Source organism: Pleurodeles waltl, chromosome 5 (assembly GCF_031143425.1).
Source record: "Pleurodeles waltl isolate 20211129_DDA chromosome 5, aPleWal1.hap1.20221129, whole genome shotgun sequence".
NCBI classification, from domain to species: domain Eukaryota; kingdom Metazoa; phylum Chordata; class Amphibia; order Caudata; family Salamandridae; genus Pleurodeles; species Pleurodeles waltl.
This window is the reverse complement of record NC_090444.1, coordinates 1,303,416,497-1,303,488,585: the sequence shown is the minus strand read 5'-3', so window position 1 is coordinate 1,303,488,585 and position 72,089 is coordinate 1,303,416,497.

Genomic DNA, 72,089 nt, shown 5'->3' with positions numbered 1-72,089 from the left:
AACCCTTTGTTGATGCCATTTTCTGGGAAAAAAACACAAGCCTTCTTCGGCAGCCCTTTTTTCCAATTTTTTGGAAAAAAACGAAATTGTCACTGTATTTTGGCTAATTTCTTTGTCTCCTCAATGAGAAACCACAAACTCTGGGTACCATTAGAATCCCTAGGATGTTGGAAAAAAAGGATGCAAATTTGGCGTGGATAGCTTATGTGGACAAAATGTTATGAAGGCCTAAGCGCGAACCACCCCAAATAGCCAAAAAAGGGCTCAGCACTGGGGGGGGGGAGGCCCAGCAGCTAAGAGGTTAATAAGAATTCGGATGTATCCTTAATATACAAAAGTAATGCAATCACATATCCTGTTCTGAATAAATCCAAATATCTTGAGGTGTTTTCAGGCAGGGCTTCTATGGATCTCATAATGGATATTATGGGGGCATTTACCAGGTGTTTATGACTTCAGAGAGGAAACAGATCATATGTACCCTTGTATGAGTGGTCCTCAAATAGTTAAACTTGCCAATCTCAAATAGACCAACTTCTTTTGATGAAGATTACATCTGATGATACTCCTCTTAAAGGTCTTCAATGTGAAAATAAAAAGACTACATGGTTGACTTTGTCAATTTGCTGGAGTGGGCAATAGGCATACTCAGGTCAACAAAATGGCTCAAGCATTTTGTTTTCTTTTTTTGCTGATCCGAATTGGCTTGGTAAAAACACACTCAAAAAGTGACGCAAGCAAGTGCGGGGAAGCAACACGAATATGGGAAAAGAACACCAGTGGGGGAAAGAACGCAGGTGGTGTAAAACCAACAGGGACGGCAGAACCATAGAGAGCAAGTAAGTAACAGGAGGGTGATGAAGCAACAGGAGGGTGGGGAAGCAACACAGGCAAATGGGCAGAAGCAACTTGGAGGATATGGATGGCTAGAAGCAACACAGGAGATGTGGACAGGGAAGCAAACAGCAACAGAGTAACATAAATAAATGAACAAGAGAATGAGCAACATGGAATTGGAAGGGAAAGAACATAGCTGAGAAAACAATGTCAAGGGTGTGGTTGAGAGAAGAGAACGTGGCCATGCACATCATTGAAGGAGGCAGGTAGAGAAACACGAGGACATTGGAGGGGGAGAAGAATACCAGGGAGACAGGTGGGAAATACAACACCCTTGTAGAGTTCTTAACCAAAAAGAAATATGTAGCACCTGAAAAGTTAGTAGTGTAAAGACACAGTAATGCACTCATTCTTTGAAGTGGGGACAAACACAAGATGAGAAAGGAAAGGCCCCACAAAAGCTAACAAATGGCATGCAAATTAGACTGACAATGATGCCAAACAATGGTGAGTAATGGGCCAACTCTAAACTTACTTCAGCTTACACTGCATTGTGCAACATATAGCAAGACCTAAAAATGGCATCAAATGTACACACATGAAACATGCCCTTTACTGGTTTCAACAGTGCACCTCTTCTTACAAAAATGGACCAGGGCGGGTGATGGGTCATCTTTTTTTGCACAAAGAGAAAGGTAATCTCCCTCTCCAAATGCATAGGCAATGGAGAAACTCAGTGGACCTGTGGCTGCCGACGTCATCCGCACTCCCTTTCTGCCTGCTTCCAAACTCCTCACATGTAGAGTGCCGTTCCCGCCATTCCACGCTGCGCACACCATGGCTCTCAGCAAGACTGCCACCAGTTTAGGTTGGCGTTGCATTCATCCAAATAATGGCATATTAAAACACCTACAAAGCAAATGGAGGCTTCAATAGCCTATTCCAAATATGTTGTGTACAGCTACGCACTTGATCATACAAAGCTGTGATGAAGTATGTCTATGTCATGGATATGCTCAAAGATTCTATCGGACTAATAAATGCACGCTTAACACGCAGAAAAACTATCAAAGAGATCAAACAATATAGCTTACAGTATTTTGCATAACAAACGTGGAATGCCATTTAATATTTTCATAGCGCGTTCAGCATTGGCCGATGAACATTATAATTAAGTCACCTAAAGGACTGGTTACAGAAAGACCGTGGAGCACTAATATGTGTTTATTGAAGACAGCATACATTTTCAACTTCTACTGGAAGTGGAATACCAGAGGTTTCCTGCGAAATTGGCTGCACTTAAGAAGGTGTTCTTCTTTCCATAATCATAACAGAAAGTGATTAAAATGTCTTTGCTAACATTGAGCTGCCACTTTCTGTCTTTTAACTGTGCAATGAGTCCCAAACTAATTTTGCAACGTTTTGCATTTAAAACGCTAAGGTAAAACACTCCTTACATAAACAAACACTCCTCAGATTTCCAAAATTGACATTTGTGCTTCTAAACTCCTTTATGTATTAATGTGATAGAGGCATGTGGTTTAATTGTCCTTTAGGGCCACTTGAATATTAAGCACAGGCGCACACACAGACACAGACGCACACACGCACAAGCGCACACACACAAACGCGCACACACACACACACACACACAGGCACACATAATGGGTGCCTACAGACTCCACCTCCATGTTTTGTGTTCCAGAATCTTACTCTACTCTACCTTAAAAATTCATAGCATGTCACAGTATGAGCTTTCCCAAAACTGTGTGCTGGGTAGACTTCAGTCTTGGAGCAATAAACTGTAGTGTATTACAATACGCTTTGATTACCCTGACTATTAAGTTGGCACCACTGACCCCATACAGTGACAAACCAGAAGAATAGTGATAATTTTTGGGGGAATGTGGGTTACCATGAGGTGTCTAATTAACACTTCCACAGCCCACAGCTGATACCAGACCTCAGCTGAACTTAAGACTGAGTTGAAACTTACTGTGCTGCTAAATGCTTGCAACTGAAAGGTAGACATTGTATGTGGAATGAAGAGGTGCATCAAGTTTTGAACTTACTTAACTTCTTCTGCCTATGATTTGTGGCACCTACCGACCACAGACAATTCCCCTTCTTTTACCCAGGTGATTTGGGGCCAGATGTACCAAAGGGTTTTTTCCATTCTGTGTCAATGGGAAAATGTGTTCGTACATATGGCCCTTGGTCCTCTAATTTGTTTCCTGTGATATATCAAAATTAATTTAAGCATGAAACTGACAGGTAGCAGACAGTTAGTGAAGAGCACCAGTACCAACTGTGTTGTCACTTTCCATGCACATGCTTCAGCAACAGAAGAGTCTTCCCTGGTTCTCTGCCTGATGCCGGCCTCTATTGCAGTGCTCTTGCTGTAGCTACCGATAACTCCACCACCCATCTGACACTGAATGCATGACTTCACACAATGTTAACATGCTCACCACGTTCCCTGTGAGGGATTCTTCTCAGCTTAGGATGGCACCCCTCTATGGTTCATTCTAGAGTCTGGAAATAAACCAGGCAGGCCGAAAGTGTGGCTGCAGTAATCCGCGAGCATGTATGCCCAGGTGCAAGACCACCATTGGCAACCACCATCCCCCTGGACTATGGACTCTAAGCACTGGTTATTGGGCTTATATGACTGATATTCACTTGTGTGCACCTGATTTCTACTGAGAACTCCATCCAGAAATGTACGTGGCAAATTTAGGCAATTTCCAAAAAACTTGCCCCTCATTACTGGCACCCACTTGAAGGTCTGAGTTTCCAGATTAAAAAACTATTTTGAAGATGTATAAGACATGGATGTTGCATCATAGAGATTTGTTAAAATATTTGGCAGGCATCCAGATTTGCATGCTATTCCAGTGACTCCGGGACACAGACCCTCCATATCAGCATGTCACGGCTCTGGCAGCATAGAATATTTATTTTGAGTCCTTTCCGAGCTCTGAGTGTGCGTGGTTCTTTCTCCAGTAAACCAAACAGGATAGCAGATAATTCATCAATACATTTCCTGGCAGGCTTGCCAGCATTCCCATCCTTCCTGATGCAGAAGCTGAAATTTACCCAGAGGTTTCCAAGGTTGCCCAGTCATAAATGACTTATTCGACGTGAACCCACGTTTCCCCCTCAAAGATGCTGTTTTTTGGAAACTGACATTAGCTGCCTAAAGTAAGGGTGAATCACAGAGGACCTGCATTCCCTGATATGGTTGGCAAGTCAGAACTCAGAGACTTTGGTACCAGGCTAGCTCCCTGATGTTAAGAACCACTAATACATATATGCAATAGCACATGCCAGCATTTTAGAGGATGCTACTCTATGCGGCGAAGGTCCATGGAAAGTAACTAAACGCTCTGGCTGTAGAAGGTCAAGCCATTTCTCAAAAATATGCCTGTCTGTAGGCACCATCTGAAGCAAACAAGAAATTTGGCTATCTAACAGAATTTGAGCCACAAAATGCCAGGCATTCCCAACTGACTAAGTAATAGATCACACAAGTGAAGATGTTAATGTTGTTTATATGGTGACTAATGATAGACAGTGGTAAGGTCTCATTTAAATACCTGTTGAAATACAGCGACAGATAATAGCTTCCATGGACGCAGGCTAATCTGTGAATGTGCTGTCGAAGAAAAAGATGAATTGGAGAAGTTTGAGGAAGACAATATCATCCAATTCCCATTGCACACAAGCCGAAGCAACATGTAGAGGTATTGGTCTGAGAACCCATGCATAATTCTAACAGAACAATCAAAATGCAGTTGCACTTCTCTATTGCCATATATAACATTGAGATAGAAGTCAGTTGATGAAGATATTTGTGTTATCTCTGGTGCAGCAAAGTCATTTAGAAATCTATAGTGAATAGTAGTGTCAGGGCTAGTGAATATCATTGATGACAGTGATGTCTTCATGGCCGCTGTGAAACAACAGTGCAAACAGCTCACAGCTGTTCTGAAATAAACGAGATACTAAGGACTAGTCAGACACAGTAACATATATATATATAAATGTAATGCCACATTGAATAATGATTTTAACTTACTTCAATTTAAAAATTGTCAGTCTGCGGAAAAGAGATACCCAGTGACCAAATCCATATTAAAAATATGAAGTTTCCTGGGAATGGGAATGTACTAGTGTCAGTTCATCAAAAACCTGACATCGCTTCTTAAAGCATTGTCTGATTAGGGGTAAATGGAACAGACCTTCAAGGGCACGAAGCATGCACTATTAGCAGAAATCACTACCAACTATTATGACCTGGGCAGAGGCTACAAATGTAAATGTGATGCTAGACAAACAGATCAGAGGCATGTCCTCATCAAGACGCAGGATTCATATCAGTGGGTCTTCTGTGCATGTACCAGTTGAGTTCCTATAGCAGTGCATAGACAGTGAAAGACAAGCCATTACAACCCTTTTGAGATTCTGCCAATTACATCTTTAGTGGTATGGGCACCCACCTCAAGAAAAACCTGGAAATCATGCACTATATATAACTGTGGCAGTGGTGTAAATTGGGAGTGCTATAGATTGAGTGTTACCCCCGCCACCCAAAGCACAAAGTTATCTCCAAAGGTGTTTTACTTGGCACAAATGTGTAAGCATTATAATAACGCTGGAATTAAATATACAAAGTTCCAAAGTAGCTCAACCCTGATGAGAATAGTACAAAAAAGGTATCGAAAGTACTGACATACACAGAGCACTCGTTATGCAAGAGAGTTTAGACGAAAGTGTGCATAATGCGAAAGATGTAGCGAGTTGCTGTGTCAATCACACGGTGATCAATAAAGAAAGGGGAAGTTGAATGTCTTAAAAATGGGAAGAATCACTTGGCGTATTGTATCCATACAGTACATTCAAGTGCTGCTAAAGATTTCAAGTTGCTGGTCTCTAAATTGACACATAGTGGAAGTACAGTAAACATCAAAGATACATATACAAGAAAAGATCACCTAAAATGCGCTTTGTTCTGAGACAACCTTTTTTTTTAAAGACTTTTGATTTCCTGGGGTGAGGTTTGTTGAAAAGCTATCTGTTGGACAATAATTATGATTTGCAGTAAAGAAAATTGCTGTAGAAAGCAATTGGAGCGTTCCATACATGCTGAACGCCGGTATCAAATCGAGAAACGGGCAGAGAGCTGCGGTTGAATTGACAAGTCAGTCAGACGTTGGATGAAATACATGTCAGCTGATCCTTTGATTTATATATAATTTTAGCAGCTCTTCTGATCTTTATAACACATTCACTACGCATCAATTTAAAGGCCAGCACTCTGGAAAGAAAAATATTGAAGCCCGGCCTCGGACGTCATTTAGTGGTCAGTGCCTAGTGGTCGCAGCTGCAACTCTTGACTTCTGGTCTTCAGCTTGCAACCCTTAGCATGTTCCCTGCTACCCCTATATATATAAAAATATCATTCCATGTTGAATTAAAAACACCTAGATGCAGGATTTCACATTTGGTTTTGCATTTTTGCTAGTTTTCAGCCTAAGGTGGGCTGTTTTTTGAGGGAAGATTATTTTAGGACAAGGGGCACGATGGCTGTAGACCTGTTCCCCCGAGTAAGCAGTAATATTGTGTTATATTTTATCACGTGCAGTACTTTAAGCTGTATTCACCCGCACCTTCATCTATGCAGTTCCTTGTGACAAATTACATAGCCCTAGACGATAGAGGAACCAATTTGTACTTGTTAACTGGAGGTTAATCACACCAGAAGCAAGTTAATAACCACCAAAAACAAACGAATACAGACACGAATGGCAATGGCTTAACTGTTCATTTTTCTAAGCCCATTTCCAGGATATTTTACTTATTTTACTTCTTTGAAATAACTGATTGGAAGTTTTGGTATGAAATTTATGAAACTGTGTAGTTTGATACCACATGCAGCAAGCTATGATCAGTTATGATAATTCTTCATTATAAGCTAGCAGTTATTATATTATCATCCCCATTGGGCGTTTTTCCAGATCTCCATTGCTAAACGCTTACCCCATAACTGTGTGATTTGTCACTCGAAAGCACTGAGTGATATTCCAATTTCGGCTCACTTTTCGTCTTCGATAGCCTGCTTTACCCCTTGAATAATGGTTTTATCTCTCTTCAATTTAAAATAGTAGTCCATGGAAAAGGGGATTATGAGAAATTGGGTTATTGGTTGAGGGGGGTGAAACCTTACTAACGCAGCAACCCCAATTTCTGTCAGGGTGAACCACAAAAGTCGCTAAATTAACCTGTGTTTAACCCTCTGGTTGCCTGACACAAAAGCAGTCAGGATTAACTTAGAAGCAACGTCTAAAATATTTATGGAGCTCACAACCAGCCTTGAAGTGAAAACACAACACCAGAAAAATCTCATATCAATTTAGAAAAATAGAGTAAATATTGTAATAACTTATTTCACATCAAAACAAAAATCCAGCCAATAGAACAGATGTATGATTTTTTCAAATTCAAGGTAAAAACCAACACCTAATAGAAACAAGCAGCAACCGCGGACATCTAATCTTGGGAGATCGAGTCAAAGTCGAAAAATATAGCAGACCGCAATGGAGAGCGAGTTGGATACAAAAAGTTTATTGGGCCCAGTCGGCGCTTACCTTCGGCCGTTAACCCCTTGGGTGGCAGGGGGGACCTGGTCTCGTCCTGGCACACGGTTCCCGTGTGCCCAGGTCGAGACCAGCTCGTCCTGCACCTGGCCCACGGGGGGAGCGCTCCCTGTGGGACTCCCTCCCACACCCCCAGTCGTGGATGGAAGGGGAATCGCTTACCCTTCCACCCCGACCCCCCCTCGGCAATCTGATTACATCAGCACGCTCACAGCGAGCCAATGTCATCAAATGCTGCAGAGGACGCACTGGAAGCCATTTGTTTCCAGCGCATCAAGAAGAGAGGACGTTTACAGGTAAGTCCTTCTCTTTTGGTGGATTTTTGGGGTGAAAACACACACAGGGGGAAAGGAAAGAGTTTTTCCTTTCCCCCTGTGCCTGTTTTCAATGGATTCATGCTCCATGGCGATCTTGGAGCAGGAATGAATCACCAGGCACCAGGGATTTCAAGTTTGTTTATTTTGGGGAGCAACCCATTGGGCAAGGGCCGCTCCCTTGGAGGCAATATAAAATCTGTGTTTCGCCCCCCTTGGGGACAGATCAGCTGTTTTTTCAGCCGATCTGCCCCCAGGGTGGGGGGAGGTCGAAACCCACTAGAAACCAGGGATTACGTTTTTTATTACGTTTTTGGGCAGCGACCCCTTAGGGAGGGGTCGCTGCCCCAGTAGCAATATTCTTTTATATGTTGCTGCCCCCCCCGGGGCTAGATCGGCCATGTTTTTCCCTAAGGAGGGCAGAAGCAACCAAGACATAAGGGATTTTTTTTTGTTCCCCTTTGTTTTTTGTGCTGGGGGTGCCCCCTTTTGCCCCCTTTGGCAAGGGTCGCCCCCCAAAAGGGGGCACATAGCTGTTGGTCATTATTACCCCCCTTGGGGGCAGATCAGCCGATTTTTTTAAAACCCAGAATCCACTTAGGCACAAGGGATCTTGTGTGTGTGTGCGTGTTTTGTGTGTGGAGGCCGCCCCTTTGGCAAGGGTCGCCCCCCAAAAGGGGCACATTACTGATGGCCATTTCTGCCCCCCTTGGGGGCAGATCAGCCTATTTTTTTAGGCCCATCTGCCCCCAAGGGGGGCCGAATTCACCTAGGCACCAGGTATCTTGTGTGTGTGTGTGTTTTGTGTGGGGGGGTGGCCCCTTTGGCAAGGTTTGCCCCCAAAGGGGGCACATTACTGATGCCCTTTTCTGCCCCCGTTGTGGGCAGATCAGCCTATTTTTTTAAGGCCCATCTGCCCCCAAGGGGGGTAGGTGCCACCAAGACTTCAGGGATTTTTTTTTGTTCTCCTTTGTTTTGTTTGTGCTGGGGGCGCCCCTTTCACCGCTTTTGGCAAGGGTTGCCCCCTAAAGGGGGGCACAGAGCTGTTGGCCATTTCTGCTTCCCTTGGTGGAAGATGGGCCTTTTTTATTTTAGGCCCATCTGCCCCCAAGGGGGGCCGAATTCACCTAGGCACCAGGTATCTTGTGTGTGTTTTGTGTGGGGGGCCGCCCCTTTGGCAAGGTTTGCCCCCAAAGGGGGCACATTACTGATGCCCATTTCTGCCCCCGTTGTGGGCAGATCAGCCTATTTTTTTAGGCCCATCTGCCCCCCAGGGGGGCAGAAGCCACTTAGGCACCAAGGAAAATTTGTAAGTTCTTCATGGCGGGTGTTTGTCAACTGGCGAAGTATTTGTATTTGTGACTATAACAGTTTATTTCTTCTTTTTGTTCTAGTTCAAAGCTTTTGCTTCCTTTGCTGTGGATCCTTGTGGTTTTGGCAGTAGTTGTCCTGCGGTTTGCATAGTTGCATGTTTTAGGTAAGGAAAAGCAATTTACTCCAAAGGAATATTGTTGACATGCATGAATTACATGTTTGTAGGTGGTGTACTAAATGCAGGATTGTGTGTGAAATTGTCCTTAGATTTGTGAACAATGATATTTGTGTTGTCTTATGTCAAATTTTCTTTTTTCTTTTTTGTGGGATATCATTAGTGATTGCTGTGTCTGTGCAGAGTAGTTGCTGGTGACTTTAGCTTTTTCAGGCAAGTGAGTGGTAGTGTTTTTCAGTACATAACTCTTTGTGATAAAGCTACACTTTGTTTATTACTCATTTTAGATAGTGCTGGTTGTTGTTGGCAATCCATTTGTTGTTAGAAAGGATCATGGCTAGCCACAGAGTGACCGCTCAGCAGGTTGTTGGCATGCTTTTTGAGTCGTCTTCTGACCATGATTATGAGACTGACTCTGCATCTGAGGCAGAGGAGGAAGTGAGAGATTCTGGCAGTGAGTTTTCTGTCCGAGAGGATTCTTCTGATGAGGAAGCCACTCTCAGTGCAGATGACGGGCCTGTTTTAGAGGAAGACATTGATGTGCCAAGAGTGCAGCAGCATGGGGCTGAAGGGTTTCCCATTAGAAGACCTGACACCTGGATTGCCCACACATGGAGCACCCACAGTTACCTGCATTTACTGGTCTCCCAGGGTGTAGAGTCAATACGGAAAACATTTTGCCTGTCAATTTCTTTCACTTGTTTATGGACGATATATTTTTAGAAGAGATTGTTGAGCAGACTAATTTTTATGTGGAGCAATATGTGAGGGCAAACGCTGCCAGACTTAGGCCTCAGTCTAGAGCTACCCAGTGGGTTCCCACAAATCTGGAAGAGATGAAAAAGTTTTTAGGTTTGACTTTTTTGATGGGTGTTGGACCTGGCTTTTTGACAGGGACATCCCCAAACTTTTTGCCTCCTTCCTCCTATTTTTTCTGACCTGTTGTTGTTGGCTTTTGACCTCTGGGCACTTTACCACTGCTAACCAGTGCTAAAGTGCATATGTTCTCTGTGTAAATTGTACTACTGATTGGTTTATCCATGATGGACTATTAATTTACTTATAAGTCCCTAGTAAGGTGCACTTTATGTGCATAGGGCTGGTAAATTAAATACTACTAGTGGGCCAGCAGCACTGGTTGTGCCACCCACTTAAGTAGCCCTTTTTCCTTGTCTCAGGCCTGCCATTGCAAGGCCTGTGGGTGCAGTTTCACTGCCACCTCGACGTGGCATTTAAAAGTACTTGCTAAGCCTAGAACTCCCCTTTTTCTACATATAAGTCACCCTTAATGTGTGCCCTAGGTAACCCCTAGAGCAGGGTGCTGTGTGGGTAAAAGGCAGGACATGTACCTGTGTAGTTATATGTCCTGGTAGTGTAAAACTCCTAAATTCGTTGTTACACTACTGTGAGGCCTGCTCCCTTCATAGGCTAACATTGGGGCTGCCCTCATACACTGTTGAAGTGGCAGCTGCTGATCTGAAAGGAGCAGGAAGGTCATATTTAGTATGGCCAGAATGGTAATACAAAATCCTGCTGACTGGTGAAGTTGGATTTAATATTACTATTCTAGAAATGGCACTTTTAGAAAGTGAGCATTTCTTTGCACTTAAAGCCTTCTGTGCCTTACAATCCACGTCTGGCTGGGCTTGGTTGACAGCTCCTTGTGCATTCACTCAGACACACCACAAACACAGGGTACTCAGCCTCACTTGCATACATCTGCATTTTGAATGGGTCTTCCTAGGCTGGGAGGGTGGAGGGCCTGCTCTCACACAAAGGACTGCCACACCCCCTACTGGGACCCTGGCAGACAGGATTGAACTGAAAGGGGACCTGGTGCACTTCTTAGCCACTCTTTGAAGTCTCCCCCACTTCAAAGGCACATTTGGGTATAAAACAGGGCCTCTGCCCTACCTCATCAGACACTTGCTGGAGAAGAAACCTGAACCAGAAACTATATCCTGCCAAGAAGAACTGCCTGGCTGCTCAAAGGACTCACCTGTCTGCTTTTCTACAAAGGACTGCTGCCTTGCTGTTGGCCTGCTGCCTTGCTGAACTGCCTGGCTGCTCAAAGGACTCACCTGTCTGCTTTTCTACAAAGGACTGCTGCCTTGCTGTTAGCCTGCTGCCTTGCTGAACTCTTGTCTGGCTGTAAAAGTGCTCTCCAAGGGCTTGGATAGAGCTTGCCTCCTGTTCCCTGAAGTCTCAGTACCAAAAAGACTTCTCTCTTCCTCTTGGACGCTCCGTGCGCCGAACTTTTCGACGCACAGCTTGTTCCGCGGCAAGAAAAACGCCGCACACCGACGCTGATCGACGCAACGCCTTCGGGACGACCGAAACTTTGACGCACGGCCTCGCAAGGACAACGCCGCCCGACTTCCCGGGAGAAATCGACGCGACGCCTGCCGTGAGATCGAAACTTTGACGCACGGCCTCGCAAGGACAACGCCGCCCGACTTCCCAGGAGAAATCGACGCGACGCCTGCCGTGAGATCAAAACTTTGACGCACGGCCTCGCAAGGACAACGCCGCCCGACTCCGCAAGAGAAATCGACGCAACGCCTGCCGTGAGATCGAAACTTCAACGCGCAGCCCCGCAGAATGACGCGCAGCCGGAAAACAAGCAGGAAAATCCACGCACAGACCCGGGACATCTGGTACTCCCCGCAAACCACAGTAAGAGACTGTCCGCGCGCTGGAAAACGACGCACGACTCCCCGCGTGGAAAATAACGACACAAGTCCGTGTGTGCTGAGGAGAAATCGACGCACACACCAGTTTTCCACGTACCTCTTCTGCTGTGGCCCTCTGAGGAGATTTTCCACCAGAAACCAGGTACTTTGTGTTTGAAAGAGACTTTGTTTACTTTCTAAAGACTTAAGACACTTTATATCACTTTTCAGTGATATCTTTACAAATTCGTATTGCAACTTTGATCGTTTTGACCTGAAGATACCCAGATAAATATTATATATTTTTGTAAACACTGTGTGGTGTATTTTTGTGGTGTTATGCTATGGTGTTGTATGATTTATTGCACAAATGCTTTACACATTGCCTTCTAAGTTAAGCCTGACTGCTCGTGCCAAGCTACCGGAGGGTGAGCACAGGCTGATTTTGGATTGTGTGTGACTTACCCTGACTAGAGTGAGGGTTCTTGCTTGGACAGAGGGCAACCTGACTGCCAACCAAAAACCCCATTTCTAACATTGGTGATCAGCGGTGAGGATAGGACTTGTGTTTGTGCAGTGACATACAGTAGCTAAGTATTTCACTACCTACCCACAGTTGAAGGTCAACTTGATTTTCATCTTTTTTTTGGCTTTTGATTCTCTGATGTCCTCCTGGATATACTATTGATATTTTGGACTTTGGATTTTGTTTTTTGCTGGTAAGATCTTATCAGAATGGGATTGCTTACCTACTCATTCTTTGTTCGTACTGACCACCTCACTAAGGCTGTCCTAAGGAAGCTTTGCAGAAAATGGGGCCTTCCTGTAGCAAGGAGATCTACTAAGGCGGAGATGCTACATAACTACATAGTCTGGGGGGAGGAAAGATGGGCAGAGAGAGAGGCAGCAAGAAACCAAATGACTAAGTACCCCTCAGATGAGGAGGAGGACTACGCACATGAGGAGGAAGACTGCTCACATGAGGAGGAAGACTACTCAGATGAGGAAAGAGACCCAGAGATAGATGAATGGCTCCGAAGTCAAAGGCGACAGGAGCAACAATTAGAGGAGTATCTTGCAGGGGTTGAGGCAAAAAGACACTTAGCCCTGGAAGAAGAAAAGATTGCAGCTCAAGAGCTGAGCTGTAAAGAGCTGAAACTGGAGGCCGGAAGGGTTGAGTCCAGTTCAGATGGTGGCAGCAAAAATCTTGCATCTAGTACTGCTGAAGAAGGGCACAAGCCCAGAGATGTGGTGCCCAACTTGAAGAAGGGAGTTGACACACCCCAGGCGGTTCAAGGGTATGAGGTAGTTCCCGTTATGCACAGGGTCCCTGAGAAGGATTGGGGAACTGGCACAGGGAGTCATATTCCTACTGGGGGGAGGGACACTTTACTGACTCTAGCAGAGAGTGACAGAGAAAAGGGTTCCCCCCTGGTGGACGTCCTGGATATACAGTGTAGAGACATCCCAGAAGAGTATGGGTTGAGTTTTAGGGACAGACAGATACTGTCTCACCAGTCTCAGGAGGGTGAGGTAGAGTGCTTTTCCAAGGATGAGTTACTGGGTGGTTGGGTGAAGGGTACTGTGGTTAATACATGTGAAGGGCAGAATGATGTAATTGCTGGAGAGCATATGTCTGGTCCTTATTTTCCAGAGCTACGCCAACACCAGGTGGAGTGTGAGTTCTCTGACCCCAGGGAACTTACAATGGAGGCAGACTTCTGGGTGAGTACCAGAGAGTCTGCAGAGGCATTTGGGGGTGCTCCTGAAGGGAGTGGTCTAGGTGGTTCCCAACCGAGTGAGGTGGGAAAGGATTGTAGTGTCCCAGGTAGGTCCCAGGTCCTAGAGGGTTCCATGAGGGAACACCAGGAGGGAAGCCTAGCCTGTACCGTAGGGCCACCTTTTGAGGGAAGCCCCACAGTGTCAGAAGAACTTGGGGGGTGACTGTAGCCAGCATCCCAACAGTTCTGGTGTCTGGCAGTACCCCTCCTAGTGAGGGGGTGCAGAAGTCCAGACATAGGGTTGAGAGGAGGTTACAGACCCCAGTGGAGGACCTTGAGAGTCAGGGGACAGCTCTGAGAGCAGAGCCCCCAAGGAATGACCCAGGTGAAACCGTTTCTGGTTTGGGGGAAACCCAGACTCTGCCGGATGGGCAGAGGTCGGGAGACCTGCGCCAACCAGACTCTTGTGTGGCCCTTGGGGACGGTGTGTCCCTTGTGGGGGGTGAGAGTGCCCCCCAGGAAGTCCTGGCATGCCAGGCAAAGATTCAACCTCAGGGTGGTGACTGTGGGTTGGATACCCAGGTTCAGAGGTTAAACTCTGACCTGGTGGGAGGTAGATGTGCCTCCCAAGAAGTCCTGCTGTGCCAGGCAATTGTCCAACCTCAGGGTGTTGACTCTGGGTTGGATGACCAGGTTCAGAGGTTAAACTCTGACGTGGTGGGGGGTAGGTGTGCCCCCCAGAAAGTCCTGGCGTGCCAGGCAATTGCCCAACCTCAGGGTGGTGACCCTGGGTTGGCTAACCAGGTTCAGGGGATAAACTCTGACCTGGTGGGGGGTAGGTGTGCCCCCCAGAAAGTCCTGGTGTGCCAGGCAATTGCCCAACCTCAGGGTGATGACCCTGGGTTGGGGAACCAGGCTCAGAGGTTAAACTCTGACCTGGTGGGAGGTAGGTGTGCCTCCCTGGAAGTCCTGGCCTGCCAGGCAATGGTTCAACCTCAGGGTGTTGACTCTGGGTTGGATAACCGGGTTCAGAGGTTACACTCTGACCTGGTGGGGGGTACTAGTGCCCCCCAGAAAGTCCTGGTGTACCAGGCAGTTGTCCAACCTCAGGGTGCTGACTCTGGGTTGGATAACTGGGTTCAGAGGTTAAACTCTGACTTGGTGGGGGGTAGGTGTGCCCCCCAGAAAGTCCTGGCGTGCCAGGCAATTGTTCAACCTCAGGGTGGTGACCCTGGGTTGGAGAACCAGGTTCAGAGGTTAACCTCTGACCTGGTGGGAGGTAGGTGTGCCTCCCAGAAAGTCCTGGTGTGCCAGGCAGTTGCCCAACCTCAGGGTGGTGACCCTAGGTTGGAGAACCAGGTTCAGAGGTTAAACTCTGACCTGGTGGAGGGTCAGTGTGCCCTCCAGGAAGTCCTGGCGTGCCAGGCAATTGTTCAACTTCAGGGTTGTGACTCTGAGTTGAATGGTCAGGTGCAGAAGTTAAACTCTGACCTGGTGGGGGGTAGGTGTGCCTCCCAGAAAGTCCTGGTTTGCCAGGCAGTGATCCAGTCTGAGGGTACAGACCCTGGGCTGGAAGACCAGGTTCAGGGTGTCCCCCCGGACCTGGAGGGAGGGGCTACTGATAACAGTGCCCCTACCATGTTGTCTTCTGAGGAGGCCACTCCTAGTTGGAGGGTGCTGGACCCCAGAAGGGAGGGCAGGGGGAGGGAAGCCTCACCCTGGGCCCTAGTCCAACCTGAAGGTACAGACCCCAGGTTGGAGGGCCAGTTGCAGGTTAACAGCCCTGCACTGGTGGAGGAATGGTACAGGGCGACTTCTGTAAGCACCCTGACCATGTTGGACTCTAGGGGTACCGCTCCAGGAGGGAGGGTACATAGCCCCAGAGGGGAGGACCAGGTTCAGGCTGTCATCCCTGACCTGGTGGAAGGGAGAGTGGTTAAAGGGTGCCCAGCACCTGGGGCTACCGCCCCCCACTCTCCACAGCCACAGTGGTTGGAGAGCTTTGAGAGCCCTGGGGCCTGGCTCTCATCCCTGGCAGCTGCCAGTAATCACTGTGGCTTGCTGTCCGGGTGGACAGAGTTATCCCTGGGGAGGGGACAAGTGTCACACCCCGGGGGTAGAGTGGGCAACACCACTGTGTTGGTCATGGTGGTACTATCCTGCTCCTGGGATACATCTGTGAGCAAAGTAAGGTTAGGTGCTGCACAGATGGGATCCGCAGGTAAGGAGAAAGGTTCCCCATGGGTTGGCTTAGTGGGCCCTGAGAGTATGGACAGAGGGATCCAATTGGAGTCAGGAAGGCGAAGAACTGGAGCATGCCCCTGCTGTTGTGGGCCTGGGTCCTAGTTCTGTCGCCTCAAACAGGGAAGTACATCAGGATAGTGATTGTTCTCCCCTGGCTTTAGGCTGGTAGGGGGTCATGTTGGACCTGGCTTTTTGACAGGGACATCCCCAAACTTTTTGCCTCCTTCCTCCTATTTTTTCTGACCTGTTGTTGTTGGCTTTTGACCTCTGGGCACTTTACCACTGCTAACCAGTGCTAAAGTGCATATGCTCTCTGTGTAAATTGTACTACTGATTGGTTTATCCATGATGGACTATTAATTTACTTATAAGTCCCTAGTAAGGTGCACTTTATGTGCATAGGGCTGGTAAATTAAATACTACTAGTGGGCCAGCAGCACTGGTTGTGCCACCCACTTAAGTAGCCCTTTTTCCTTGTCTCAGGCCTGCCATTGCAAGGCCTGTGGGTGCAGTTTCACTGCCACCTCGACTTGGCATTTAAAATTACTTGATAAGCCTAGAACTCCCCTTTTTCTACATATAAGTCACCCTTAATGTGTGCCCTAGGTAACCCCTAGAGCAGGGTGGTGTGTGGGTAAAAGGCAGGACATGTACCTGTGTAGTTATATGTCCTGGTAGTGTAAAACTCCTAAATTCGTTGTTACACTACTGTGAGGCCTGCTCCCTTCATAGACTAACATTGGGGCTGCCCTCATACACTGTTGAAGTGGCAGCTGCTGATCTGAAAGGAGCAGGAAGGTCATATTTAGTATGGCCAGAATGGTAATACAAAATCCTGCTGACTGGTGAAGCCGGATTTAATATTACTATTCTAGAAATGCCACTTTTAGAAAGTGAGCATTTCTTTGCACTTAAATCCTTCTGTGCCTTACAATCCACGTCTGGCTGGGCTTGGTTGACAGCTCCTTGTGCATTCACTCAGACATACCCCAAACACAGGGTACTCAGCCTCACTTGCATACATCTGCATTTTGAATGGGTCTTCCTGGGCTGGGAGGGTGGAGGGCCAGCTCTCACACAAAGGACTGCCACACCCCCTACTGGGACCCTGGCAGACAGGATTGAACTGAAAGGGGACCTGGTGCACTTCTTAGCCACTCTTTGAAGTCTCCCCCACTTCAAAGGCACATTTGGGTATAAAACAGGGCCTCTGCCCTACCTCATCAGACACTTGCTGGAGAAGAAACCTGAACCAGAAACTACATCCTGCCAAGAAGAACTGCTTGGCTGCTCAAAGGACTCACCTGTCTGCTTTTCTACAAAGGACTGCTGCCTTGCTGTTGGCCTGCTGCCTTGCTGAACTGCCTGGCTGCTCAAAGGACTCACCTGTCTGCTTTTCTACAAAGGACTGCTGCCTTGCTGTTGGCCTGCTGCCTTGCTGAACTCTTGTCTGGCTGTAAAAGTGCTCTCCAAGGGCTTGGATAGAGCTTGCCTCCTGTTCCCTGAAGTCTCAGTACCAAAAAGACTTCTCTCTTCCTCTTGGACGCTCCGTGCGCCGAACTTTTCGACGCACAGCTTGTTCCGCAGCAAGAAAAACGCTGCACACCGACGCTGATCGACGCGACGCCTTCGGGACGACCGAAACTTTGATGCACGGCCTCGCAAGGACAACGCCGCCCGACTTCCCTGGAGAAATCGACGCGACGCCTGCCGTGAGATCAAAACTTTGACGCACGGCCTCGCAAGGACAACGCCGCCCGACTCCGCAGGAGAAATCGACGCAACGCCTGCCGTGAGATCGAAACTTCGACGCGCAGTCCCGCAGAACGACGCGCAGCCAGAAAACAAGCAGGAAAATCCACGCACAGACCCGGGACATCTGGTACTCCCCGCAAACCACAGTAAGAGACTGTCCACGTGCCGGAAAACGATGCACGACTCCCCGCGTGGAAAATAACGACGCGAGTCCGTGTGTGCTGAGGAGAAATCGACGCACACACCAGTTTTCCACGTACCTCTTCTCCTGTGGCCCTCTGAGGAGATTTTCCACCAGAAACCAGGTACTTTGTGTTTGAAAGAGACTTTGTTTACTTTCTAAAGACTTAAGACACTTTATATCACTTTTCAGTGATATCTTTACAAATTCGTATTGCAACTTTGATCGTTTTGACCTGAAGATACCCAGATAAATATTATATATTTTTCTAAACACTGTGTGGTGTATTTTTGTGGTGTTATGCTATGGTGTTGTATGATTTATTGCACAAATGCTTTACACATTGCCTTCTAAGTTAAACCTGACTGCTTGTGCCAAGCTACCGGAGGGTGAGCACAGGCTGATTTTGGATTGTGTGTGACTTACCCTGACTAGAGTGAGGGTTCTTGCTTGGACAGAAGGCAACCTGACTGCCAACCAAAAACCCCATTTCTAACAATGGGGTTGATAAGGAAGCCATCACTGGCTTTTATTGGTCTACTAGTCCCTGGATGCAATGGCTATATTCCCTGCAACTATGACTCGCAATCGCTATTTGCTTCTTCTTTGGATGCTGCATTTTGTTGACAATGCTTTTGCCATGCTATCAGATCACCCTCATTCTGACCATCTTTTTAAGATTAGGCCTGTCCTTGATCATTTTGTAGATCGGTTTTCAGAGGTGTTTTGTTCCAGGCAAAGAGATAAGTGTGGACTAGTCTTTGGTCCTGTTCAAGGGGCGTTTGCTTTTTAAGCAGTACATTCCAAGAAAGAAGGCACAGTATGGAATTAAATTGTATAGGCTCTCAGAAATAGTACAGGATACGTGTATAATTTCCGGGTCTACACTGGTAGGGATTTCAGAATTGACCCCCATGGTTGTCCGCCCACTTTTGGAGATAGCGAGAAGATTGTATGGGAACTTGGTAGGCGACTGTTTAACAAAGGTCACCATTTGTACATAGATAATTTCTACACTGGAGTGCAGTTGTTCAAGGAGTTGTTTAGAGTGGACACTGTTGCTTATGGCAAAATCCGTTCTAATCGGAACGGCTATCCAAGGGAGCTTGTCTATAAAAAACTTGAGCGGTACAAGCTATCTACCATTCATGATGAGAGTACTTCCCCTGTGACTGTTTTGTTTGGGGTCTGGTTGCCAAAGTGCACAAACCTGTGTGTATTTTGGACTACAATAAGCACATGGGTGGTGTTGATAGAGTAGATCAGATGTTTGAACCTTATACTGCTCTTCGTAAGTCTTACGTGTGGTATAAAAAGTTGGCAATACATTTATTTCATTTGGCAACTTTTAATACTTTTATTGTGTTCAAGAAATGTTCACCTGAGTCAAGGATGAAATTTGTTAAATTTCAGGAGTCAGTGATAGAGAGCCTTATTGTGGTGGAACAGGCAAGAGTTCCTAGAGTAGCAGTGGTGGAGGATGTGGCTAGATTGAAAGATCGCCACTTTCCAGATCACATTCCTCCCACTCCGAAAAAAGACTTGATTACTAATAAATGTAGAGTATGTGCCCGAAGAGGTATCCGGAGGGAGAGCTGGATGTACTGCCCTGATTTCCCTTCAAAGCCTGGGCTGTGTGTGGCCGGCTGTTTCAGGAGTTACCACACCAAAAAAATCTTTGGACAAATACCGTGAGCGTAAACTGCCTGTTTTATATTTTCAGATGTTCAGTTTCACATTTCTGTCATGTTTTCAGTTAGAGCTTTTGTGTTCGTAGTTCTGTTCTTATTTTATAATAGTGGTTTCTTTGTTGTTTATAAACAAAAAAAAGTGATTGCGGTGTGTGTGAAGTGGCGCTCGGCTGGCGGTGTGCGTGGGGTGGCGCTTGGCTGGCGGTGTGTGTGGGGTGGCGCTTGGCTGGTGGTGTGTGTGGGGTGGCGCTTGGCTGGCAGTGTGCATGGGGTGGCACTTGGCTGGCGGTGTGTGTGGGGAAGCGCTTGGCTGGCGGTGTGCGTGGGGTCGCTCTTGGCTGGCGGTGTGCGTCGGGTGGCGCTTGGCTGGTGGTGTGTGTGGGGTGGGGCTTGGCTGGCAGTGTGCGTGGGGTGGCGCTTAGCTGTCGGTGTGCGTGGGGTGGCACTTGGCTGGTGGTGCCAGCCAAACGTCAGTCCACACACTCCCATCAGCTAGTGTGATTGCTGTATGAGGCATGTGGGCATATGTAAGTGATGGGCCCTTGAGTGGAGCTGTCTGTCGATGCGAGTGTTGTAATGTGCTGGGCCCATGGCTGGCGGCGTGAATGGTCTTGAACATGTCATGTATGAAAGGTGTGTGAATGGACTGTAAAGCGGTTGGTGCCTTACGCGGCTTTACAGCTCACGAGCTGTGAGTCATTGGTTGAGTTTTTTGGCCTTTCAGTTGTTAACAGTACATTTCATTGTTGCGAAATGTCTTGTTAATAAAATTTGATCCACTGAACCATCACTCACTCTTGTGCCAAATCCAAACAGTATGTGTGCTAAAAATGACAAAACTTGCTCCGCTGTAATCAGGCGTCGCAGCACACCTATGACGCGCTAGGTGTCTCAGGTGGGACCCAGATGATGAAGCATACCACCGACTTGGTTGCTGGGTGAGGGGTCTTTATAACATAACCTAAGTGTGTTTCTTTTCACAGTTTTAGTATTTGGAACATCACAGAAGTACGTGGACATGTCAAAATGATATAGTACAAAACTACCTGTGTTTGGGGGAGGGGGCACTTATGTTTTGGTCCCTGGTGCGGCCTTCATCTAGGGAAACCTACCAAACCCAGACATTTTTTTAAACTAGACACCCCAAGGAGTCCAGGGAGGTGTAGCTTGCGTGGATCGCCCAACATTTTCTTACTCAGACTCTTCTGCAAACCTCAAAATTTGCTTAAAAAAGCATATTTTCCTCACTTTTGTTTGTAGGATCACCGCTCCAGCACAAATTTCCTACTCCCCATTGTTCCCCTCAGTCTCCCAAGTAAAATGATACCTTACTTGTGTGGGTCCCCAAAGCAGAGTCAGCCTAAAGATGTATAAAAGAAAAATATGTGCTTATCCACTCGCTGTGCTATCCCCTCAATCTCTACAGGTTTTGGGCCTTTTTCTGTTGCAAGCACCTGGGCCATCACACAAGTGAAGTATCATTTTTATCGGGAGACTTGGGGGAGCGATGGATTGAAGGAAATTTGTGGCTTCTCACAGGTTCCAGAACTTTCTGTCACCGAAATGTGAGGAAGAAGTGTATTTTTAGCCACATTTGCAATGGAGTCTGTGTAAAAAAACACTGGGGGATCAATGCAAGTCACACCTCTCTGGACTCCCTCAGGTGTCTAGTTTTGAGAAATGTTTGGGTTTGGTAGGTTTCCCCATATGGCTAATGAGCCCAGGACCAAAATCGCAGGTGCCCCCCCCCAAATAAAAAACAGTATTTGATAATTTTGATGTGTCCACATAGGGTTTTGGGGCATTTCCTTTCGCAAGCACTAGGCCTACCCACACAAGTGAAATACCATTTTTATTGGGAGACTTTGGGGAATGCTTGGTGGAAGGAAGTTTGTGGCAAACTTGAGGTTGCAAAGGATTCTGGGTAACAACCTGGAGAGAGCCCCACAAGTCACCCCATCTTGGATTCCCCTAGGTGTCTAGTTTCCAAAAATTCACAGGTTTGGTAGGTTTCCCTAGTTGCCGGCTGAGCTACAGGCCAAAAACCACAGCTAGGCACTTTGTAAAAAACAGCTCTGTTTTCTGTGGGAAAATGTGATGTGTCCACATTGTGTTTTGGGGCATTTCCTGTCTCGGGCACTAGGCCTGCCCACACAAGTGAGGTACGGTTTCATCGGAAGACTTGGGGGAATGCTTGGTGGAAGAAAATGTGTGACTCCTCTCAGATTCCAGAACGCTCTGTCACCGAAATGTAAGGAAAAAGTGGTTTTTTGGCCAAATTTTGAGGTTTGAAAAGGATTCTGGGTAACAGAACCTGCTGATATCCCCACAAGTCACCCCATCTTGGATTCCCCTAGGTGTCTGGTTTAAAAAAATGAACAGGCTTGGTAGGTTTCCCTAGATGCCGGCTGAGCTAGAGGCCAAACAGCTAGGCACTTTGCAAAAAACACATCAGAATTCAATGTGAAAATGTGATGTGTCTATGTTGCATTTCCTGTCACGAGCCTTAGGCCTACCCACGCAAGTGAGGTGCCATTTTTATCAGGAGACTTAAGGGAACACAGAATAGTAGAACAAGCGTTATTGCACCTTGTCTTTCTCTACATTATTCCTGCCAAATGTAAGACAGTGTGTAAAAAAGACGTCAGTTTGAGAAATGCCCTGTAATTCACATGCTAGTATGGGCACCCCGGAATTCAGAGATATGCAAATACCCACTGCTTCTCAACACCTTATCTTGTGCCCATTTTGGAAATAGAAAGGTTTTCCTGATACCTATTTTTCACTCTTTAAATTTCAGCAAATGAATTGCTGTATTCCCGGTATAGAATGAAAACCCATTGCAAGATGCAGCTCATTTATTGTCTCTGGTTCCTGGGGTTCTTGGTGAACCTACAAACCCTATATATCATCGCAACCAGAAGAGACCAGCAGATGTAACGGTATGTTGCTTTAAAAAATCTGACATGCAGAAAAATTGCAGTTTTTTCACATCAATTTCAATAAATTTTCATTTCAGCTGTTATTTTCAGTAGGAAACCATTGTAGGATCTACACAAATGACCCCTTGCTAAATTCATAATTTTGTCTACTTTTCAGAAATGTTTAGCTGTCCGGGATCCAGCATTGGTTTCACACCCATTTCTGTCACTAACTGGAAGGAGGCTAAAAGCACAAAAAGTTGTAAAAATGGGGTATGTCCCAGTAAAATGCTAAATTTGTGTTGAAAAAGTGGGTTTTCTGATTCAAGTCTGCCTGTTCCTGAAAGCTGGGAAGATCGTGATATTAGCATCGTAAACCCTTTGTTGATGTCATTTTCAGGGAAAGAAACACAAGCCTTCTTCTGCAGCTCTTTTTATCCCTTTTTTTAATATAAAAACTAAATGTTTGCTGTATTTTGGCTACTTTCTTGGTCTCCTTCAAGGTAACCCACAAACTCTGGGTACCTCTAGAATTCCCTGGATGTTGAAAAAAAAAGACACAAATTTGGAGTGGGTAGCTTATGTGGACAAAAAGCTATGAGGGCCTAAGCGCGAACTGCCCCAATTAGCCAAAAAAAAGCCTGGCACCTGTGGGGGAAAAGGCCTGGCAGCAAAGGGGTTAAAGAAGTTTAAATAATAAGTTTCTTGAGAAGGTTATGTACAGCGGGGCAAGGCTGCAGGTGGTGCTTGAGGAGGAATGGTCATTGGGGGATCGGTAGACGAAGGTGCGGTGAATATTTCTTCATTTGGATTTAGACACTTTTTTGTAGTTAAAAATCTTCAGCGGGACGAGGTTGGAGGCTGTAGTCAACAAGATTTCCAAAAGGCCGGGAACTCCTTTGGCAAAGTACTGCTGGATGAGATTTGCTGCTATGGAGAAGAACCTAGCAGGAGCTGCCCTGAAGCCAGGCTGACCGGCGATGCAAATTGAGCAGATAGATGAGTGGGTTGGCCTAATTCTACTCTTGTTTCTCAGAGCAGGTTGTAGCCAGCAATGTTATAATTCCCAGGTTTTGGATTTTGGCTATCTGGGCACCTTCAACAACACAAACAATGGTCCAGGATTGAAGGGGCACCACTTGGGGGGTTTGGACTAGCTCAGGCTCAGTCCACGTGCAGGTTCAAGATGATTCTGTCCCTGAAAATCTGATCAGGAGGTCAGCCAACTGATAATTGGAGCCACTGTGGTAGTCCAAGGTTCAAGGAGTGGAACATGCCTTAAACAGCATTGCAGGCATCTGAGGGTTCAAGGCAGGCTGCAGGCAGCAAAGCAGTCCATCCAGGTGCAGCAAAGCAGCTTTGTGAAGTAAACAGCAGGCCACAGCTCCAGGCAGTCTTCTGAGATTCCTTTAGAAGGTCCAGAAAGTGAACTGGAGAATGGGTCTGAGAGCCCTATTATTAGGTCAAAGCCTTTCCGACAGCAGAGCTGTCTGGTTTGTTAAAGACATCTTGGGAACATTCGGAAAGCTGATCTAGGAATGCATTCTGCCCATTGCTTACCATTGGCTTTTGCAATTCTGAAGTGTGCAGGAAACAAATATTTGAATATGGACAAAAAATATCAATGAACTAGGTGATGCATTTCCACACATTATTGTTTGTGCGCTGGATAGTTTTTGAAGTAACACTGTGTGTCTGTGCAAATATAATGGTATTTTCTATTTTCAATTGAAAAAGTGTTGTCTGTAATGGCAGTGTACTACCAACCCATGCATACTTCACTCTACACCTCTCTATGGCATTCTAATCCACTCTACGGCCATCCACTTGATGCCATGCGATGCCCCTTCACTCTAAGTCACTCTTCTTTAGTCTACTCCACTCTATACTGATATATTCCACTTTACCCCATACGCGACTCCACTCCACTCTACATCACACTGCTCTACTCCACTCTACTCCAATCTACTCCAATCTATGCACCCTCACTTTATGACACTGTTTTCCATTCTATGCAACTTAACTTTAGGATACTCTAGACCCTTCTACTCCACTATACAACACTCCATTCTATGATACTCCACTCTAGCCACATCCACTCTACAGCAATCTAGGACACTTTACTCTACTCTACACCATTCCACTCTACAACACTTTACTTTATGACACTCTACACCACTTCACTCTAGGCCACTCTACGCTACTCTACAACACTTTACGCTATGGCACTCTGTGCCACTCTATGCCGCTTGTCTCTAATACACTCCTTGCCACTTTACTCCACTCTTTGGCACTCCTCTCTATGCCTATCCACTGTATGCCACTCTATCACACTACATGATACTCTATGACACTCCAGGAAACTCTACACTAGTCCACTCTATGCCACTGTACTCCACTTTATGCCAATTTACTCTACTCCACTCTACAACACTTTACTCCATGACACTTTACTCTACTCTGCGATTTATCACTCCACTCTGCTCCATGGTGTCACACTCCACTTTACAACACTCTACTCACAACACTCCATTCTATCCTTATCCATGCCACTCCACTACTCTTAACTTTAGAGAACTGCATTCCACTCCACTCTATGACACTCTATTCTGCACAATACCATGATGCTCTACACCTCTCTAATCTTCACCCCTCCATTCTACTCCCCTCCATCCCCCTCCACTCTACTATATGCCACTCCCCTCTATAAAATTCTACTCCACTCTAAACTACTCTAATCGACTCTACACCACCCTAATCAACTCCTCTCTTGCCACTCTACTACACTGTATTTCAAGATACTCTACAAACCTCCATTCTATGACTTTCCTCTCCACTCTACTGCACATTAATCTATAATACTTCAGTCTACAACCCTCCACTGTATGCCACTCCACTTTACTCCACTCTATAATACTCTACTCCACCCTCTGCCACACCACAACACTCTACTCTACTCTATGCCGCTCTGCTCTATGACACTCCAGTCCTCTCTCCACTCCTCTACTCTACAACACTTTACTCTACTCTGTGCCACTCCACTCTAGGGCACTCTACTCCACTCAATGCAGCTCCCTCTATGCCACTCTATGGCACTCTACACCACTCCACTGAAATCCATTCTACTCTGTGGCACATTACTCCACTCTACTTCATTACTCCACTCTACATCACTCCATTTTATGCCACGCTATACCACTGCCATGTATGACACTCTATGCCACTCCTCTCAACTACACTCTATGCCCTTACATTCTATGCCCCTCCACTCTACACCCATCCACACCACCCCACTCTACTGTACACCACTCAAGTCTAGTTTACGCCACTCCACTCTACTTGACACCCCTGCACACTATTTCACGACACTCAAGTCCACTCTACTTCATGATACGCCACTCTACTTCTGAACACTATGCTTTATTCCTCAACACTGCATTCTACTCCACAACACTCCACTCAATGACACTCCACTCTACAACACTGCATGCCACTCATCTCCACTCTATCCAACTCCACAACCCTCGACTCCATGACACTTTGTCACACCACTGTACAACACTCTTCTCCACTCTACACCACTTCACTCAATGACACTCCACACCACTCTCCTCTACACCTCTAGCCATGCTGGTATACAATATGGCTAAAACACATTGACAAAGGAATTTCTCTTGCAATGGTGAGAGCTATTGGTTCTGCCAATGCTTTATACCTGGTGCCTTATGTGAAGTAGGAGGAATGTTTAGAGAATTCCCTTTTAAGTGTTTGAATTTTCCTACCTCCCTTCCTCTGGCTCCAAGCTGGCTACATGAACAATGCAGTAATGACAATTAATTTGTATAAAGGCAGGGCACATTATAAGTGGAGCTGTGCCCAGCTCCACTCCCCTCCAGCAATGGCCCACCCAGGCACACCAAAACCCTCTTTGTGGCTGCCTGGGAGGACTAAACAAAGGCTAACTGCCTACTACACCCAGTAATGTGACTTAGAACAGGCACCAATTAGCTTTCACAGAATAATGTCCACTTTCTAAAAGTGGTATTTTCAAAATTGTAACTTAAAATCTGACTTTACTGTTGAAGAGGGTTTTAAATGACAATTTCTCATACACCAAACATGAAATGTCTACCTGTTCCCAATCAAACGTTAGCAGGTATTAAATGTAAAAGGCAACCCAATATTATCCTATGGGGGAGGTAGGCCTGACAGTAGTGACATACGAATTTAGGAGTGTTGCACTACCAGGACATATTAAATATAAAAGCATATGTCCAACATCCTAATTGCAATGCACCCTACCCTTTGGTCTACCTAGGGGCTACCTTAAGGGTGACATAAATGTAAAAAAGGGAACTTTAAAGCTTGGCAAGGGGTCTATGGCATTGGCAGGCCTTTGGCATATTTTAAGGGGCTACTTAGGTAGGTGGCTCAATAAGTGCTGCAGGTCCACTAATAACATTTAACTTACAGGCCCTCAGGATGAGGTATGCCTCTTTAATAGGGATTTATAAATAAATTAAATATGCCAAACTGGTGTAGGCTTTTTCTACCATGCTTAAAGGAGAGAACATAACCACTTTAGCACTGGTTAGCAGTGGTAAGGTCTCAGAGTCTTAAGGTCAGCAAACAAAAATTCAGAAAAAAACAGGAGGGTGAAGGCAAAATGTTTGGGGGTGACCCTGCAGAGAGAGCTAAGTCCAACAATGATGGATAGCAGTATTAAAACCCCATCCATCCTATTTTACTCTGAGAGACTTGATTGGGTCCGTCTGTGTGTATTGCTCTGGAATTTGTATTGCAGAAACCTAATGAAAAGCCTGCAGAGAGCTTTTTTTAGAGAGTTTGCATTCTGTTAAATTCCTAAAGGCTTTCATTTTGTTGCTGACGTGGTTTCAGCAATCATCCTGAGTTTTTCATTAGGTTTGTTGTAAAAAATGATTTTCCAAAAGTGTACTTTCTTTTTTCACTAGTCACTACATGCAGTGGGAGTTTGCTTCTTGTTTCCTCATTTGTAATCTGCAAGATGCTCATTAGAGACGGTGAAAAAGTTAAGCACATTATGTCCTCCTAGTGTGTTTAGCACATGCATAAAGGAGTATTTTATTACTAAAAAGCCTACACGCTAATTATGACCTGCTACTCCAAGATTTCTAGTCTCAATCAAATCTTCAATAAATCACACTACCTCACAAACACAAGACCTCATACTGAAAGCACTGTTGAGGCTAGCCAGTGGTATATCTTGGTGATTGTGCTGTTCCTTAATGCAGATACCGGTGACAAACACAGTTTTTCTTGAGATGAAACAGAGTTCATCCTTCTGACCTCATGTGCTGATAACCATTTGAAATAATATTTGCATCACTCTAATTAAATGGATAATGGCACATTAAATAAAACAAGCAGAGGCAAAACCAATGTTGTTTTAATGTTTTAAAGCATGCAAGCATAGACATACACCAGCGCACATCTGTGCATCTCAGTGTTTGTGAGCATTAGCAACTTAAAGTCAGACTTATCAATCAATCAATCAATCAATGACACTTATAAAGCGCGCTACATACCCGTAGGGTCTCAAGGCGCTGGGGGGGGGGGTGCCGCTACTGCTCGAATAGCCAGGTCTTCAGCTTCTTCCTGAAGGAGAGGTGGTCTTGGGTCAGGCGCAGGTCGGTCGGGAGGGAGTTCCAGTTCTTGGCGGCCAGGTAGGAGAAGGACCTTCCTCCTGTAGTCGCTCTTCGGATGCGGGGGACGGCGGCGAGGGCGTGGTTGGCTGATCGGAGGTGGCGCGTGGGAGCGTAGAAGTTGACTCGGCTGTTGAGGTAGCTCGGGCCTTGGTCGTGTAGGGCTTTGTGTGCATGGGTGAGGAGGCGGAAGGTGATTCTCTTGTTGACGGGGAGCCAGTGCAGGTCTCTCAGATGTCCGGAGATGTGGCTGGATCGTGGGATGTCGAGGATGAGTCTGGCTGAGGCGTTCTGGATCCGCTGGAGTCTCTTCTGGAGCTTGGCGGTGGTACCGGCGTAGAGGGCGTTACCGTAGTCCAGTCGGCTGGTGACGAGGGCCTGGGTGACGGTCCTCCTGGTCTCGGTGGGGATCCACCAGAAGATCTTCCGAAGTGTGCGTAGGATGTTGAAGCACGCCGAGGAGACGTTGTTGACCTGCCTGGTCATGGAGAGGGAGGAGTCCAGGATGAAGCCCAGGTTGCGTGCATGGTCTGTCGGTTTGGGTGCGGTGCCCAGGGCGGGAGGCCACCAGGAGTCGTCCCAGGCGGAGGGTGAAGAGCCCAGGATGAGAACCTCCGTCTTGTCCGAGTTCAGTTTCAGGCGGCTGGTCGTCATCCACTCGGCTACCTCTTTCATCCCTTCGTGCAGGTTGGCTCTGGCGGCGGCGGGGTCGTTGGTCAGGGAGAGGATCAGCTGGGTGTCGTCGGCGTAGGAGATTATGCTGAGGTTGTGTTTGCGTACGATGGCCGCGAGGGGGCTCATGTAGACGTTGAAGAGGGTGGGGCTCAGAGATGATCCTTGTGGGACGCCGCAGATGACTTCGGAGGCCTCTGACTTGTACGGTGGTAGGCGGACTCTCTGTGTTCTTCCGTCGAGGAAGGAGATGATCCATTCCAGCGCCTTGTCCTTGATTCCGATGTTGCTGAGGCGCCGTACTAGGGTGCGGTGGCAGACCGTGTCGAATGCCGCGGAGAGGTCTAGGAGGATGAGGGCCGCTGTTTCTCCATTGTCCATCAGGGCTCGGATGTCATCGGTGGCGGCGATGAGGGCGGTCTCGGTGCTGTGGTTGGCTCGGAAGCCGGACTGTGAGGGGTCGAGGGATCCGTTCGTCTCGAGGAAGGCGGCCATCTGCTTGTTGACGGTCTTCTCGATGACTTTGGCTGGAAACGGGAGAAGCGAGATGGGGCGGTGATTCTTGAGGTCGGTGGGGTCCGCTGTTGGTTTCTTGAGTAGAGCGCTGAGTTCGGCGTGTTTCCAGCTCTCGGGGAAGATGGTGGTGTCGAAGGATGTGTTGATGATGTCTCGCAGGTGGGGTGCGATGACAGCGTCGGCCTTGTTGAAGATGTGGTGAGGGCAGGGGTCGGTCGGTGATCCGGAGTGGATGGAGTTCATCGTGCGGATGGTGTCTTCGGTGCTGATCGGGGTCCAGGCGTGGAGGGTGGTGGTGGGGGGTGGTTGTTCGGTCATGGTGTGCGTTGGTTGGTTGTTGAAGCTGTTGTGTATGTCCGCGATCTTGTTGTGGAAGTATGAAGCGAGGGAGTTGCAGAGGTCTTGTGATGGGGTGATTTCGTTGTTTCCTGCGCTGGGGTTGGAGAGCTCATTCACGATGTTGAAGAGTTCCTTGCTGTTGTGTGCGTTGTTGTCCAACCGGTCCTTGAATGCTGTTTTCTTGGCGGCGCGGATCAGCTGGTGGTGTTTCCGGGTGGCAAGTTTGTAGGAGGTCCTGTTGTCCGGTGTTGGTTCCCTTTTCCAGACTTTCTCGAGGGCTCGGAGGTTCTTCTTGGAGCACTTGAGTTCGTCGGTGAACCATGGGGCCTTCTTGCTGCCGGGTCTGCTAGGCGGGGTCCTCAGCGGGGCGAGCTCGTCCGCGCAGTTGCTGATCCACTTCGTGAGGTTGTCGGCGGCCTGGCTGGGGTTCGCTGAGCTGGCAGGAGGGTGCTGGCTCAGGGAGGTGGCGAGCTGGTCTGCTGTGATCTTGTTCCAGCTTCTGTGGGCGGCTTGTTGCTGGTGTTGGTGGGTCGTCGTTCTCTTGAAGGTGAAGTGGACGCAGCTGTGGTCCGTCCATTGAAGCTCTGTGGCGTGGCTGAAGAGGATGTCTGTGCTGGATGAGAAGACGGCGTCGAGTGTGTGTCCGGCGAGGTGGGTGGGGGTGGACACCAGTTGCTTGAGTCCCAGGTTGGCGAGGTTGTCGAGCAGGGTGCTGGTGTTGTGGTCGTTGTTGTTCTCCAGATGGTAGTTGAGGTCTCCCAGGAGGATGTAGTCAGCGGAGGGGAGGGCATGCGGGCTGACGAAGTCGGCGATGTCCTCGCTGAATTGCGTGCGTGGACCAGGGGGTCGGTAGATCAGGGTGCCTCTGAGGGTGGTGTTCGGGTTGGTGTGGATCTGGAAGTGCAGGTGTTCGGCGCTGGTCAGGGTGATGTCGGTGCTGGTCGTGATCCGGATGGTGTTTCTGTGGATGATGGCGATGCCTCCTCCCATCTGGTTGGCGTTTCGGTCCCTCCGGACGATCTTGTAGCCCTCTGGGATAGCGATGGCGATGTCGGGAGCTGAAGAGGCGTTCATCCAGGTCTCCGTGAGGAAGGCAACGTCCGGGGCGGTGGCGTCTAGGAGGTTCCAGAGTTCGATGGCGTGTCTGTGGACGGAGCGGGTGTTGAGCAGGATGCACTTGAGGTGGGTGCTGCTGGTGTTCGACTTGGCGGGTGCTGGTGTGCGTCTGGTCTGGGTGCGGGAGAACTTGCAGGCGTGGCAGCTGAAGGGTCCGTGGGTGCGTCGTGGTGTGGCTTGGTGGCAGTCTGGGAGTCGGCCGGTGTTGAGAGCGATGAGGGTGGCGGCGGAGTACGTCAGGCGGGTCGGTCTGGATCTTCTTTGGCCAGGGGTCCTGGCGCTGGACGCGATCCGGTCGCGGACGGGCGCAGACGGGCTTACCTTTGGCGCGCCTTCGGCGCACCATCGGCGCGCCCGCTGCGCGTGACCGCTGCGCGTTCGCACGGTCGCCATATAAGGCGAAGTGCGCGGGTGGGCGGGGCAGCTGGGAGGCGGGAGCGGGGAGGGAACAGAAAGGAAAAAGGGGCGTGGTCAGCGGTGGTGGCGGGAAGCGGGGAGCGGGGAGGGAGGTGGGCAATACAGGCAGGAGAACGCAAAGGGCTGAAACTGACTAGAAAAAATACAGGCACAAAAGTCAGACAAACGCTGGTAACACGGGAGGAAAATGAAGAAACTGATTAGAAAAAAATACAGGCACAAAAGTCAGGCAAAAGCTGCTAACACGGGAGGAAAATGCAGTTCAAACAAGCACAAATGCTAGACAAAACAAGCAAAACCGACGCCAGCGGCGTCAGCCGGCAGCGAGGCAGGCAGCGAGGCAGGGGCAAGGCGAGGGGGCACACACAGCAGCTGGTGGCCGTGCGGCGCGGGGGTGTCCCACAAACTTATTGGTTTTGCCAGTACTTATTAATGTTGTAGTGAGAGTTTCCATGCAGGAACAGCTTAAAAAAGGGGGAACCTTAGGGGGCTGAGCTTCACCATTCTTCACAAGTTCAATTCTGACAGGGACAAATTATGTATTTGGCAGGGTTGAGAACACTGGTGATGTAACACTGGAAAGTAACAAATATTATATGACGAGCAAATCAAGTGACAAAATGAAAAGTGGAACATACCAGACCTGCAGCATCTCTATACAGCTATACACAATGCAAGCACTACAATGGTACATCTCACTATATGGATTGAAATTAATAATAGTAAACAGGTGTTTTTTCATGGGACACAGGTTGGTGCAAGTCTTGAAGCACATCAAAGCAAGTCCCTCATTGACTGAATCATTTATTTGATTTTTATCAGTTTAGTGTAGCACTCAAGAACGTGGTAAGCATGTGGGTGATTTGCATTAAACAAACTCTTATTCAAGTTGGCATAAAGACAGGGAAACAAACACAAATAAAATGAATGAGATTGAACAGCAAACAGAACATACATTTTCAACGAAGGTAAATTGACATATGTTATACTTGTCAGTAAATGATTCTCACTAGACATCTGCTAAGATGGGCAAGTGGTTTTTAATACAAATCCTTCACAAACTTAACTTCATATTTATATTTTGACACTAGAGCCATATAGTAAAAAATATGGAGTTTGCGTCATTTTACGGATGCGTGAAACTGCCTTGCATCAATAAGACGCAAGGTAGGCGTTCCCATCCAAAAAATGACTCAAACACTTTAGCGCCATATATATCCAACAGGGCAAAAATGATTCACGGGTGGGAGGTGACCCCAAAAATGACGCAAAGCCCGATTTGCATCAAATTTTAACGCCTAGGTCAGGGCAGGCACTAAAATGAGGCAAACACATCACTACCTAAGGAAAACACACACAAGCAAAATCACAGAACAACATAGAGGTGCTACTGAGGCAGCATGATAGACGACACAGAGCACAGCACCAACAGCAGCAACCACCACCAACCCAACGTGGCCCCCAAAGGCAACGCAGAAGGCAGGAGAGGGTCTTCAGGACCAGGAAATCCCTCCATGGCCTCAGGGAACAGGACATCATCCGGAGGTCAAGTCTCAACTAGGAAGCCATACAGCAGCTGCTGCACCAAATTGAGCCACATGTGACAGCTATCCTGCAGACACCACACAATATACCACCGGTGACCAAGCTGCTAGCTGTCCTGCATATGTTGGCAAGTGGCTCCTTCCAAACAACTGGTGCCCTGGTCGCTGGGGTATCACACCCCTCATTCTCCATCTTCCTTCCCAAGGTCCTAGATGCCATCATCTCCCTCACACCCTGTCACATCAGCTTCCCCAACACCCAGCAAAAACAGCAGGAGATCAAACAGGGTTTTTTATCAAATACATGGCTTCCCGCATGTGCTTGGTGCAATTGACTGCACCCATGTCCGGATCATACCACCTGCAGCAACAGATTATCTATTCCGGAACAGAAAGCACACCCTCTCCATAAATGTGCAGGCCATAGTTGACCACCAGGGATTGTTTACCAACATCTTGGCCAAGTATCCTGGGAGTGTACATGATTCCTTCATTTTCCGGCACAGCACGATCAATCAGCACTTCCAGGACGGAAGATATGGCAATGGCCTTCTTGTCGGTAAGTCCATAAACCTAGCAATATACCCACAGCACAGCAACCCTGTAGGACACAAAATACATACACCACTACATTGACACGTGGACAGGAAGACATTGAGGTGTGACACAGGTAGTTATGTTGTACACCCTGACACAATTGGATACACACCGATACACACCGATGGACACATGATGGCTGCCAATAACATTAGCTGCCACTCTAGAGCTACAAGGGACCAATGTCAAAGCACACAGTGACAATGACATGGCCTGCACTGGAAGTACAGCTTGGAAGATGAACCATTTACTATTACATTAGGCCACATAGTCAAGCCGACAACCTCCCAAGCAATATGAACTGTGGAAGGGGTGTGCAATGTGTGTTGCTGCAGGTCTAACACCATGAGACACATAGCATGATGATGCAGACTCACATGTAGGTGACACGGAATTACTGAGGCAGTCCCAACATCATACATCACTCTTTGGGTGCCGTTGCCAGTTAGCAATAAGGAAGTAGACTGTACTATGAACACCTATTGTTGTGCCACTAATGCAAACTGCACACTGCTGCACACACTGAAAGAGCCAATTGTCCATCAAAATAACAGATGTACAGCTAGATGGCCCTTCCTGCACAGATACATCCACCTCCACAAGGCAGTTAGCCAGGTTACCTGGAGCAAGTTTGGTAGTGTAAGTGTGCGGTTGCACATGAGCCACTGGCAGAGGGAACTACAAAGGTTTACCTAGAACCAAGTCACACATGGGACAATTGTGCATTGTCAGTACTGAACACCTCAGTGCTGCCAACTTAAGGAGATGTGTTGTGCATTGCCACCAAGCCTAATCAAAGGGCCTCACTGTTGCTTTTCATCTGCAATGGCATATGTTTAATTGGATGGTATGTCCAGCCCATGTAGTGCAATCATGTGACCACCACATTGGAATCTATTGTGTGTGTGGAAGTATCATATCCCCTCCAGTGAAAGCACACTAAAACATGCTGGTCACTACACAAAAGGCATGGTACATACATACTGACCAGCAGTTTTGAAACAAAATCATAGATCCCATGTCAATGAGCCAAACACAAGTTGTCAAGTCAAACACCCCACTGCAGAAAAAACCTCACGGAAGCCCAGGATCTCACACAATACTACAAACACATATGAGTCACAGACAACACAAGATATCAACTGCCATGCTACATGACATTCCTGTTTCAAGCACTAACAAAATACTCACTCCTATTTTCTTTTTCAACTAATCAGGGTTACGGGATCCAGCCATGGATCATGATCCCATTCCCCAACCCAAGCACAGCAGCAGAGCGTGCCTATAATGAGGCACATCAGAGGACACACACCATTGTAGAAAGGACCTTTGGCATCCTGAAGTCCAGTTTCAGGTACCTGGACATCACAGGAGGCAGCCTCCTATATTCCCCACACATCGTCTGCAAAATCATACTTACATGTGCTATCCTGCACAACATTTATGTGAGGAGGAACATCCCCCTATATAAGCCCGAGCAAGAACTGCCTGAGCAGGAGGAGGATGGTGCCAGGGAAAATGAGGAGGGACCTCAAAACACAGCTGTAGGAATGCGTTGCAGACAGCAGATTGCTCAAAATTGTTTTAACTAATAGTCACTCTACACACCTTGATAGGATATGTAATTAAACACCTTACTTGATCACACAATCTTGCTCTGGTTACTTCTTTCTCCATCACATGTTCTTTAGGAATGTGAATATTACCTTAGGGAGCATGTTACAAAGACAAATCTGACTACTTCTGATGCAACATCACATGTGATGGTTATGATTGTACAGCAAACATCACACACATATAAAAAAATACTCATCTTTTGAATTTCACGTATGAAGGACATATTTGCAATCTATGCAAGGAGCTTGTGTGACAAGAGGGGCATCATTTCTGAAAATGGAGAGCATGAGTCCCCAGGTATGACAAGCAATGTTCACAAAACATGCCCTGCGCAGTCCATCCCTGGAAAAAGTCCTTCCAGTGCCATATGGTAAGCCTCTCCCCTCCCATCTCTAGTGGGTGCAGTAAATGGACTATCTGTACCCTGTAAATCATCCTTAACACTCATCCAGAGTCCATTTCTGATTCCTGTTTGCTTCCCTTTTCCATTTGGCATGCTATAGAAGAACTACATTAGCCTGCATGGACTTCATGTTCCATAATGCACTGCCAGGTAGTCGGTACGACCTGTAATCTTCTGTCCATTGCTTCCTATGGAAAAGTCCGGTTGTCCCTTTATACTGGATTCTCTCCTCCAGGACTTCTGAGAGACTGAAGGTGCACACACCTGTGACCCCTCTTTTGCAGCCCAACCATGTGACTCTGCCCTGGCCTTGCTGCTGCCTGGAACTGCTTAGAAGCTGCCATTCCATGAAGCTTCTCGTCGTGCATTGGAGTATGAATCATTTGTGTTCCAGACCCCTTGTTGGATTGTTTTACAATCCTGATTACGCCTGAACCTGCTCTCTGTTTACCCATTCCTGTTCCTGCTTGTTCCAGTCAGAGTCTGTTCCCTGTTTCTCAAACTTGTTCATGTTTGTTTCTGCCAGAGCCTGCTTTCTGTTACCCAGACCTGTTCCAGCCTTTGCGTCAACCTGAGCCTGTTCCCTGTGCCTGGCTTTGCCTCCTAGTTGGTTCCCTTGCTTTCTGTTTCCTCTTGGGTTATCGTGTCTAGTAAGTGTCCTATCAGTCCTCACCTGTCTAGAAGTGTTTCCCTTTGTATTTGGGCTGGCACCTGGTTTCTAGGAGGCAAATTCAGCCCCCATTTAGTGTTGCATGTAGTTATTAGTGCCTAAAAGTGACAGTGTGCTATGGCTGTATTCCAGGAATTGTTACTGTGTCTCCAGCCGGACCAACAAGGGCTAGTCTTGTGTATGTAAGTACAATCCTTGTTTGTGCCCTAAGGGTCCAGACACAGATTCACTTCTGCTGCCACCTTTCTATGGGTCTTGCAGGGTGACTAGCTGTTAGATTAATCTGCAGAGAAGCACTAACGTTCCCTGTTGCTGTGGGAAGTTCTGAGCCCTACCCTGTGTACAATCTTAGTGATAAGCCCTGCGTCTTTGTCCATTACTGACCCTTTCCATATTTCTTCACACTAAGGTTGCTCTGCCTTCACTTTTCTGTTTTTTCTCCCTTACCATAGCTGGCCTTTCTCTTTGTAAGCCTTTAGCTGCTTTTCTGCTTTGGTACACTTCTTCCTTGCAAGATACCCTGTGAACTCAAGGGTTGCCCCTAACAGACTCCTGACTAGACCCTCACGAAACCGTAACACCATGGAGCACAATGTACACATATTTGAACTGGACACTTCTGTGGAATGCACATCTGAAAATATGTGAAAACATGCAGCCAGGGCAGCAGGTCCACCACAGCAACATGAGTAACAGGTAATTTTCATGAGTCAAACTGACGGGTCCATAACATTTTTATGGGTGGAATTAAGGCATAGTGTCTCAAACACTGTACGTACCAAACATGTACACATGGCCGACATATGGGTAGTTCACACACAAGTCACCATGAAGTCGTAGCCAACAATCAATGACATATGAGGGGTAACTTATTCGACCTAGCACTCATCAGCCATCCTCAATCATCCCTGAGTTTTGTTTGTCGTGTGAAATGTAATGTCCCCAAAGTCAAACAACTACACACATCAAATGAGTCAACACATATTACAAACACATTTCATCACTGTCGTACATCACTGATTGCCATCTTATGTAGATACCCATTTGTAACACATTGATACATGAGCATTACGTCCAATGTGTTGCATGCCATTCCTTCAGAAATACACATATTGTTGTTACAGATCATTCACACACAAAACACACCGGCCCTGTTTCATACTTGTGTTGCGCTGCATTGCTTTCATTTTTTGATGCAAAAGCAGGGCAAACTTACAAAATACAACTGCATCAGAAAATGACGGTAATGCGGCGCAAAGAAAGTATAAATCAGGGCCACAGTTGCATGCTCTATCACATGTGGCCAACCACTATACCACACACTGTAGGCCATACCATCCTATCTCCATCTTGATACAGGATGCATGCATGTTAAATAATAGAAAATCATGCAAACACAGTTTGAGTCAAAAACTTTGACGCTAATGTGACAAAAAATCACGGAAACGATAACTAAAAATATATGGGCCCTTAGCGTTAATTCCACCAGCGCACCACACACATTCGGATATTCATTGAAATAGAAGTTTCCTGGTAATGCGTGGTATTTTGCTGCATATGTAGGTTATGCGTCAAAAACATTCATGCAAACATCGTATGCGTAAGAAAAATACACGCAAGATGGAAAACGGGCCCCAAATGGAACAGGAAGTGATGTACTAGGAAATCCTGTTTACAGGCTGTTAGAAATTGGGTCTTTTGTTGGAAGTCAGGTTACCCCCTGTCCAAGCAAGGACCCTCACTTTAGTCAGGGTAAGTCACACACAATCCAAATTATCCTGTGCCCCCCCTCTGGTAGCTGAGCAGTCAGGCTTAAGTCAAAAGGCAATGTGTAAAGTTTTTGTGCAATAAATCATGCAATAACACAGTAGAACACAACAAAAATACACCACACAGTGGTTAGAAAAATCCAGTGGACCGTACATCAAATTTCCAGTAGCAACGCTGGCGCTGCATCAATCTTCTCCTTGCAAAGTCAGCCTACATCGTTCCGGTTCGGCGTATGGTGATTTTCTCACCACGATGCAGGCTGTGTGTCGTTTCCGGCATGCTGTGCGTCGATTTTAACCGCACAAGGAGTTCTTTTGCAGGAATGAAGCCTTTTTGGTCCTGGACTTCAGGGAACAGGAGGCAAGCTCTGTCCAAGCCCTCGGAGAGCACTTCTCAGCACAGCCAGAGAGCATCAAGGCAGCAGGGCAACAGCAAGGCAGCAGTCCTTCTCAGAAAAGCAGTCCAGGTGAGTCCTTTGGGCAGCCAGGTAGTTCTTTTTGGCAGGTTGCAGGTTCGGGTTCAGGGTTTCTTCTCCAGCAAATGTCTGTGAAGTAGAAGTGTCTACCTCAGAAGAGTCTGAGTTGGTAGGGTCAGAGACCCTGCTTAAGTACCCAAATGTGCCTTTGAAGCGGAGGAGACTTCAAAGAGTGGCTTAGAAGTGCACAAAGAACCCTTTCAGTTCCATCCTGTCTGCCAGGGTCCCAGTAGGGGGTGTGGCAGTCCTTTGTGTGAGGGCAGGCTACTGTCCTTTGACATGTAATGGTCAGGCCCTCCAACCTCCCAGCCCAGGAAGACCCACTCAATATGCGTGCAAGTGTGACTGAGCATCCTTTGGTGTTGTCTGAGTGAATGACAATGTCAACTAAACCTAACCAGATGTGGATTATAAGGCACAGAAGTATTTAAGTGTAGAGAAATGCTCACTTTCTAAAAGTGGCATTTCTAGAATAGCAATATTAAATCCAACTTCACCAATAAGCAGGATTTTCTATTACCATTCTGGCCATACTAAGTATGACCTGGCTACCCCTTTCAGATCAGAATCTACCACTCAAACAGTGTATGAGGGTAGCCCTAATGCTATCTTATGAAAGAAGCAGGCCTCACAGCAGTGTAAAACGAATTTAGGAGTTTTACACTACCAGGACATATGGAACACATATGTTCATGTCCTGCCATTTATCTACAGAGCACCCTGCCCTATGGGCAACCTAGGGCCTACCTTAGGGGAGACATATGTAGAAAAGGGGGAGTTTGAGGCTTGGAAATTACTTTTAAATGCCAAGTCGAAGTGGCAGTGATACTGCACACACAGGCTCTGCAGTGGCAAGCCTAAGGCATGGTAGGGGGCTACTTATGTGGGTGGCACAACCAGTGCTTCAGCCCATGAGTAGCATTTAATTTACAGGCCCTGGGCACATGTAGTCCACTTGACTAGGGACATACAAGTAAATTAAATAAGCCAATTGGGTATGAGCCAATGTCACCATGTTTTAAGGAGAGAGCATATGCACTTTAGCACTGATTAGCAGTGGTAAAGTGCACAGAGTCCTAAAGCCAGCAAAAATTAGGTCCTCACATGTTTTCCACTCACTAAATTCATGTACAAGTGGACATGACTTTGTGGTTGTCCTCAACAGTTGTGATGATGTATTGAATGCCCACCCCCCCTGAGGCACAGGTGTAGGGGAAAATCAACATATATGTAGGTAGATGTGATGGTCACAGTGTAGATGACAGTCATCTCATTCAAGCATGCATGTATCCCAAACAACACTGCCCCCTTAAGATTACCAACTGCATACCATACTGCCAATTACATCTACAAATCACTGGCCTTGGGTGCCTTGAAGTTGACTCAGATGATAAAGATCAGTGGGCCTGGCTCATGTGAAGTAGTTGCTGCCTTTCCATTCTGACACATTGCACTACATCAATGCACATATCACTTTATTTGGTCCACCTCTTGTTGTGCTTTGCTGTTACACTCATTGCAAAATAGAATGAGTTGGCACGTGATCTGATATATTACTTGACTGGATGTTGACATAGTGTTCCATGCAAGGGTTAGACATTCACAGGCAGAGTCAAATATTGTGAGTCTTGTGCTGCGCAATAGGCAGCAGCATGCGAACAAGGTGCTTAGTAGCCACATGTAGGCCCACATGTGACTTGGAAGTGCTCCAGTGTCAGAATATTGTCATTGAGTCATACCCTCATTTTCACAAGACAGTGATGTATAAGTTTTTCACACAAAATTTCGCATCCCTGCATTATAATGTACATGTAGGACTGTATGGGTAACTGTCCCCCAGCATCTAGCCCCATAAGTTGTACTCCATTTACGTGACATTTATGTGGTATGTAATAGGCGTGCATTGCGGTCAAGCCCAGACGTGTGCTGTCATCAATGTGGGTGTTTTGGGAATTGTGTGGACAGATCAGGTGTTGATGGTTGTCCACAACTGGACACACAAATGTAGATGTGAATGACCTATTGGTACCTCATTCCTAGGTTGCAGCCCTCCTCACATGTGTTCCACTCACTAAATCCATGTACAAGTGGACATGGCTTTGTGGTTGTCCTTGACAGTTGTGATGATGTATTGCATGCCCATCCCCCCTGAGGCACAATTGTAAGGGAAGAACATATATGTAGGTAGATGTGATGGTCACAGTGTAGATGACAGTCATCTCATTCAAGCATGCATGTGTCTGAAGCAACACTGCCCCCTTATGATTAGCAACTGCATACAATTCTGCAATTACATCTACGAATCACTGGTCTTGGGTGCCTTGAAGTTGACTCAGATAATAAAGATTAGTGGTCCTGGCCCATGTGAAGTAATTGCTGCCTTTGAATTGTGTCACATTGCACTACATCAATGCACAGATCACTTTATTTGGTCCACCTCTTGTTGTGCTTTGCTGTGCAGTTAAATACTTGATGGGTAGGCAGCATTGCCATTTCATTCGTCAGGGACATTATATCATCTGGACTGTGATTTGGACTGCATGTGCAAATTGAGGCAGAGTGTTAGATTATTGTCTGTACATGCATCATACAATGATGACACTGATGGTTGCCTGTCTAATTTTTACAGCTGCCAACACGGATGTAGCTGAGAACAGGGCTGTCCAGAAGCAGGCAGTGAGATACAGACACATCTTGGATGTCGAGTCTGTGTACGGAAGGATGGCAGGACGCTGTCAGGGAGAGAGAGCCACAGGAGAATGGAAGACTTTCAACCAAGGGGGACCAACAATGGACCAACAATGGCCACAAATGTAGGAGCCACCACCACCACTGCAGCCTGTACCACAACGGCCACCATCACATCAGCCCCACCTGCTGCACCGTCAACCACGGCACCACCAACCACTGCACCTGCTGCACCTTCAACGTCAGCATCGCCGACCACCACACCTGCTGGAGCAACAACCTCTGCAGCATAGACAACCACATCTGCAGCACTGGACATGTCCGCAATTTCCGAACTCCAGATGGACCTGAGGAAGGTGTTGAGGAAGCTTGACACTATACAGAGGGACGTGAATAAAAATACCCAGAGGCTCAAAGCTATTAAGAAAACACTGAGGAGGGCAAACCGGTGAGCTCTTGCCTCCCCTCACCCCTAATTCAGTCCCCTCCCTCCTCAATCCTCATCCTGTATTTTAGTGGGTTTAGGTGGTTTAGTAATAGGTTAGAGTAGGGTAGTAGTTTAGATAGGATAAGTAGGTTGGGGTTTTTATATTATTACATGTTAGTTTGTGGGTGGGCGGGTGGGGGTTAATGTTGGGGCTTTTGTGTATTTAAAAAATATATATAATTTTTTTTCAAAATACAAAAAAACATATATTTGTTTAGTATTAGTTAGTATATGTTTAGGTTAGTATATGTTGTCCTACATGTGTCTCGTCATATAAGTGGGGTGGGAGGCAAATGTTTAGAGTGTGTAGTCAAATGTGGTAACTAAGCTTAGCACAGGGTAGGTAGAACCATTTGTGGGTAATGTAAAGTTAGGACAGATTAGGTCAGTATAGGTGTGTTACATAGTTTTAAGTTCTGGTTTGTACATAGTTATTAAATATGTAGGTATTCTCTTACTGCATGTGTCATATGCTTGGGGCTCAGGGTATTTGCATGAGTGTGCAGTGCCAATTGTCTGTTGGTCTGTGTATTCCTTCCTGCATCCACATCCCTCTCTTTACATGTTAATTCCCACTTCCAACTGTGCTGTCACAAATCTAAATTTCAATGCATCTGCCATCCATCGTACCCACCACTCAAGGTGACTATGGTTTCCATGTATTGGACAGGTAGGTGTGGTTTTAAAGCTGTCATTGTTTGGGTCCTGTGTCGGAATGTTGGGCACTGTGGGGTGTCTGCCTGCTGCCTGAAGTTCATGTCAACACTGCTAACTGAGTAGTGTCAATTTCAGATGAGGTCAAGTATACAAATTTCACACCTATATGTTTTACTTGTACTCCCAGCTGACGTTATTGCCCAAACACTCTTACATAGCCATTCCTGCTGTATGTTGTTGGTGAGGCATGTATGTTTTAAAGCAAATGTCACATACACAATGGCTTGCTTGTAGGGGGTGTGGCCAGTGTTGACTTTCATCTTGAAGATACCTTGGCCCTGAATTATCCTATTATTGCACTGCATTTGCCTAAATTTTTTAACCAAAAGCAGCCCAAACTTACAGTATGCAATGATATTTTGTAGGTTTGCGCTGCTTTTGCTTAAAAAATGACGCAAATGCAGCACAGAAAAAGTAAAAATCAGGGCTCTTGTGCGTAGCTATTGGCCCATATTATTTCTTCACTCTGGTATTGACACTGTTACCATAGACCAGTTACATGCATCACAAATCTACAGCAAAGTAGATGTGTCACATTACACATAGACAAAGTGGGTGTGTAGGTGCTGTTTATTTTGAAAGTGCTGTAATGCAATATTTACATAGTCCAGGTCTGTGAGCCCATTAGTGTAAAGCATTCTATTGAGACGCAGCACAAGTGCAAGGTTGAGGGACATGTCATTTGACATGCTGAGATGAAGTGCCCTTCAGTGCAAAGGAACATAATTTGCCAATTGAGTAGTGATAGACAATTGCAGTCCATAGTGGTAAGGTTAGCAGTGTGTCGTTGAGGAGTGCATGTCACCAACTGCAGCAACACTGGCATGTTGTCAAGCACAGGACAAAGGAAAATCAGTGCCCATGTGGCATGGGCTGGTGCTACTGGGTACTCCTACGGGGTGAAGATGATCTGTTCCACATCTTAATCCTCTGATGTGTGTGTCGTCTCCTCTGCCCTTGATAGTGGTGCTGGTGGGCTTAAGGGGGCAACACACACTTCAGTGGTTGGAGAAGTGGACACTAAATTCCCGGCAGCTGCCATCTGTGGAACTACATATGGCATCACTGCAGCAAGGAGAAGCTGCTGATTATTGAGTATGACAGCAACATTCCTGTGGTAGGCAGCCATGTCTGCCCTGAGGGAGGCCAGTTCCCAGAGCATGGAGTCTAGCTTGTTGTCATGCATGCAGCTGCAAGACTGGGGGGGGCAGGTGTTGTGCAACTCCCTCACAGCAGTGGTGAGGTCCTTCACACTGTTGGACTCCTTGCAGTAGGGATTGTGTGAGTTGTATGGCTGCTGACTGTTCTGCGGACGTCATCATGCACATGCACATCCCCTAAAGGCTGGCTGCCATAGTTTGCATCCCCACCTGCACCTCCTTGGCCAGCTCCTGCTGTACTCTCACTACTGTCCTCTCAAAGGTGGTCTCTGTGTCATCAGAGTCCTCAGCTGTGTTTGAGCTGGCAGGTCATACTATTGGGGTGGTGGTTGGGTCCTTTGGGATGGCAGATACATGTGTGCTCCTCCTTGCGACTGGAGGTGGTTTCTGGAGGGTTCCCAGGATGTCTTGGAGGGTTTCCTGGCTGATGGTTGTCAGCTGGTCATTCAGTTCAACAGGGTAGTCCAGGACAGACAGATCCACAGGAGAGCCATCATCCTCTGCAATGAGATAATGTACAATTAGTGTGGCTGTGTTGTGCCAGTTCTAATGTGACGTCACTGACATACTATTGGTGGTACATTGCTATCTTGGTTCCCATGCATTGTTCCTGTCATTAATGTTTGCAGTCTCTCAACCCTATGCCCCACCTGCATGTCACATGTAGTGTGGGCAGTTTTGGGGGAATGTCTGCCCCCTGCATCCTGAGCTGATGGTGAGGTGGAGACAGGAGCCCCCGCAAGAACTGAACAGGGGAACGAGTGATCCCTATTGCCAGGTGAGGAGGCTGACCAGAGGTAGAGGGAAACCTCTGGATGGTGTGGCCCAGAAGTGGAAAGGAATTGGCGGAGAGGGCCCCCTCTAGGGACCGTTGGGGGTGCCCTTTGCCCCCCCCCCCCTGCAGACTTCGGTGAACTCGAGCAGGGGATATTGGCTGAGGGGCCTGGAGCTGTGATGGGCCCCGTGGAGACCTCAGGTTGACGGACAGCTCTGACTCAGTGTGGGCTGGAGAGGCCCGAGAGGGTTGTCGTATGGGTGAAGGCCTGACTTTTTTGTGAGGACCTGCCCGACGGAGGTCCCCAGTTAGGGGAAGAGACTTTGCGATGAGGGACTTCCAGTGCCCTAGGCAGGAAGGCTCAATCATTTCATCTGTCCTTGACGGGCGATAGAACCCGGCTGCTACACGCGCCCATCGAACAATGGGGAAACTTAGACATAAGATACAAGGATCATCCAAAGCGGAGAGGGGACTTGATCGCCCATTGACCAGTGGTGAATCAGAAGAGGGGGCAGCGCCTGATACGATCAAGGATACCCTGAATACCCTGAACAAGATCCTCAGAGTGATCGAAGACACTAAGTTGACCCTAAGCCAAGAAATCTGGAAAGTGCCGTCTGAACTGAGTCACTTACGATCGGATCACCACAAGTTAGTGGACAGGGTAACTACTACAGAAACCTCACTGGAGGAACTGCAGCCTGTGTACAGGGCCCTCCGGGCCCAGGTTACAGGCTTATCCGAACGAGCTCAGGTCCTGGAACGACGGGCGGAGGCTGCGGAAGGTCATAGTCGACACAACAACATACGGTTCGTCGGAATGCCGGAAGGCGTGGAGGGCACGGACGCAGTGGTCTATCTAGAGACATGGCTGCGTACTATCATGACTGGACGACCCCTCACGCCCTTCTTCGCACTAGAGAGAGCACACCGAGTACCTAACCGGATAACGGAGCTGGGAAGACTAACCCGACCAATTGTAGCAAAACCTTTATACTATCGTGACCGGGACCTACTGCTACAGTTGGCTCGCGAGAAGGGTCCCTTTCAGGTGGACGGAGGCAATGCCACCTTCTTCCCAGACTTTACATTGGTGGTCCAAAACCGGTGGGCCACTTTCCTAGAGGTGAAACAAGCCTTGCGAGAGGAAGGTCTTTGCTATTTTTTACTGTTCCTATCTAAGTTGAAGGTTATACTGGATGGCGTCACACACTTCTTCCAAGAGCCTGATGAGGTGTGGACCTGGCTAGAGGCATATCATAAAGGACACACGGTTATCAAATGGATGGAACACAAGCAGCCACGCCGCTGGGGTAAGAGGTGACATGCTCAAGATTCCCAGAAAGATCGCCAAGTGCCGAAACCCACAAGCCAACAGGCGCACCAGGGAAAGAGGGCCGTACTACAGGCAACGGTCTCCCTGACGGAGGCGAGAAGCTCCGAAGATGGCCTGAGATCTGAACCTGAGTCCCTGAATGGAGAAGACACTACAGATACAGAATCAAGGATCGGCGGGGCGGAGGGCCTCCCCCATGTGACACCTCAAACATCAGAGGGCATCATTTGAGTTCGAGGGGTCGACAGACTCCCGGCCCTGTCGCTTCTCAGCAGCTTCGTGATGGGCCGGCAAGGGCAATGATGGACCAGCTTGGTGCTTTATACTTGCCTCCACATCACCCACTGGAAGCTCCAGCCGGATGACGAAAATAACTGTTCGTAAATTGGTTACTAAGGTTTGGGCGGGAGGCAGTTGCTTGCCTGCTCTTGAGATGGGGAGTTGGGGAATGCTAGAATTGTTTGTTTTTGCCTATGGTGCTCAGACAAGTGTGATATGCCACTGTAACTGCCATTGAGGGGATCCGGGAAGGGGGGGTATGAGCCTCCTGACACTCTCCCAAGAAGATAAGACTATAACACGTCCTTAATCTAAAGTACTGTCCTGGAATGTCAGGGGTATGGGCTCGATGGTGAAACGGCACAAAATACTTGATTATATGAAGCGCAGGGGAGTGCAGATGGCCATGGTGCAGGAATCCCATCTCACACAAATGGAATCGGACAACCTGCGTAGACGCTGGTGGGGGCAACTGTTTGCAACCACGTACTCAGCCTATGCGAGGGGGGCGGCGGTGTGGGTGAGAGCAGGAATCCCATTTGAGCCCATGAATACTGACATTGACAAATTGGGTTACTATGTATTAGTAGAGGGGCGATTACATGGCAGACTGCTGGTGTTGGGGAGTTTTTATGCCCCAAACCAGGATCAGCTTCAATTCCTGCACAACTTATCTGCCCGGCAGGCACGTTTTGCAGATACCCCGTTATTGCTTGGGGGAGACTTCAACGGAGTATTAGATCCGGATTTAGATCGCTCTACTGCCCCGCTGTCAGGGGCAACTGCAGTCAGGGTTGGCAAGGGCATGAGAGACTGGATCGCACACTGGAACCTAGTAGATGTCTGGCGCCTTCAGCATCCTCTTGAAAGGGACTACTCTTACTATTCCCACCTCTATCAGGTGCATACCAGAATAGATAGAATGCTCTGCTCGACTTCCCTGGGAGGCTTGGCACTGTACTCTGAGTCCCTGGGCCAGACTATCTCTGACCATAGTCCAATACTGATACACTTGGCCACGACAGAATCGGCAGCCTATCCCGACGTGGTGCCTGAGTCCAACAGCGCTGGAAGATGAGGTATTCCATACGGAATTACTCAATAAGTTATCGGACTATTTGACTCTGAATCCTGGCTCGGCGTCCACTAGGGGTATTGAGTGGGAGGCCGTAAAGGTGGTGGTGAGAGGCCATTGCTTAGGGCAGTCCGTGGGTATTCGTCGGGACCTGGAGCGGGACATCTCACAATTAGAAGACGACTTACATAAGGCCGAAAATGACTTAGGTGGTTCGCCAGACGCACTTGATAGGTTACTCGAACTTCGGGGGAAATATACGGCAGTGCTGGAATGTCTTAGATGCCACGATTATAGGACCTACCTGACCAAAATACATGACGAAGAAGGCAAAGTCGGGAGGCTATTGGCGTGGCTCATTCGCCTGGCCGCTGGAGTGGGACAGATCACCCGCCTGTTGGATGAGGAAGGAAACATAATTTATACACCTTCCCAGATTAACTCCAAATTTAGGGAATATTATCAATCATTGTATAGTTATACGCCTGTGGACCCTGACGCCACGTGAGAGAGGTTTCTATCAGCTCTACCTGGAATGGTTCTGACTGACGCAACTGGGGAAGGGCTGGGGGACCGAGTTACTAAAGGAGAGATTAAGGAGGCCTTTAAGACACTGGCGACGTGTAAGACCCTGGGCGCGGACAGCTTACCTTCGGAATTTTATAGGCTGGGTTGTGATGTCCTAGCCCCTAGGTTGGCAGAGATGTATACCAAGGCCTTTGAAATCAAGCTCTTGCCGGCCTCTACTAGGGATGCCATAGTGGTCCCACTGCCCAAGACATCACAGATCAACCGATGAGTCACGGACTTTAGACCCCTGTCCATGCTCAACACGGACTTTAAAATCCTCAGCAAAGCATTGGCTGCAAGACTATTACTACATATGAATGCCCTTATACACCGAGATCAGAATGGGTTCATCCCAGCCCGCAGCACCTCTAACAATCTACGTCGGTTATACTACCTCCTACACGATGACACCCACCCTCCACATCCGACAGAAATGATCGTGTCGGTGGACTTTGAAAAAGTCTTCGATACAATAAGCTGGGAATTCTTATATGCCACTATGGCACGACTCGTACTAGGGGAGAACTGGGGTGCCTGGGTCAGATTACTGTACACACAGCCAACAGCCCGGGTTAAAACGGGAAAAACGATATCCGATAGCTACGAGATACACAGAGGTACCCGTCAGGGGTGCCCTTTGTCCCCCTTGCTGTTCGCCATTGCCATAGAACCTCTTGCGGCAAAAATCAGGGGCAAGGCCCGGAATGGGGTATATATCGGCAAGGAGCTTTCCATGTAGTATCTCTGTACACAGATGATCTGCTTATTTACCTCCGTGATGGCCAAGAGACACTGCCCCAGGTGTTTAGGATATTGGAGGAATTTGGGGCCTGCTCGGGCCTCCACATCAACAGGCTTGAGACCCATGATTTCCCACTTGTCCAAGGGTTGAACCGACCACATTCTTGCCCTTAAAAGGTAGCATGGGCGCTGCATACTTTCCGCTACCTGGGAATACAGATATATCATGGGACACAAGACCTCAGAGAGGGCAATCTGGGCCCAGCGATTAGAGCCTTACGGTCTAGTGTTGCCTTCTGGCGCTCCCTGCGACTCCCGACCATGGCACGGGTGTCTCTTATCAAGATGGTGGCACTGCCTAGACTGCTATACTATTTTGTTAATTTGCTTATCACCCTCTCCCCCTCCTGGTTCCGACCGCTGGACACGCTGCTCAGGGAACTGATATGGGATGGTGGAAGACAACGAGTGGCACTGACCACTCTGAAACTACCCAGAGATGCTGGGGGACTCGGTCCCTGATTTTGAGTTCTAATTCCTGGCAGCCCAGTTGCAGTGGCTGTCGAGATTGCTCAGTGGAGTGGGGTTGGAGGAGCTGGGGGTTGATGGGGGAGTGCCCAACGATATTGGACTAGTGACGGGATTGCTCCTACCTTCTGTACGTGGCATTAAGAGAAGGGTGTTACTGAAGACAGCCCTTGCCATCTGGTGAAGAGCCCTTAGAAGAACGCAAACAAAAGTACCTTATGCCCCAGCTATTTCGCTAGTGGGAATGCCTTGTAGGGACCCTCTCATCAGCTTTACACAGGGAAGATTACGCGGTTGGACTGCTGCGGGCCTGACCACACTGGGGACACTTTACAATCAGGGACCGATGATACCGTTTGAGGACCTAGCGGAGCAGACTGGTCTGCCCCGAGGACAGTTCTTGACTTATGAGGAACTATCGGGAGCCCCCCGAACTCTATGGACAGGGATAGAGGGCGAGCCCCCCACACACAAGGTGTTACAGACTATGCTCTCCATTGGGGGAGGCTCACACCTGGTCTCCTGGTTGTACAAGTCACTGTTGACTACACTGCATAGACACCTAGAACACTCAATTGAAATATGCCTCCTGGGACTCTTTAATCGGCCTTGCCCCAAGAAATTAGGCAATAGATTTGTAGACCTAGCACTGGCTCTGACCAAACGTAGAATATCCATAGCATGGAAAAGCGCTGAAGGTCCTGACCTCCAGGAATGGACACAGGATGTCACGAGATGGGGGAGAGCGTAGCTTAGCCCCTTGAAGAGAGAGGAGAGTGGAGAGTGGAGGGTGAGGCGTAGACCACTGGCCCCACTGTGGTCTGAGGTGATGGACAGCTGGGAGAACAGAGCCATTGGAGTAGAATCTGACTCCGGGAATGATACTGATAGCTCTGTGATGAGCCTATAGAAGGGAAGGCAGGACAGGTTATTCGGTGGCGCCCCTGGAGCCTAAGAGACGAGAAACAAGAGTAAATAAACCCTTCCCCTTACTCAATCAGCTGGGGTGCAGCACCGAAGATAGTCCTTGATTGCTATTGGGCATGTTCAGTTGCACCATACCTATTGATCATACATATGTAGGAACCATGGGCAGATTGTTTCTTGTGATTATTCTTTGGTTCTGTTATTTTGTTGGCTTTGATCGTGCCTACCCCCACTGGAAGCGCAACCCAAGACATGAACAGGCAGGGAATGTAGAAGGGCGCACTATGGTAGCCATAAGCCATAAGCCAAGGGATTACAAAAATACAAACTCTACCACCCAATGTCCCACATTACCTAAGAAAGCTAATGATAACCACTGAACTCTTTAATACAGTAGGTATGCATATAAAGGGGTGATAATTTCAGCGACTCAAACTACGATGGCACTACGCTTGACCTATGTGACATGTGTATACCGTTTATATGTATATTATGTAGTGTGATGTACAGAATACCAAGTATCTGATGTACCTGACTGTACTTTAATTGAAAAGCCAGTAGAATAAAAGTTATGAAAAAAAACCTCCCTCTGCTTCCATTAGCATGGTGAGACCTTGCAATGATTGTTGGTGGGCTGTTGCCACATGCACCACACATAACAATATTTCCTGTCCCAGTCTCTCATTGTTCACATACACCTATGCAGTGCTGAGACCTAGCACCATTTCATGTATTGCAATTCCATGAAATGATACAAGTGTCTCCATTGGTAGTTTCTCATGTTGATGTTTGCGTATGTGTGCTACATTTCATTGCACTGATGGGGCTGGCAGAGTTCCATTTCCTCTTATGACTGTGCAGGTGTGTTTGCCTACCTAAGCACATATGTCCTCTTCCTCAATGCAGTTGTCTTAGCACTATGACACCTAGGATGTTGCATGGTGGCATTGCAGCTTTTGTGACACAGACACAGGGGTGAACCTAGGAATGGGCAACATAGGTATGAGATTACTGCTATGTACATCGTATGTATATGAGGGTGCCTGATGGCTGTTGAGTCTGTGGACATGAGCATTTGACAGGAGTTGCACTTGAATAGGGATTGCTGGGGATTGATCACGTAGTCATAATGAGCCCTAATTTTGACTGTGTTTGTGCCATGGGCACCTAACCACCATTTCCTAGTTGACCAGCACACAGAGCACAGGTAGTAGTGCCAACTGTTGTCAAAGGTAAATGCCGCTTGAGCCAATGGCCTGAGACTGGGCATTCTCCTCTAGTTTACATTCTGACAGTACCAGCTGTCCTGTGACACCAGACCAGTTTGAGGTTCTACCCTACCCTCCTGGTCTGCTTCAGCATTTCCAGAAGCCTTGGCATGGCGGTGTACCCCCATGCAAATGTTGTTGGTGTTGTGTTGTGCTGTGTCCCTGGATGCCCCTGCACAGCCCATGCACCTGGCATGGGCAGTGCAGGGAGTCCCGTGCCGTGCCCCTTTGCCGTTTCCACTGCCTGATTTTCAGGGCTGACATGCATTGTGTAGTAGGTATGTGCCTCCCCTTCATGCACTTGACATTTAGGTATTTTTGTCCCCTTTGCAACTTACCCTGCATATGTGTTGTTTCCTCATAGTCTGCGCTGTTCTGTCCTGCGATACCAGTGACGATTTCCACCGGGATGATGGCTGCAACTAACTCCTCCATCTCGTCCAGGTCCTCTTGCGGTGCTAGACTCCCAACTCTAGTCGGCAGTGCTGCCTTCCTGTTCTTTGCCATTTTCTCCTTTGTCCTGTGATTGCAGTCATGCCAGCATTTCTTGCACTCCGTGACAGTTCTACTGACCTCTGCCACATCGTTAATCTTGTCCACAGTCTTTTTCCAAATTGCCTCTTTCCTCCAAAATGGCAATTTAGAAGTGATGAAGAGTTGATACTTGTGCTCGGTCACCTCTGTCACCAGAATTTCATGCTCCTCTGCGCTGAAGCAACACTTCCTCTTCTTCTTGTCTCTCCCCTTGGTCTTGTCTGTGTCCTCCTGGCTGGTTCCTGGGTGTCTGGGGTCTCCCTGGGCTCTCCCCTGGCTTCTGGGATCCATTTTGGGGCTCCTTAGCACTGTTTGCTGCATTTGTGTCTCTTTTTGACGCTATTGCGGTGAAAAATGGCGCATATCCGTTTTGCAACGTTTTTCCATGTCGCAAACCGAATTAAAGTTTTTTTTCCTGCGTTAACGTCATTTTGTCTTACGACAAGGCGCAATGGTTAGCGTCAGGAAAAATGACTCTAAACTATTCTTAGCCCCACCCAGCATCAAAGTATAAATTTGACGCACGGGTGGTGTTAAGAAATGCTAGCCAGCGCTAATATTTTTGCCGCAAACTGCGTTAGCGCAGTTTTGCGTCAAAAAGTATAATTCTGTCCCCAAGTGTTTAGGAAGTGCCTGAAGGTTGTAATAGTTCATAAACCAGTGGGCAGAGAGTTTCAGAAGGGAGATGCTACAGCAGATAACTGTTTCTAACCGTGCATCATCCTGAATCTTGGGCTTTCCAGTAGTTGATTGTTTTTGCTTCGGAGTGCACTTTTACCAAAAGAAGTGAGGAGGTGCTTTAGGTAGAATGGAGTATGAAATGTAATGCTCTGTAGGTTAGGCAACCCAATTTGAATTTGGATCTTGTCTCAACAGGCAGTCAACATAGATTAATGCTTGTGTGGGATCTGTTAGTGTGTTTTGGGGTGGAGGAGAAAGGCTGCGCTTTGGAGCGCAGTGTTGATTTTAAAAGATTTAGGGACAGGACCAAACCATAGGTAGCCAGCTTTAGAAAATTAGGGGACAGAAAATGTTTTCTGTTTTTGGAGACATTGGATCGAAATTGTCCAGTTTTGTGACTTTTTTATGTGTAGAATCACTGTCAGGTGCTTATCATAAGTAAAGCCAAGGGATGAAATACTACTTTTGTAAATAATAGGAATAAAGCATGCCATTTAATGGATGGTCCCTTTACCATTTCTGATGGCATGTCTCTAAATTGGTGCTGATTCATTACTTCAGAATGTGTAGAAGATCTAATGAAAAGAGTTACTTGGGGCAGTTGGTGTGTCAAGTGTGGCATGAGATTAAACCATGATAGCAATTACACAGATTCGGGACTGGATAAATGCTTGTTATTTCTTATCTACAGAAGACATTTTCAATGTTACCAGCAGAAGCAAAGAGAATCAAGGGCCACTCATTTTCCTTCTATGCAAGCAAAGTGTACAGCACATTGAAGATGCATGACCATTCATTGTCTATTACACCGTGGCCTGCAACGCACCCCGTGCCTCGCCCAATAGCTTCTTTTGAATCCCTCTGTATACAGCGGGATTAGCGTTGCACTACCCGCCGAGCAGCAATGAAGCAGACGGGCACCTGCATTCAAGCATAAACATTTCCTTTCAGTGGCCGACACTCCAGTGTTGCCTCAGGCAATCTTCTCTTTGAAAAGCATGCTGGGGAGCACCATAACTCTCTTTTCTCTTCACAAAATCCTTTGGAAGGGTTCAAGGGGTTTTCTGCTACTCTAGTCAAAATGGCAGCCATTCCATTTGGGATTTGGAGGTTTACCAATCCAAGATGGCTATACCATTTCTTGCAGTAACTTCCTGTCCTGGGGGAGTATAAGGGGTAGAATTCTCTTCCTCATTGCATCTCAATACTTCTGCACTTCAGTTTCTTGCTCCTGCTGAGATTCCTTGCTGCTGTTGAGTGTGATCACTTTTGGTGGTGGTTCTTCTTGCCACCATTTATGTTCTTGTATCCTGTTCTTCTACTGGACGCATCTTTACTGCCTTCTCATCTTGGAGCCTTTCTAACTTTGCTGAAGTTTTTTCTCTTCAGGGTTTTTCCTCCCTTGGGGCTTCTTCTAGAAAGCACAATCTGCTTAGGTGCTCAAAGTGTCAGCAGAACCGTGCCTACTGGAAAGGTTTTCCATTTCTGGCAGACCAAGAATGTGAAGAACTGGGCTCTAAGATCGTCTTGTCACCCACAGTCTGCAAACAGAAATTCTCCATTGGAGAGACCTGAGAGATTGTGTCACCCAAGTTCTAGTCTTAGCCGTGACAGAATGGATACTACACGAAATTTGGCTGAAGCAGGACAGGGGAACCCATCACAGACCTTGGTTTAGATGGTCTAACAGCAGGCTCAGGAATTCCAACAACTATGGAATGAGAACTTGGCACTTCGCCAAGTGCTAACTGCAAGAGCTTCTGATGTTCCCACTGTCTCTTTAACAACGTCTCATTTTTCCAGAGATTCTAATAAGTTAAAGGCATTTTTGCCTTCATTAACATTGTTTTTTGCCTTCCATCCATCACAATTTACTCAAGTCGAGCCAAGGTTGAATATCTCATCAGTGCTCTGTCTGGTCTGGCACGTGCCTGTGCAACCGTAGCTACTGAAAATCCAAGTCTTGCAATTATTCTACCTTCCTCGCAGCCTTCAAGTGAATGTTTGAGAGACCTGGGCTAGAGTACTCTGCCCAAGAAGATCAATGTCATATCCAGAAAATCATTCAAGATGTCTTGACCTACATCACCCACCTCTGCAAGTAGGCTACTGAAACAACGTGGGTCAAGCAGACTCTTGTCACAGCTTTTTGCCAAGATCCTGAAAAAGAGATAAAAGATGAGCTAGTACATTCAGTCTGAACTGAGACTATTCCAACACTGATGGACCAAGCACTATCAATTGAACACCACCTATATCAATGTACGTCTAAGAAAGGCAGAACTCAAACTTAATTGTCTCAGGGAAGAGCCCCACCATCAGTCCAAAGAGCTGAAGCTTCTCCAACAGAATCTTCCATACCATTGAGGGAAGAATCAATGCAAATAGGACTAGCTCATGGAACACTCACAGAATCGGAAAGGGAACATTGATGGAAGCATGGTCTATGTGTGTATTGTGGAGCACCCGTACATTTGATTCATGGTTTCCCAATTCACCCCTAAGGCTTCAGAAAATTCTGGGCTCCATCCTCTTTAAAAGGGGAGGGGGCACTGAAAATTCAATAGTTCTTTGCTCCGCACCTCAAGAGAGTTGCTGGTCTCATTTTGTTCTCTTCTCCATGCAGATGTAAATTCCAAATGGGAAGACCAAAAAGACATTAGCACTCTTTCATAGTGGGGCAAGTGCTTATATCTGGATAATAATTGGGCACTCAAAAGGAAGATTCACTGATTTCCTAAAGAATCTCTAGAACAAGTGCAAATGGTTGATGGTACACTATTGATCTCTGGACTAGTTAAGGAGATAACTGTGCCTTAAGGTTAACTTCGGGAAGACATCATAAAGTTCTCTCCTTCAATCTAATTACGACACCTAACACTGTCATGATTTAAGTGACTTCTTGGCTTTACCGGCAAAACTCTTGTACAAATTGGGAAACCAGAACCATTTCTCTTTCCTCTCAGTTTTGTCATCAATGTTGCTATGCTACAGAAGATAATGGACTGCAAAGAAAACATCCAAGAAATTTGTCACTGAAAATTGTACCTTAAATGTCCTGCAAAGAGTTCCTGGTCATTACTAAGGATTTATGGATTTATTTATAAAACCCAAAGAAGCTTCACTACCTCCTCACTAAGAGTATGATTGTGCTATTCCCAATAAAGCTGGTGCAACCGTTCCCTTCAGAAAAATCTATTCCCTCTCAGAGTCTGAGAGGAAGGTGTTGAGGCAATACCTTCAACAAAATTTCCAATATGGCATCATAACTCATTCCTCATTACCTGCTGGAGCTCCACAATTCTTTGTGCCAAAAATGTCCAATGAAATTAGAGCCACTCTGGGAAACTTTGAATATTGTATCATGCCTTCGGATTAAGCAAAGCCCATGCGATCTTTCAGTGCTTCATGGATCCTATCTTTGCAGATTTACTGAACCAGAATATTGTCGTCTACTTTGATAACATCCTTGTCTTTTCTTCTGAGCCTTTTCTGCATCATCAACATGTCTGCCAAGTGCTTAGGAGGCTACAACAAAATTAGTTATATTCCATATCTGAAAAATTCTACTTCGATCAGCCTGAGATTGAATACTTAGGCTTTCGCCTTAACAAAACTGGAAATGCCATGACCCTCAAAAAATGTCTTCCATCTTAGAGTGGTCAATACCATCCACAATAAAAGAAACCCAGTGCTTTCTTGGTTTTGCTCATTGTTATTGGCAATTCATTGGAGACTTTGCCTCTCTATCCAGTAATATAAAGTGAATCCTAAAGAAAGAACATTTCTGTCACTAGTTCAAGTAGGATACTGAAGCTGAGAACGTCTTCCAGAAATTAAAACAAGTTTTTACTGAAGCACTTATTCTGTGTCATCCAGATACCACCAAGACATTTATTGTGGAAGTCAATGCTTCTGACCAAGCTGTTGGGGTTGTTTTGTCAGATTCTGAAAGAAGCTATTCAGTATTGGAACAAGAGTTTTGGTAATGAAGTTAGCTTGCAGTTAGGAGAAAAGTTTGAATGGGAACTCAAGATCCCTTCTAAATTAGGTTAGAACATCAATCAAAAAATGTATTATCCCCTTCTGTGCCGTGGACGTAATGGTTACGTCCTGCGGCACAGTGCTCATGTGCCCAGATCGTAAACATTACGTCCTGGGCACAGAGCCCAGAGGGAGTGGGGTTCCCCCCACCCCTCCAACACAGGGATGGAAGGGGAAGCCCTTCCCCGTCCACCCCCGACAGCCCCCCAACCCCCCCTTGTGACGTCAACGCGCGATCGCGCGCTGACTATTACAGAGGCCTCCTCCCATCGCAAAGAGAAATGCTCAGCATTTCTCTTCCGATCACGTGGAGGAGGCCTGAGAGGCTTCAAAGGGAAGGAAAGGAATTTCCTTCCCTTTGAAGTCTCTCTGAGCGTTTTAGCAGCTGGATTGCAAAGCAATCCGGCTGCTAAAATGCCCACTAGACACCAGGGTTTTTATTTTATAAAATGAAACTGGCATGAGGGGAGCGACCCCTTGGGCAAGGGTCTCTCCGGGGGGGGGCATTTTTTTAAGGCCTTTTCTGCCCCCCCTGGGGGCAGATTGGTCTGTTATTAGGCTGATCTGCCCCCAGGGGGGGCAGAAACCTCTAGGCACCAGGGATCCTTTTTTTGTTGTTTTTAGAGGTGTGGAGCGACCCCTTAGGCAAGGGTCGCTCCCCAATGGGGCAAATTATATTTAGGCCATTTCTGCCCCCCTTGGGGGCAGATTGGCCTATTTTTATGAGGCCAATACCCCAAAGGGGGACAGAAACCACTAGACACCAGGGAGATTTTTTTTTGTGTGAATTTCACGCAAGGGGAGCGACCCATTAGGCAAGAGTCATTCCCCTGGGGGGACAAATTTATTTTAGGCCATTTCTTCCCCTTTGGGGGGCAGATCAGCCTATTTTAATTAGGCCGATCTGCCCCCAAGGGGGGCAGAAACCACTAGGCACTGGGGATGTTTTGTTGTTGTTTTACAGATGGGGAGCGACCCCTTAGGCAAGGGTCGCTCCCCTGGAGGGGCAAATTGTATTTAGGCATAGGCCGATTTTAGGTCAATATGCCCCCAAGGAGGGCAGAAACCACTAGGCACCAGGGATTTTTTTTTTGCGCCAATGTCACGCAATGGGAGCGACCCCGTAGGCAAGGGTCGCTCCCTAGGGGGGGTGGGGGGTGGGGAGCCACGGGGGCAAATTTATTTTAGGCCATTTCTGGCCCCCCTGGGGGCAGATCGCCTATTGTTATTAGGCCGATCTGCCCCCAGGGGGGGAAGAAACCTCTAGGCGCCAGGGCTAAAAAAAATTGTGTTTTTTTTTTGTTTGTTTGTTTTTTTAGAGATGGGGATCAACCCATTAGGCAAGGGTTGCTCCCCTGGGGGGCATATTGTATTTAGACCATTTCTGCCCCACTTGGATGCAGATCGGCCGATTTTAGGTCAATGTGCCCCCAAGGGGGCAGAAACCACTAGGCACTGGGGATCTTTTTTTTGTGCCAATGCCACGCAAGGGGAGCCACCCCGTAGACAAGGGTAACTCCCCGGGGGAGGGAGGGCAGGGTGGAAAAAATATTTTAGGCCATTTCTGTCCCCCCGAGTGCAGATCGGCCTATTGTTATTAGGCCGATCTGCCCCCGGGGGGGCAGAAGCCCCTAGGCGCCAGAGTTAAATTTTTGGGGGATTTTGTTTTTTGTTTTGTTTAGTTTTTTAGAGGTGGGGAGCGACCCCTTATGCAAGGGCCGCTACCCGGGGGGGCAAATTTATTTTAGGACTTTTCTGCCCCCCTGGGGGCAGATCGGCCTATTGCTCTTAGGCCAATCTGCCCCTGGGGGGGGCAGAAGCCTCTAGGCGCCAGGGCTAAAAAATATTTGTTTTTTTGTTTTTGTTTTGCTTTTTAGAGGTGGGAGCGACCCCTTAGGCTGGGGTCGCTCCCCGGGGAGGGGGGGCAAATTTATTTTAGGCCTTTTCTGCTCCCCCTGGGGGCAGATCGGCCTATTGTTATTAGGCCGATCTGCCCCCAGGTGTGGCAGAAACCTCTAGGCACCAGGGATAAAAAAATGTTTTTTTTTTTTTTAGAGGTGGGGAGCGACCCCTTAGCCAAGGGTCGCTCCTCTGGGGGCAAATTGAATTTAGACCATTTCTGCACCCATTGGGGGCAGATCGGCCGATTTTTGTTAGGCCAATCTGCCCCCATGGGGACAGAAACCACTTAGGCACCAGGGATTGGTGTGTGTGTATGCGTGTGTTTTCTTTAGGGGGGCAGCCCCATGGGTAAGGGTCGCTCCCCAAGGGGGCACATTACGGTTGGCCATATCTGCCCCCATTGGGGGCAGATGGGCCTATTTTTGGAAGGCCCATCTGCCCCCAAGGGGGGGGGGGCAGAAAGCCTACCAGAGGCCAGGGAAGTTTTTTTTCAAAAATAAGAGGGTGGGGGTATGGCCATACCCCAACCCCAAATAAATGGGCCCAAAGTTGTTCTGCCCACCAGTGGGCGGATGGGGCAATTATCCCTGATCACCACCCCCCAGGGGGGGCAGAAAATCTACTAGATGCTAGGGAATTAAAAAAATATATATATATATATTGGGGTGGCGGCAACCAACCAGTATGGGCCTGGTTACGCCCCCACCTCAACGGAAGGGGGTAACAGTCTTTCAGCTCTCCCCCGCACTCTAAAACATCTTATCCCACAGCAAGCAAGAAGACATTTGATTATTTTGGGTTTTAGTTGTACATTTGGGCCATGAGAGCTTGGCTTACTCTCAAAATCGTACCACTTGGAATGGTGAGGGCTGCACTTTATGGACTTTGGGACGCTGCCATGTAGAAAAATCCACAAGACCTAGACACATCTGAAAACTAAACATCTGGGTGATTCCAGGGTGGTGTGTTTCACATGCACCCCTCACCATTTTTGTACCCACAATCCCCTGCAAAACTCCAACTTTGCTGGAAATCACTCATTTTTCCCACGTTTTTGTGATGGAACTTTCCGGAATCTGCAGGAATCCACAAAATTCCTACAACGCAGCATTGTCTCATCTATACCGATAAAAATTCTGCTGCACTTGTCTGCCTAAAAATGTTTTTTTGCAAACTGCCCTTTTGCACCCCCTTTGTTCCCCCTCAATATCGACATGTTTTTGGCTCTTCCCTTTCACAAGCACTTGGCCCACCTACACAAATGAGGTATCATTTTTACTGGGAGACTGAGGCGAACATTGGGTGGTATGAAATCTGTCCCAGTGCTGTGATCCCACACAGAAATGTGGGAAAAATTAGATTTTTTAGCTAAATTTGAGGTTTGCTGAGGATTCTGGGTAAGAAAACATTGGGGGATCCACGCAAGTCACACCTCACTGGACTCCCTCAGGTGTCTAGTTTTCAGAAATGTCTGGGTTTGGTAGGTTTCCCTAGAAGGCTGCTGAGCACAGGACCAAAAACGCAGGTGCCCCCCTGCAAAAACAGGTAGTTTTGTATTTGATAATTTTGATGTGTCCAGATAGAGTTTTGGGGCATTTCCTTTTGTGGGCAGTAGGCCCACCCACACAAGTGAGGTACCATTTTTATCAGGAGGCTTGGGGGAACGCTGGGTGAAAGGAAATTTGTGGCTCCTCTCAGATTTCAGAACTTTCTGTCACCGAAATGAGCGGAAAAAGGGTTTTTTTTGCCAAATTTTGAGGTTTGCAAAGGATTCTGGGTAACAGAACCTGGTCAGAGCCCGACTTGTCACCCCATCTTGGATTCCCCTAGGTGTCTAGTTTTCAAAAATGCGCTGGTTTGCTAGGTTTCCCCAGGTGCCGGCTGAGCTAGAGGCCAAAATCCACAGGTAGCCAGTTTGTAAAAAACACCTCTGTTTTCTGTGGAAAAATTTGATGTGTCCACGTTGTGTTTTGGGGCATTTCCTTTCGCAAGCGCTAGGCCTACCCCCACAAGTGAGGTACCATTTTTATCGGGAGACTTGGGGGAATGCTTGGTGGAAGGAAATTTGTGGCTACTCAGATTCCAGAACTTTCTGTCACCGGAATGAGAGGAAAAAGTGTTTTTTGGCCACATTTTGAGGTTTGCAAAGGATGCTGGGTAACAGAACCTGGTCAGAGCCCTGCAAGTCACCCCGTCTTGGATTCCCCTAGGTGTCTAGTGTTCAAAACTGCACAGGTTTGCTAGGTTTCCCAAGGTGCCGACAGAGCTAGAGGCCAAAATCCACAGCTAGGCACTTTGCAAAAAACAGCTCTGTTTTCTTTGTGAAAATGTGATGTGTCCACGTTGCGTTTTCGGGCATCTCCTGTCCCGGTTGCTAGGCCTATCTACGCAAGTGAGGTACCATTTATATCGTGAGACGTGGGGGAATACAGAATAGCAAAACAAGTGTTATTGCCCCTTGTCTTTCTCTACATTTTTTCCTTCCAAATGTAAGACAGTGTGTAAAAAAAAATTCTATTTGAGAAATGCCCTGTAATTCACATGCTAGTATGGGCACCTCGGAATTCAGAGATGTGCAAATAACCACTGCTTCTCAACACCTTATCTTGTGGCCATTTTGGAAATACAAAGGTTTTCTTGATACCTATTTTTCACTTTTTATATTTCAGCAAATGAATTGCTGTATACCCGGTATAGAATAAAAACCCATTGCAACGTGCAGCTCATTTCTTGGCTCTGGGTACCTATGGTTCTTGATGAACCTACAAGCCCTATATATCCCTGCAACCAGAGGAGTCCAGCGGACATAACGGTATATTGCTTTCAAAAATTTGACATCGCAGGAAAAAGTTACAGAGTAAAACGTGGAAAGAAATTTCTGTTTTTTTCACCTCAATTTCAATATTTTTTCATTTCAGCTGTTATTTTCTGTAGGAAACACTTACAGGATCTACACAAATGACCCCTTGCTGAATTTAGATTTTTGTCTACTTTTCAGAAATGTTTAACTTTCTGGGATCCAGCATTGGTTTCTTACTCATTTTGGTCACTAACTGGAAGGAGGCTGAAAGCACAAAAAATAGTAAAAATGTGGTATGTCCCAGTAAAATGTCAAAATTGTATTGGAAAATGGGGTTTTATAATTCAAGTCTGCCTGTTCCTGAAAGCTGGGAAGATGGTGATCTTGCCACCGCAAACCCTTTGTTGATGCCATTTTCAGGGAAAAAACCACAAGCCGCCTTCTGCAGCCCTTTTTTCCCATTTTTTTTTTAAAAAACTACATTTTCACTGTATTTTGGCTAATTTCTTGGTCACTTTCAGGGGAACCTACAAAGTCTGGGTACCTCTAGAATCCCTAGGATGTTGGAAAAAAAAGACGCAAATTTGCCGTGGGTAGCTTATGTGAACAAAAAGTAATGAGGGCGTAAGCGCGAACTGCCCTAAATGCCCAAAAAAGGCTCGGCACAGGAGGGGAAAAGGCTTGGCAGCGAAGGGGTTCAGCGCACTACTCACCCGTTAGGGTCTCAAGGCGCTGAGGGAGGGGAAGGGTTGCCGTTTACTGCTCAAAAAGACATGTCTTGAGGTGCTTTCTGAAAGTTAAGAGGTCCTGGGTCTTGCGTAGGTTGGTAGGGAGGAAGTTCCAGGTCTTGGTGGCGAGGTGGGAGAAGGATCTGCTGCCGGAGGTGGTGCGTTGGATGCGGGGGACTGTGGCGAGGGCGAGGTCAGCGGAGCGGAGAAGTCGAGTAGGTGTGTGGAAGTTTACTTGTTCGTTAAGGTAGGATTGGCCAGTGTCGTGAAGGGATTTGTGAGTGTGGAAAAGGACTTTGAAGATGATCCTTTGCTGTAGGGCAGCCAGTGTAGGGATCTAAGATGAGTGGAGATGTGTTTGTGGCGGGGGAGGTTGAGGATGAGACGTGCGGCTGCGTTCTGGATTCGCTGGAGTTTTTTCTGAAGCTTGGCTGTGGTACCAGCGTAGAGGGCTTTGCCGTAGTCCAGTCTGCTGCTGATGAGGGCATGGGTGACCGTTTTTCTTGTTTCTAAGGTTATCCTTTGGAAAGTCTTCCATAGCATGCGAAGGGTGTTGAAGCAGGAGGACGATATGGTGTTGATTTGCTGGGCCATGGATAGAGATGAGTCTAAGATGATGCTGAGGTTGCGTGCATGGGTGGTGGGTTTTGGGGGTGGTCCGAGGGTGGTGGGTCACCAGGAGTGGTCCCATACTGTCTTGTTGGGGCCGAAGATGATGATTTCTGTTTTGTTGGAGTTAAGTTTGGGGTGGCTTGCTGTCATCCATTTGGCAATGTTGAGGAGTCCGGCGTACAGGTTTGTCTTGGCAGTGGAGGGGTTCCTGGTGAGGGAGATGATGAGCTGGGTGTTGTCTGCGTAAGAGATGATGGTGATTCCATTGGGGTGGAGGATGTTAGTGAGGGGGGCCATGTATATGTTGAAGAGGGTGGGGCTGAGGGAGGATCCTTGGGGGACCCCGCAGATGATCTTGGTGGTTTGGGACCGGGAAGGGAGGGAGGCAAACTCTTTGGGTTCTTTTGTCGAGGAAAGAGGTGAGCCAGTCTGGGGCCTTGTGTCGGATTCCTCTGTCAAAAAGGTGTGCACGGAGGATTTGGTGGCATGCAGTGTTGAATGCTGCGGAAAAGTCCAGAAGGATGACGCGACGGTCTCGCCCTTGTCCACTCTGGTTCTGATGTCGTCTGTGCAGGCTATGAGGGCGGTTTCAGTGCTGTGGTTCTTGCGGAATCCAGACTGTGAGGCATCAAGTGTGTTGTTTTCCTCTAGGAAGTGAGACAGTTGGGTGTTCACTATCTTCTTAGCGACCTTGGTGGGGAAGGGGAGAAGAGAGATGGGATGATAGTTTGTGAGGTCTTCTGGGTCTGCTTTGGGTTTTTTGAGGAGAGCGCTGACTTTGGCGTGCTTCCAGATGTCTGGGAAGGTTGCGGTGTCGAAGGAGCTGTTGATTACGGTGCGGAGCGATGATTTGGCTGGCTTTGTTGAATATGTGGTGGGGGCAGGGGTCTGTGGGGGAGCCTGAGGTAATGGAGTTCATGTTTTTTTTGGTTTCTTAATCGTTGGTTGGGGTCCAGGTGTGTAGTTGGTTGGTGTGGGGGGCGTTGTGCTGTCGGTCGTGTTGGTTGTGGTGACGGTGGGTGCTGATGCTGTTAAACTGTTGTGTATGTCTATGAGTTGGAGGTGAAAGTAGTTGGAGAGGGAGTTGCAAAGGTTTTGGGTGTGAGGGGGGTCGATGGTGCTGGATTTGGGTTTGGTGAGCTCTTTGATGATGGCAAAGAGTTTCTTGCTGTAGTGTGTTATTATCTATGCGTTCTTTGTAGAATGACCGTTTGGTGGTCTGGATGAGTTGGTGGTGTTTGCGTATGGTTGTTTTGAGGGCAGAGAAATTGCTCATTGAGGGTTCTTGGCGCCATGCTTTCTCAATTTTACGGCATTCACATTTGGAGGCTTGGCGTTCTGTGGTGAACCAGGGGGCGGTCTTGATGGTGCGTGTGTTGTTGTTTCTTTTCAATGGGGTGAGGGAGTCTGGGCAAGTTGTTAACCATTGTGTGAGGTTGTGGGCGGTAATGTTGGGGTCGTTGGTGATGGGGTGGCGCTTGTGTGAGTTTGGCGCTCATGTGTTCTTTGGAGACCTTGTCCCACTTTCGGTAGGGTGCGGTGTGTTGTCGGTGGTGGGTGGGGGGTTTCATGAAGGAGAAGTGGACGCAGTGGTGGTCAGTCCAGTGGAGTTCGTTGGTGTGGGTAAAGGTGACGTGGTTGCTGGAGGTGAAAATTGCGTCAAGCGTGTGTCCTGCTGAGTGAGTGGGTGAGGTGACCAGTTGCTTGAGTCCGAGGTTCGTGAGGTTGTCTAGCAGGGTTGTGGAGTTGCGGTCATGGGTGCTTTCCAGGTGAAAGTTGAGGTCACCAAGGAGTATGTAGTCTGTGGAGGTGAGGGCGTGGGAGCTGATAGTATCAGCGATGGCATTGCAAAATGGGGGGAGGGGTCCTGGTGGTCTGTAAACGAGGGTTCCTCTAAGGGTGGTGTTGGTGTTGATGTGAATTAAAAAGTGTATGTGTTTTGCGCTGTCTAGGGTGTCGTTGATGTTGGTGGAGATTTTGATGGTGTTTTTGTGTATGATGGTGATACCTCCTCCTGGCTTGTTTATGCAGTCTCTACGGGAGATTTTGTAGCCTTCTGGGGCGGCTATGGCTATGTCGGATTCTGATGAGGAGTTCATCCATCAAAACCTCTGGTGTCCTTGTAAAATACAATGTAGGAAAAGCCACCAGGCTTATTGGGCCTACTTTTTCAAGCAGTGTGACTTTATCATCACTTACATACCTGGCTCCCAGAACATTGTGGCTGACACTCTTCCCTGAGATATCCTGAATCACCGACCACCTTTGATCATAATGTTCTAGCCACTCAGTGAATTACTGTGGCAAATCAATCCTTCTTTTACAGAGTATTACAAAGTTTCTCTACAATAAATGAGGAAAGGTAAAACTCCTTACTTGGACAGATTCAAAGATAAGACAAGTACTATTTTGAGGGTGAAACCGTATTCATACCTATAAGAATTTACAACTTGAAGTCCTTAAAGTGTACCTTGACTCCCCTATAAAAGGTTACCAAATCCACCTTTGAACTAACTCTTCTTTCATTTTAGTGGCCATATGTACGCTGTGACACAGATCAATATGTCACCTCTTGTCCAAACTGTGCACAAAGTAAGCCTTCTCATATCCAGCCTTTAGGGTTGCCACATCCGTTACTCATTCCATCAAATCCCTGGCACACCATAGCAACTGTCTTTATCATCGCATTACTTCCTTCAGCAATGAACAAAGGCATAATGGTAACAGTTGATTTATTTTCCAAGATGGCACATTTTACCCCTCTGAAGAAGTTGCTGCCCGCTAAAGCATTGGGGCCAATTTTTATGCGTGGAATATTTAATCTACATGGCCTTCCTGAGATTATTGTGTTGAGTTGAGGTCCACAATATATATTATGCTTTTGAAAGTATTTTTGTACATCTCTGCAAATTGAGGTTGCCTTGAGATCAGGTTTCCATCCCCAAACTAATGGCCTAACAGAAGTTCTCAATCAGAGTCTAGAACAACACCTTTGATGTTTTTTGCAGTTTAACTCAGAGTGACTGGTCCACCCTTTTGTCTCTAGTTGAATTCTTTTACAATAATTTCATTGACAGTGTTTCCAAAGTTACACTATTTTATGTCTATATGGGCAACATCCTCAAAGTTTTCCTTCAGTTTCACACAGGGTCATCTCTGTTCCCACAACACCTAGTTTCTTTCATCATATTCAAAGTATTAGACATACAATTGTCCTCAATTTGCAGGAAACTAAACAGAAGATAAAAACTTCAGTTGACGCCAATCAGCGTCTATCCCCCACTTATCAGGTTGCAGACAAGGTATGGCTGGTTTCTAAGACTCTACCTGCTCACCTGTCCCAGAAAAAAGTTCAAACCACACTTTTATGGGTCTTTCAATATTGTTCAAAACATAAATCTTGTAGAGTTTCAACTCCGGCTTCATCTTTCTTCAAAGGTATTTCCTTTTCTCCCAACTAAAACCTTATGTGAAGGATGCGTTCTGCTATGTCTTTTCAGGATCTCCCCCAATTTTAGTGAATGATGCTCCTTAATATGAAGTCCAGGACATATGTGATTTCCACTTCTTTAGGAACCACCTACAATTCTTGATCCACTGGAAGGGCTAGCCTCCATGTGAAAGATCATGGGAAGATGCTTCTACTGTTCATGCTCCAGTTCTTGTCCAGCATTTTTAGACAGTTTACTGACAAGCCCAGAGCCTCAGAAAGGGGACATGCTGTTACACTGAGGGCTGCAAGGTGGTCCGTGCCCTGGCCAATAGCTTTCTTTGCGCCCCAGTGTGTACAGCAGGATACACTTTAAACTCACCCACATGTCAGCAATGAAGGCAGCAGGCCACTGCATTTACCCATAAACATTTCCTTTTAGCTACCGGCCTGCCAATGTAGCCTTAGTCAATCCTGTGCCTAGGAGCCACACTGGGGAACACCATTTCTCTTCCCTCCTCCTTCCCATTCTACTTTGGAAGGGTTCTTTAGGTTTTCTGCTACCCTATCCAACATGGCAGCCATTCCATTTGTGCTCTTGGAGGTTTCTCAATCCAAGATGGCAATAGTATTTCTTGAGTAACTTCCTGTCCTGGGGGTATATAACTGGTAGGATTCTCTTTCTCATTGTTTCACATCACTTCTCCACTTTCATTGGTGTGGTTCTTCGCTCCTGCTTGGATTCCTTACTCCTGCTGAGGTTTCTCACTCCTATTGAGTGTTATTACTTCTGTTGATGTTTTTGTTTACATCCATTGTTGTTCTAATGACCTATTCTTCTACTGGAAGCCCCTTTCCTGCCTTGTCATCTTGGAGCCTATCTGACTATATTGAAGGCTTTTTTCCCTTTGGCATTTTTACTCCCTTGGGGCTTCTTCTAGAAGACACTATTTGCGTAGACGCTCTAAGTGTCAACGGCATTGTGACCACTGGAAGGGGTTGTCCTTACCTCTGGCAGACCAAGATTGTCATCAACTGGGCTCTAGGTTCTTCTTACAGCCCATGATCTGCCAACAGAAAGCTGAGTGACTAGATGACTGTCAGGCATACCAGTAATAGGAATTAGCACAGTCTAGCAGCTAGCACATAGATTCAAAAGCCAAGAATGACATACCATGGTGACCCCAAGCTCAAGACTTTGCTCTAGGTGCTCTTAACCTGTGAAACATGGTTGTGGGGTTTGTAGTTAGCTCCGGTAAGATGGCCACCTTCTGGACATTGTCAGCTGTGATCACAGGGAAGACACCAACATTGAGTTGCTTGAGGAACTTGCTGTGATACAGGATAACATCTATCCTGGTTAGATGGGCACCTCTTCTAGGACACACTTATGGTCAGGTTGATGACAAGAAGTCTACCTAAAGATCAGTGATGAATCTTTGGTACGTGTTGTACTCCATTAATCCTCAGCCCCAGTAGAGATGGTAGATACACCTGTGAGGAACTTCAGGACTCTGTCTTTCTCCAGCATCCACTAAGATGTTCTCACTGCAAATGTGTCACCTTCAAGAAGAATTCGAAGTCCTCAGGCCCCAGAGTAGGAAAGGCAGCAGGGATGTAACGGTGCGGCCGGAGGGTACTCTCTGCACTCAAAGTGTACTCTCTGCACTTGGAGCGGAGATACGCCCAGAGTATGGAGAACACACTTCTGGTGTAGAGTACACTCCTGGTGCAGAGAGTACACCCTGTGTGAAGAAAGTACACTCAGCACCTGGAGTGGAATCTCCGTTCCCGAGTGCAGACGTAAAGCTACTACTTGTAAATGCCCTTTGTGAACACCAAAAGTCATAGACATAGAAATCTTCACCATAACTTGGTCCAGTGGCTCCTCAATGATGAAGCCTCCCCTCGGACACCTCCAGCTGCCTTCCCCCAGTGAACTTTGCATTCTCAGACATTTTCCTACAGAATTTCTTCCAAGCCTGAAGGTAAGCCAAGACCAGGCTAAATCAACTCTTTGTGTATGAACCACGTTCCATCTCAATTTGAAGGCTTCACTCTCGATGTCCAGCCGTCTTTTCTGTGGAGCTTTTCTGTAAAACTTTGCAGAAAGTTTCTAAGTTTCCAGATCTTGCTGTTTCTTGGTTTCTTTGGGGAGATAAATTTCCTCTAGCATTGGCCAAAGGTTCAGAGGCTCTGGGTTGCCACTTAGGGGCTAGGCCTCAATCTCCCACAATGCACTTGCACAGTCCAGGACAAATCCAGATGCAACTGGTAAGCTGGGGTATCCACTCTTTGGTTTTGCAGGTGACTTCTTCAGCTCTTTTGCACCTGTCGGAGGTCAAGGAGACCGGTTCTTTCCTTGTGGAGTCTGGCACAGTTCTTTCTTTGTGGAGCCTTGTGAGTGTAGAAGGTGCAGTCTCCCAGAGTACAATGCACTTCTTGGTGTAGCCCACAGGTCGAGCAAGGCAGTCCTTCTTCTCTTTCTCTATTCTGGGCAGTGACCTGGTGAGTTCTGCAGAAATGCCTGATTTGTCCTTCATTTGAGGGAGGGGGGAACCCTAAACAATAGGCTCTGGGTTACCTCCCGGAGTATGACCATTTCCCATGAAGTATTGCAAACTTCGAGCCCAGAATACAACAATCTTCCAAAAATTAAAATGGATAACATCTCTCCTTGGAGTGTGTGTCTGTGTAATCCAACCCCACGGTATGACTAACAACTGATTACACTCCCCTCCTTCCAGCCTCTCTTCTAATATAGTTAGAGGGGCTCCTATCTGGCTATAGATATAGTAAGTGGGTGTGACCTGTGCACTATGACAACTGTTTTCTGTAGAGGCTCCTGCCTTACAATTACAGCTTATTGTCCCAGCCAGCTTCCTCTCCCTTGCTTTCAGAGGAAGGAGATCTCCACCCACCCCCTCCCCCCCCCAGTGGCTGTATTGTTGCAACCCCAGGCCTCTTCACACCTACTCAGGAAGCAGCTTGGCTCAGGCTGTCGAAGGGTGACCAATCAGAGGAGGCTGCTTCAAGACTACTGTCTGTATCTTCGGGACGGTAAGTTCTAAAACTACTTTCCTGCAATAGTTATTATAATTCTGACTTTGGCAAGTTTTCGGATTTAATGTAAATATTAATTTGATACTTTAGATGATATTTCTAGCTAGCTACAATCCAAAGTTAGACTTTATTAAATGTAATAAAGTTCTTCCTGTGTTAGCACATGGGGTAGATGCACTACCAGAGTGAAAACAACTTTAGCTGTCTTTCCTTACCAGGGCATATACAGTATTTTGTATACTGTCCCTGCTTTTTGTACCCATGGACCCTAACCCTGGGGCACCTATGGCAAACACGTAGGCATGACTTATATAATAAAAAGTCAATTTAAATCCACAGTCGAATTTGAACACAGTTTTATACTTAAACCAGCTTGCCAGGCTGGATTAGCTTTAAAATGAAATGGCATCTGACACAACAGCAGTGCACACCTAAGTGTGTTAAGGCCACTACGGTCTCACAATCTACATGGCCTACTGTATAGTAGGGACTTACAGGTAGGTTGTTGTTAGAAATGGGGTCTCTAATTGGCAGCGCTTTGCACCCTGTCCAAGTAGGGACCACCACTCTATTCAGGTTAAGTCAGATAGACACCCTAAACTAACTTGTGCCCACCCTCTGGTAGCTTGACACAGAGCAGTCAAGCTTAATTAAGAAGGCAATATGTAAAGTATTTGTGCTATACTTCAATTACAGTAACCCAATGAAGACACCACAAAAAGACTCCACATGGGTTTTAGAAAAATTGGAAATATTTATCTGTATCAAATAAGACCACAACAAACAAAATACAATCAGTAGATCAAGAAATATAAGTTTTACATCAATAACCATTGAAGTAGTACTAAATTAACTGTGCTTCTTTCAGAGCTGTTAACGGTAATTCTCCTTGTCAAGAACAGCATAATGACAGAGACAGACACAGGACTTCCAGTGTCCTAAGAAGGTCTTGATCAGACCGAAATGCCGCCAGGTAATCCCCCCACCTGCCCGCGATGTTACGGGGGTAAGCGGCAGAGACCGCACGGTCCCTGGGATCACAGTACCTTCTTTGATGACTGTGGCCACCGATCGGTGAGTCGCGCTGCTTCACTGCTCATGCATGAAGGCAGGGCTGGGGCTAAGCCACAAGTGGTGCTGGAGACCTCAGATACAGGGTCCGCATTGTGGTTCACTGTTCCTTGTGAAGGAAGGCAGGGCCAGGGGCAGAGAGCGCTTCTCTTGGGCAGGGCCATTTGTGAAATAAAGCGCAGATTCCAAGCTTGGACCGAGCACAGGAATGGTAGATGGGTCGATGTTAGAAAGCAAAGCGTTGTTTTTTTTCATCCTTCGCACCAACTGGCGATCAGATGCGCTCCCATAGAGGAGAGTGATTGTCCTGCAGACCGGCCTCTGGAGTGTGAATGCCAGTTAAAAAAGCAGCTGATAACAAGGTCTAGGATACGGTAAGGCCTCGGGGCAAACAAGGGGGCAATTCAGCAAGTTACTTACATTGACACTGCTGTCCCAAGGGGTAAACAAGCAGTCCTTGCAGTCACTCTGGAGGTGACTTTAGGCTTTCGTTTGCAGGGTAAAGGTCAGCAGGCAGCAGGGCAGCACAGCACATCAGGGAAGCAGTTCCTGAGAACAGTCAGTCACAGCAGAGTGGCAATCCTCCTGGCACAGCAGCCTTTACTCGAGCAGAGTTTCTTCTTAGTTCAGTAGTGTACTTTCTTAGTGGGTCAAGAGTCCCATTGCTTATTCAAGAAAGTGCCTTTATTGTGGGGGAGGTCTGCAAAGGATTACTTTGAAAAGCACAGGTCCCCCCTTCAGCTCAGCCTCAGTTCCAGACCATCAGTGGGGGGCGGGGTAACCAGACCCTTTGTGTGGGCTCTGGTCACTACCCTTTGAGATGTAAGTTTTAGCCCTTCTCATCCTTCTCCCCAGGAAGACCCACCAGAATGCAGATGAAGGCAAATGTAGTAGCTAAGTATTGTGTGTTGTGGGTGTGTGAAGGGAATGCACAAGTCTAACTGTCACCTAACCCCAGCCAGACATGTATTGGAGACAGGCTGTAGGTACACAGGGCAGACAGTGCAGAGAAATGCCTACTTTCTAAAAGTGGAATTTCTAAAATAGTAATAATAGGTCCGACTTTATCAGTAAAGAGATTGTGTTATTACCATTCCAATGGTACGAAATATGATGCAGCTACTCCTATCAGATTAGGAATTGCAGCTTAACAATATTATAAGGAATTTCCAATGCTGGCTTATGAGACTGGCAGGCCTCACAGTAATAAAAAAGGACTTTAGGAGTTTTTGATTACTAGACCATGAAAAACTTAAAGGTACATGTCCTGCCTTTTGCTTACATGGCACCCTGCCCTATGGGCTACCTAGGACCTACCTTAGGAGTGACTTATCTGCAAGAAAAGGTGAGCTCTGGGCGTGGCAAGAGGTTTTAGATGCCTAGTCGGATGGTAGTGAACAGTACACATACGCTCTGCAGTGGCAGGCCTGAGACTTGTGTAAAGTGCTACTGAAATGTGTGGCACAATTGGTGCTGAAGGTCCACTGGTAGCATTTAATTTACAGGCCCTGGGTATATGATATCTCACTTTACAAGGGACTTACAGGTAAATTAAACATGCTGATTGTGGATACACCTATCTTTCCATGTTTATGGGAGAACATGCACTTTAGCACTGTTTAGCAGATGTAAAGTGCTCAGAGTAAAAAGGCCAACAAAAAGATACTGCAACAAAATAGGATGTAAAAAGGCAAATAGTCTGGGGTATGATAACCCTAAGGATGCCAGGTCTAACAGTTTTCCTGACCATTTAAAATTATACCAATTGCATATACCTTTAGGGGATAGAGCACTGGCCTTGGGCCCGGTTAGCAAAGCCCAGGACACTTTCAGAGTCACCATCAGTCAAAAAATGGGGGATGATCAGGGTGAAAAGGGTGACTTTCCTACAACTCAGATTCTGCTGCAGTTATAGGAAAGACCCTAGCCATATCATGGGTCTAGAACCTACTCTACCTCACACAGAAATGAGCATGGAAAAAGAATATGGACTGGCTGCTTTATCTGACTCTGACTTGGGAGTCAGATTGTCTGAGGACTTCCTGGAATTCTTCCAAACAAAAGAGAATCACAGACCCTGGAGTAAGTTGATGCCCTGACCGTAATGTAATATTTTGGAAATGTGGAGTTCCTACTAAAATGATAGGATTGTGTATTCGGATGACAGAATATGGGGGACTACGTCCGTCCACACTGTCCGATTCCACTGGCCCAGACTCCTGGCTAGCAGACAGTACCTTTCCTGAACCCGTAACCTGACCAGGGTGGAAGGTAACATGGCCAACCTAAATATGACACTCTAACTCCCCAGAGAAGTCATTGAAACAGATCTCAGCCTTTTGTCAGAATACTCATGCAAGCCCAGG